Source organism: Camellia sinensis, chromosome 12 (assembly GCF_055761805.1).
Source record: "Camellia sinensis isolate YWXY chromosome 12, ASM5576180v1, whole genome shotgun sequence".
Taxonomy (NCBI): domain Eukaryota; kingdom Viridiplantae; phylum Streptophyta; class Magnoliopsida; order Ericales; family Theaceae; genus Camellia; species Camellia sinensis.
This window is the reverse complement of record NC_138972.1, coordinates 43,293,669-43,365,757: the sequence shown is the minus strand read 5'-3', so window position 1 is coordinate 43,365,757 and position 72,089 is coordinate 43,293,669. Positions and strand designations below refer to the sequence as shown.

The following is a 72,089-nucleotide window of genomic DNA, read 5'->3' as shown; positions in this document are numbered from 1 at the left end:
AAACTGTAGACGTTCCTGAATGCCCCGGGAGGAATGAGTCCCCCCCCTCCGTTCTGTTCATATTGGGGTTCACTACAGTTCAGGACTCTCAAATTGTCATGGTTCTAAATCTGAACCAAAGAGTCCAAATCCGGCAAATCGTTTTGAGAAAACAGATTTTGAAAGAAGTGCCAGACATGGACTGCTTTGCCAGATACAGAGTCGCCACCTAAATGTTTTATTTTGGAGAAATTTAGGAAACCCTGACTCGTTTGCCTAAGGCCACGTGTCCGTTATCACCAAAGTTGCCTCGGCTCGGGAACTTGGGAACGATTGGGGAAGGTCACTTCGTGAGCACCCTCGCTCGCCCGATCAAAGATCGGCCTCTACTAACCATGATATCTATTTTTGAAAATATTATGTGTTCTTATTCCGGTTATTAGCCTAGATTTACTATGTGATGCGCACAACATACAAGTATAGATCGGATCGTCTGAATTGGAACAAAACATTTCATGTTTATTTTTGAAAGTGGTTTGACGGGGCTATCCGCAAGTAGGCTAAAACGTGGATTTGCCACCCTCGGGTGGGCTTAAAATGATTTTGCCACTATCTAGTGGGCTTAAAACTCATAGTCAACGAATTGTTCCAATCTAAATGATCCGACCTTCACCCACAGGCATTCAAGCAGATATATCACATAAGCAATTAGCCTCATGGTAAGCATGCTATCATGGCAGTCACTCACACGCATGCAAGGATGCTAAAGCATAAAACTTACCGAGTACTCCAAGCCAAAACAGAAGCTAATTAGAAATCCATGCATGATCCTAATTATACAGAAATGCCTAATGCAACACATGCAAAAGTGCAACTATAGCAGGCTCGGCTATTCTAAACATGACATATGAAATGCTACAGCTAACATGTATGCAACTTGGAATTGAAAATACAATGCAGTTAGTATGATGCACCAAGCCCGGTGCATGCAAGACAGATGAAATGAATGCAAACATGCTATCATACTGTATGCTAATTGAAACATGCCCTAATCTAACCATCATAAGCGGGTAAATAAAAGGGAGAAAGACGTGGGGTTAGAAGACATACATCACACATACGCAAACTTATTACAACATTGCCCTCGCGCGGAGGGTCCGAATAAATAATATACAGTCCCAAATGAATAATTACAGTCCAAATATGTACAGAACCCTAATTAATTAACAAATTAAATTAGGAAAGCAATAAATTAGCATGCAAGCCAGGGACTGCCTCAAATCTGCTCCGGATGATGAATGATGCATGCTTCGGTTGCCTTTGTCGGAAAATCCCTTGTGATGCCCCGGTTTGTCTCTGTTTGCAATTGTTCTTGGAATGCGTGCCAAGCTCCGGAAGGCTGCCGATTTCTAATTTACTGCAACAGAGAGCAACAAAGGAGCATGGCAAAGTATTTTCACATATGTATGCATGACTACTCTTCGAGGAGTGTAGTCCTCGATCCTCGTGCCATTAATCACGCATATCGATGCATGATGGCCGAGGAGTCGAATTGCACGACTCAATATGAAATGAATGCACATATAAACACAACAAGACCTAAACTCCATCATGGATAATCCGGAGTGTCGGTGACTGGGAATTGAGACACGTTTCGTTACTCGAAGTACGAAACGTTCCTCGTTTCCCGTGCTCGGGCTAACTCCTATCCCAAGCACAATGCAATATGCATGACATGCATGAATGCAACTAATATACAACCTAACATGCACAATGCTATGAGATGGCATACACAATGCACGATGTAGCAAGGCATACACAATGCTCTAACATACAACCTAACATACGCAATGCTATGAATCGAAATGGCATACACAATGCATAATGGACTTACAGCAACATGAGTGGACCTTTGCCACACTCACATCAGTAGCCATTAGATGAAAAATGAGACTCTCAAAATACGTGCACGCATGCACGCAAACCGAGGACCAAGCCTAAGGCATAGTATGCAACTCTAACAAGGCACGGCAAGGCATGAAATGTGGCACATAAGCATGTAATTCCATCACTGAAATATGATACAAAGCAGCCCCGAAACATGGAAACATGGCACCCGATGCATGGAATGAACCCCGAAACTCGAAACTAGGCACACGGAATGACTTACAGCTATACAAATCATGCATTATTTGATCATGAAGCATGAAGACAGATGCAATAAAGTCCAAAAACATGCATATTTCCAGTTTATAACAAGTCTCAAAAATGAACACAAATAGGGCTAATCTATCATGCAAAAATGGCCCTAAAAGAGAGATTAAACACAAAGGGACAGAAGCTGGCCCCAAATGGAAAAGATCCCTTCAACAAAGTTGAATAGGGGCTCAAAAAAAGGCACTTTACAGTTTACATCAAGCCACAAAAATAATCACAAATAAGGCCAAACTATCATGCAAGAAAAGGCCTAAAAGAGGGGTAAGGAGACAAGTGGAAGCTTATGTTTCCAAACAGAGGAGAGCCCTTCAACAAATTTGAAGAGGGACTCAAAACAAGATATTTCACAGTTTATGGAAAAGTCCAAAACAGCTCACAAATAAACCTAAAATACTATGCAAAAATTGGCCTAAAAGAGAGATAAAGTGGCAAGTGATAGTAGGAGACCTCAAACAGAGGAGAGCCCTTCAACAATATTGAATAGGGGATCAAAAAAAGTTATTTTACAGTTTAAGATCAAGTCCAAAACAACTCAAAAATAAGCCTAAAATACTATGCAAAAATTGGCCTAAAAGAGAGATAAAGAGGCAAGTGATAGTAGGAGACCTCAAACAGAGGAGAACCCTTCAACAATGTTTAAGAGGGACTCAAAATAAGTTATTTTACAGTTTATGATCAAGTCCAAAACAACTCAAAAATAAGCCTAAAATACTATGCAAAAATTGGCCTAAAAGAGAGATAAAGAGGCAAGTGATAGTATGAGACCTCAAACAGAGGAGAGCCCTTCAACAATGTTGAAGATGGGTTCAAAACATGACTATTTACAGTTTGGGTCGGAGCCCAAAAAAGCTTTCAAGTATGACTTGTAATTGAACCAAGAAAAGGCTAGAAAAGGGAGGAACAAGACTCACCCTTGTAGAGCAACAACACAGCAGCTTTTGGACCAAGAAATGGTGCTCCTATCCTCTGAAAAATAGCCTCAATTTTCTGGAATGGAGTGTGGAGGTCTTGTGTTATGTGTTGTAGTGTAAATGGTGCAAGGCTTTTAGGGTTTAGAGGGTTGAAGTAGAGAGAGAATGAGAGTTGTAGGCAAAGGCTCAAAACCAATTTTGTAACCCTCAAACAAGGAGCTGAGGGGCTGGTTTTATAGAGGAGAGGAGTGGAGAAAAAGGAGGAAAAATCAAATTCAAATTTCCCCCCCAAAAGACCCCCCCTCGGATACAGGATCTGGGGGGAAACAGAGGGTGCAGCTGTAAGGAACCTGGTGAGAGGGTCATGGCCGGCCAGGTTCAGAAGGTTCAGGGGGCCGGCCGGCCACCCCCCATGGCCGGCCGACCAAGTGTCAAAAGGGTCAATGACAATTGTTGGTCGGCCACCTCAAAAAGGTGGCCTCCCATGTGTGCATAACACAACTATGTGGTCAAAACCCAGAAAATGTGAACCAAGAGAGAGAAAAGCCAACTTTTTAGAGGGGTTCAAAAGGGTCAAGCACAATTACTGGTCAGCCACCAAATATTGGTGGCCTCCCAGGTGTGTACAACACAAATATGGGGTTTAGGGTTCAAGAAAGTGGCCCCGGGGTGGTTAACATTGGCTTTCAAGTGAGGGAAAACGGGTGTCGGAGAGCTATGAAGAAATAAAACTGGCTTTTCAGAACAATTGCTAGCCTCCCACCCTCCTACAAGCTTCCTAAATATGAAAATAAGCTCTCCACCAAAAATGAACCAAAACGGATGCAAAACGGAGGTCCGGAGACCGAAACGTGCGGCCCGGGGCCCCGAAAATGGGCTGTTAAGCACCGGAGGTGGCATTCGACCACGAAGTTGGTCTCTCGGGTGACAGTGTCCCCCAAAATGGAGTAAATAAGGTGTATACCAAAAACCGGAGCAAACGAAGGTGGTTAGGTGGTCCCGAACCGAGGCACACGGCCGTCGGCTCCGAAAAATCGAAAACCAGGCTCCAAACGGGAAAAATGGCCTACGACCACGAAACGTAGCCTACGGCCACTGAGAGATGGTCTATGAGACCTCTCCCTCCTTTTGGGAAGAGAAAACAGAGCCTGGTTCGCAAACCGAGGCAAGGCACGAAAGAGTCCGGAAGTCCGGAGGCAAGGCTTGCAGCCAGGACTCTGAAACTTCTGAACGAGCACAATATGCAATATCACCGAGCGCTCAATCAGTGACGTCTGAGTCTTAAGGTCGGTCAAAAATGGGGTGTCTACAGTAAGATAGAGAATGCAAGGGGAAGTGGTGAAAGTGAATCTTCAGAGGCTCGCATCGGCCGAATGGAACAGATGTTAGCAGCATTGACTGAAACCTTGACACAACAACAGAGACAACAACCTTTGCCCCCTCTGCCTCCACCGGCACAAGCCGAGGCAGATAATAATGACATAATTAATCTAACACAGAAATTCAAGAAAATAAAACCGCCAACGTTCTATGGTGGAGTTGAACCTTTGAAAGCTGAGACGTGGTTGCTCGAGATGGAAAAATTGTATGAAGTATTTCCTTGTTCTGAAACTCAGAAAGTCCTCCTAGCCACCTACATTTTGAAAAATGAAGCCCGCAGGTGGTAGTTACTAATCCGAAGTGGCAATGGAAATATGACATAGACACAGTTTAATGCTATCTTCTACGACAAGTATTTTCCCCAATGTTTCAGGGATCGGAAAGTGGCTGAATTTTAAGAACTCAAACAGGGAAGGATGTTTGTGGTAGAATATGAAGCTAAATTCACCGAGCTGGCACGGTTTGCTCCACATATGGTGGATACTGATTACAAGAAAGCACGAAAGTTTGAAGGTGGACTGGATTCAGAGGTGTTTGATCGAATAGGCGTCCTGAAATTGCCTACTTATGTGGAAGTTCTAGACAGAGCCTTAATGGTAGAGGCCACCCTAGCCGCTATGAAACAAAGTAAAGCCCCAGCAACTACAACAACTGAGTGGAGAGGAAAAAAATCCAGGTTTGGTTTTAAAAGAGGCCGGTCCTTTGTCAATAAGAAGCAAAACACAAGGACTTCGAACAGCTCGAGTCAGAGTAGTGGGTCTATTCCGGTCTATTCTGATTGTGGTAAAAGGCATAGGGGTGTGTGCGACCGAGTGTTCGGTGCATGTTTCCGGTGTGGCCAGCCAGGTCATGTAGTGAAAGATTGCCTACTCAGGTTTGAGACTACTAGCCGTCCTGCAGCGAGTTCAGCAGGATCCGCTTCTGTGGCCAAAACCAATGCCAAAGCCAATACTGGGAAAGAACCTCTGAGACAAGGCCGAGTGTTTGCCTTAGTGCCCAGTGACGTATCGAACACCTATATTGTGGTGTCAGGTACACTCCCTATATGTTCTCAAAATGCATGTGTACTGATAGATTTTGGTTCTATACATTCCTTTGTATCGCATGCTTTTTCTCGAAAATTGACTAGACCATTAGAACTTATGACCTATGTGTTATCTGTGTCTACGCGCGTCTGGGGATTCTATGATGTGTGCTCATGTTTATCCAGCATGTGATGTTATGATTGGTGATATGATGTTATATGTTGACTTATTACCCTTGGACATTAGTCATTTTGACTGTATTTTAGGAATGGACTGGTTAACTAAATACTGTGCTACTATTGACTGTGCAAGTAAATCTATTGTGTTTAGACCACCAGGTATGCCTAAATTTACTTTTACTGGGAATGGGGTAGTTCCTCCCCCAAATTTGATTTCGACTTTGAAAGCTGTAAAACTCCTTAGAAAGGGATGTAGAGGTTATCTGTGTTGTACACTGACTGCACCATCTGACAGTACTACTGTAGAAACAATCCATGTTGCTTGTGAATTTCCCGATGTGTTTCCAACTGACTTACCTGGGGACTTAGTTGATAGAGAAATTGAATTCACTATTGAGGTGTTTCTGGGGACACAACCTATTTCCAAGACTCCCTATAGAATGTCTACCTCTGAATTGAAAGAATTGAAAACCCAACTTCAGGAACTGTTAGATAAGAAATTTATCCGTCCGAGTACTTCACCTTGTGGTGCTCCAGTTTTGTTTGTCAAAAAGAAGGATGGATCTTTAAGATTGTGTATAGACTACCGAGAACTGAACAAAGTGACTATCAAGAATAAATACCCTCTGCCCCGAATAGATGACTTGTTTGATCAATTTTCAGGGTGCCCAAGTGTTTTCCAAAATTAACCTCAGGTCCGGGTATCATCAATTAAAGGTTAGAGCTGAGGACATAGAGAAAACTGCATTCCGAACTAGATATGGACATTATGAATTTTTAGTAATGCCGTTTGGGATAACCAATGCACCTGCAGCTTTCATGGATCTTATGAATAGGGTGTTTAAATCATATCTGGATGACTTCATTGTTGTATTTATTGATGACATTTTGATTTATTCTAAAGACAGGGAAGAACATGAGAACCATCTGAGAACCACTTTGCAGATTTTGAGAGAAAAGAAATTGTATGCTAAATTGTCCAAGTGTGAATTCTGGCTTGACAGTGTGGCATTTTTGGGACATGTAATCAACAAGGATGGAGTTTCTGTTGACCCTCAGAAAATTGAAGCTGTCGTGGATTGGCCTAGACCGACAAATGTGATAGAAGTCTGAAGTTTTCTAGGACTTGCAGGTTACTACCGGAGGTTTGTGAAAGACTTTTCCAAGCTTGCCATGCCATTGACTCAGTTAACTCAGAAAAATGTGCCATTTGACTAGAATGAACAAAGAGAGGCAGCTTTCCAACAGTTGAAAACCAGGTTAGTGGCTGCACCAATCTTAACCTTGCCTAATGGTACTGATGGGTTTCAAGTGTACAGTGATGCTTCCTATAAAGGCTTGGGGTGTGTACTAATGCAAAACGAAAGGGTTATTGCCTATGCTTCCAGACAACTTCGACCTCATGAAAAGAATTACCCAACACATGATCTTGAATTAGCAGCTGTGGTGTTTGCTTTAAAAATATGGCATCACTATTTGAATAGGGTAACTTGCGAGGTGTATACAGACCATAAAAGTTTGAAATATTTCTTCACCCAAAAGGAATTGAACATGAGATAGAGACGATGGTCAGAACTAATCAAGGATTATGATTTGCAAATCTTGTATCATCCAGGAAAGGCTAATACTGTAGCAGATGCCTTGAGCCGAAAATCCAGTGCGAATTTGTCATGTTTGCTATCCAACCGAAAAGAATTGTTGACTGACCTCGAATAAGGTGGGCTATTAACTACTATTACCGCTCAGCCTACAGTTCTTGACGAGATCAAACAGAAATAGTGCGAGGATGAATACTTGAAAAAAGATCACGGAGGAATTTGATTTAAAGCCGAGGCCAGGATTTGTGTTTGAGAAGGATGTGCTGAAATTTCAAAACCGTCTTTGTGTGCCTGATTGTTATAATTTGAGAAAACGTGTTATGACCAAAGCTCACAGTAGTAAATTTGCTATCCATTTGGGAAACACGAAGATGTATCATAATTTGAAACAGAATTTTTGGTGGCCTGGAATGAAACAGAGTATTGCAAACTTTGTGGCTAGATGCCTACAATGCCAACAGGTTAAAGCTGAACATCAACGACCCGTTGGTTTGCTATAACCACTATCAATACCGGAATGGAAATGGGAGCACATTACCATGAACTTCATTATGGGATTGCCTCGTTCTTCTCAAGGTATGGACTCTATCTGGGTTATAGTTGACCATTTAACTAAGTCTGTCCATTTTCTGCCTGTCAAAACTATTTATAACGCTGATAAATTGGCCAATATCTATATGACTGAAATTGTGAGATTGCATGGAGTGCCAGTATCTATTGTGTCTAACAAGGACTTAAAGTTTGTATCGAGATTTTGGCAGAGTTTGCAACAGGCTCTGGGGACTGAATTGAGATTGAACAGTGTCTATCACCCATAAACAGATAGCCAAATTGAATGAACGAACCAAACTCTGGAGGATATGGTTAGAGTGTGTGTGTTAGACTTCCAAGGGAATTGGGAGACCTACTTGTCATTAGCCGAATCTGTGTACAACAACAGTTATCGTTCAAGCATTGGAATGGCTCTTTACGAAGCTTTGTATGGAAAAAAATGTCGCTCTCCGATATGTTGGGTTGAAGTAGGTGATAGACCTTTGTTGGGATCGGAACTTGTGCAAGAAACAACCAAGAAAGTGAAACTGATACAGCAGAGTCTGAAAACTGCACAGAGTCGGCAGAAGAGCTATGCCGATGTTCAAAGAAGAGAGAGGGAATATGAAGTTGGGGACCACGTGTTCATAAAGGTGACCCCGATGAAGGGTCAAACTCGGTTTGGTGTTAAGGGAAAATTGGCGCCAAGATATGTTGGACCTTATGAAGTCCTCGAAAAGATCAATCCGGTGTCGTATCGGGTAGTCTTACCTCCAGTAATGGAACACATACATAACGTCTTTCATGTATCGATGCTACGAGAATATTTAAGGGATCCACTCAACGTCATCGAACCGACACATGTGCTTTTGGAAGATGACTACACCTATGAGGAAAGACCTATCCAGATTATGAATCGCTGGATCAAAAAGTTGAGAAATAAAGAAATACCGTTGGTAAAAGTTGATTGGCAAAACCACGGAGGAATCTATGCAACTTGGGAAACCGAAGAAGACACGATGAAGAGATATCCGGATTTGTTCCCATTAGACCCAATGTTGATTTTGAATAAAGGTAATTCGAGTTTAGAGGACCAAACTCTTTTAAGGGGGGAAGACTGTAATAACCCTAACCTCCGATTAATGCTAAACGATGATTATTTATGCCTAACAGTAATTTAGAAGGAATCCAGAATTAAATTGCATATGTATTGCATTATCTTTGTGTTTTTATCTGTTTGCCATAAAATGATCTGTTCATGTTTTATGTTTTAAACTGCAAATTGAAGGCCTTATCGGCGGCCGAATCCGAAACTGATTAGTGTTTTGTGTTAATTAGAATAAATGTGATTTTATGGCAGGTTTAATTAAAATTTGGTTGGTATGATTAAATTAGATTAAATAATGCTAGATTAAACATCGATTAAGTGAATGCAAGTTAATTATGTCATTGCCCTTGAGTGGGCCACTTTCTCATACATTCTTTAGAATTGATTCATACACCATTTTCAACCTTCTTCCTAAGCCAAAACCGACTAGAGAGAGAGAGTTAGCAGAAAATAGAGTTCATTAAGATTTGGCTTGGAACTTAGGAGAATTGAAGAGGCTTTGCAAATTTGAGCTTTTGGACTTGGAATTCAAGGTTTAAGGTAGGAGATTCCCCTTTCAATTGTGAATTTAAGATTAATTCTTGCATGGTTCATGGAAGATTAGAGTTTAAAGTCAAGAATTGGTTGAAAATGTTGAATTGAGGCTTAAATCATGCATGCATGTCTACATTCTTGAATTGTGAGGTTGTTCTCATAGAATCCTTACATGCATGTCCATATTTTTGTTATAGTCCATGAATTTATCGTATTCTTGAGCTTAATCTTGCTTTGGATCATGTTTTGGAGCATTAGAAGCCATGAGAATTCATGCATGTTACATTTAAGTTTTGTTCTTGAAGTTTTATTTGAAATTGTGTTTAATTGACTCACCTTTCACTACAAGAAAAGTGGGTATATGAGACGGGACTATTTGCTACGGCACACTTGCCGTCTCAAAAAGTCACTTTTTGCGACGGCAAAAAATGCCGTCTCAAAAAAGCAGAGTATTTGCAACGGCACTATTTGCCGTCTCAAAAAAGCATAGCATTTGCGACGGCACAATTTGCCGTCTCAAAAAATGAGAGCATTTGCGACGGTATTTTCTGTCGTCGCAAATATTCTATTTTTTTGAGACGGCAAATTGTGCCGTCGCAAATGCTCTGCTTTTTTGAGACGACAAATGGTGCCGTCGCAAATACTCTGCTTTTTTGAGACGGCATTTTCTGCTGTCGCAAAAAGTGACTTTCGTGTTTTTTTTTAATTTTTAGTGAATATTTTTAAAATTTTAAATATTTTTTTTAGATGCACCTTACTTAGATGTATCTAAAAAAAAATTTATGAAAAAATATTTTTAAAAATTAATAAATACATAAAAATACAAAAAAAATGTATTGTATTTTTGGTATTTAATGAATTTTTTTAAAAAAAATTTTACAATTTTTTTTAATTTTTAGGTGTATTTATATTAGGTGTGTCTAAAAATTAAAAAAAAATACTTAAAATATTAAAAAAATTCAGTAAAACAATATAACACGGAAAACAAGAAAGTATAATTTTCTCAAGAGTTTTTGGAAAACTCTAACCTAGCATAGTGATTGTGGTTTTGAGACAACTTCATATATATACAGTCACAAAATGGTTTGAATAAATTCTAGTACTTTTTTCTTTCACAAATTTTTTTTTAAAAAACAATGTCTTCTTACTCTTTTGATGTAACATTTCTCTTTTCATTTATTTTTTCATCTTCATGTCTCTCTGCCTCTATCTCTCTCTCTTCTCTTTATCTCTTTCACTCATCACTCTTCTCTCTCTCTCTGTCTGTTTCTCTCTCTCATTTTCTCTCTGTGTCTCTCGCCTATCTCTCTTCTCTCTATCTCTCTCATCTGTTTTCTCTCTCTGTCTCTCGCTCATCTCTCTTCTCTCTATCTCTCTCATTTCGTTTCTCTCTCTCTCTTATCTTTCTATCTCTCTCGCTCATTTCTCTTATCTCTCTGTCTCTCTCTTTTTCTGTGTCTCTCTCTTGCTCATCTCTTTTCGCTCTATTTCTTTCCCTTTTTGTCTATCTCTCGCTCATCTCTTGTTTCTCTCTCTTTTTCTATCTTTCCCTCTATCTCTATCTCTCTCTCTCTTTCTCTCTCTATCTCTTTTTCTGTCTATCTTTCTCTCCCTGTCTCTCTCTCACTCATCACTCTTTCTCTCTCTTACTCGTTACTTTTCTCTGTCTGTCTGTCTGTCTATCTGTCTTTCTCTCTGTGTATCTCTCATTCATCTATCTCTTCTCTCATCTCTTTTCTCATTTATTTTCTCTCTCTATCTCTTTTGCTCATCTCTCTTCTCTTTATCTCTCTCGCTCATCTCTCTTCTCTTTATCTCTCTCTGTCTCTCTCGTCCATCTCTCTTCTCTCTATGTCTATTTTCTGTCTCTCACTCTCTATCTCTTTCTCTCTCTCTCTCTCTCTCTCCTACTGTGTTTGCGTTGCTCACTTGCTCATTCTCGTCTTCTCTATTTACTGAACTCCCTCTCGATTTATCGATCCACTACAAGAAAATGCACTTTTAGCGACCACTTTGTCTCTCTCCTCTCTCTCTTCTATCTGTCTCTCACTCATTTCTCTCTCTCTCACCACCCATCTCTTCTACCACCTTTACCACTATTGCAAACACCATTCCACCACCACCACTACTTCCACTGTCGTCATTTCACCATTACTACTACCATCGCCACCACTCCACTACTACCACTACCACTACTGCCACTACTACTACCATTCCCTCTTCTTCACCCCTGCCACTCCATTTACACTACCACTACCACAACTTCACCACTAATCTCTTTCGCTATCACCATCACCACCACCACTATTGCCGCTCAATTTCCTCTACCATAAAAAATTAGATCGTGATTTTTAGTAATCCAAAAAAATAGGCCACAGAAAAATATTTTTCATTGACTACAGAAAATTAATTTTTATTTTAGTGAAAAATATTTTTCATTAAAATATTACCCCTACTTCTACCAAATAAAAAATAATAATATTTTTTTCATTAAAATAAAAATGAAACAAATAAATTTTCAATTTTAGTAACTAAAAAAAAAATTAAAAAAATTCATTAACTACAAAAATATATATATTTTAACAAAAAATAAAATTTTTTGACGACGATAACCCCGTCACAAAAAAAAAAAAAAAATTTAACGGTATTATTTTATTATTTAAATTTCATTTGTGACTTAAAAAAAAAAAATTCTTATTTTTTATTACCGCCCCTTTTTTTTCCATTCCCGCCCCCCCCAAATCTCCAATCTCAAACCCCAAACCCAAAAATCCCTACCTTGCCCCCCCAAATCCCTAATCTCAAACCCACAAATCCCCAATCTCAAACCCAAAAATCACTACCCCCTCTCCCCCCCAAAGTCCCCAATGTCAAACCCACAAACCCACAAATCCCCAATCTCAATCCCTACCCCACGGCGAGCGGCGGAGGAGTAGCGTCGGAGCAGCGGAGGAGGAGCAGTGTCGTCGGAGCAGCAGCAGCGTCGGCCTCCTCTTCCTCAAGCCTCATTGTCTGAATTCAGCAGCGCCCGATAGTTTCTTCCTTTGATTTATCTGTTTGACCTGATTACAGTATGCTCTAGATAATATTTTGGTTTATTGATTTCATGTTTTAGAGAGGATCTATTCAATGAAGTTTGATTTTAGTTTTTTTTTTTTCAGAAAAAAATTTAAAATGTTTGCTTCGATGTTCTTAAAAAAAATTAGGCCTTTGTTTTGAATTTCCTCAGTTGATTAGCTTGTGATTTTGATGTTCTTTGCTTCGATGTTCTTTGTTGTTTGTTTTTGTTGAAATATATGCTTGTAAGTTGTATTTATCATCTACAAAGTTGTGGACCACAAAGAGCTTTCTTTGTGTGGTATAAACTAAGCAATATTTCTTTCCCATGTATTAGGGGTAAAAAAAATAAATAATATAAAATAAAATAAAAAACTACAGCAATATAATGAATAATATTAGTAATTTATATGTTGGTTGATTCTAATTTTTTTTCTTGCCTGATCGTTGACCTTGGTTTTTAGACAAAAATGTTTGAGAGTTCTAAAAAAAGGGCTCTAAAGGAACTCTTAGGTAAGACTCACCAATTGATGCGATGTCTTTACGGTTTTAAAGTCGTCACCATATATCATAAATATCCATTCAATGAGTAGGAAAAGTAGTTAAGCCTTTCCGTTAGGTATGCAATGAATCCATATCATCTCTCAAATGGTTACTCTGCACTGTTTTTTTCTTAATTGCTATATCTTTTGGTTTTACACATAGTACATTGTTTTCTTCTCCCATAATAGTGACCGTAGTTCCTTTAATGAAATATAAGGCATTACTCGGGCTTGTAGCTGTTAGAATTTTCTTTCTTCTTCTTCTAAGAAGTTTTAATTTTAGTTTTTAAAATCTCTTTACCCTTGATGGATTCTAACAGCGTTCTTGTTGCAGAGATTTTTGATGGTGAAGCCTTGTCCAAAGGAGAAGAATTGTGATGTAGAGGTGTGGATCAAGTTTGTTTTGTGGTTCAGCTTTGTACTGTTTTTCCTGTCGCTTTTATCATTATAAATGCTATTGTCATTGCAGCTATTGTTGTTACTATACTGTGCCATGCACTGATGCATTATGCAAATTTGAAATTTATTTTTAGTAGAGGGATGAAGCTAAGGAGATTTGATATTTTCAAATTTATTAATTTTGATATTTTCACTTCCATCTATCATAAATTTCACTGCATCCTTTTCACATCTAATTAGTTGGATGTAGATTCGTTGTTTGTTTTGTAAAGAAAATGTTGCATATGATATTGATTGAGCTATTATTTGTTTTGTAGAGTAAATGTTGTTTAAGATATTGATTGAGAACATCTGAGAGTTCTTATTGTTAGTGGCATTTATTTGTATGATAATCTGTACATGATGACACCATTGTCATAGATTTGGCATCTAAAGCTCCACTAGCTTCTTCGTATTGATTATTGGTCCCTTACCCGTGATCCTAGAATATTTGAGATCTAGCCATGGACTGTTGAAAAATTATGTTCTATTAACAAGATAGTTCTAGGAGGTCACATTGCATATGCTCATTTGCTTTCTGTACTGTAACATTGTATATTTTTATTCTGGAATCAATTGTACATTTTTATTTATTCCCATTGGTTGAAGGACCAATTGTTTTACTTTCCTTTTCCTCAACATTGTATATCACCCATGAACTTCATGCCTTGTTTGTGGAGACAAATAACATTCCATTATTTTTCACTCGTACTCTATATGCAGTTCATGTATAAGGAGATCATCTTATGACTATTTGTTTGCCATCCTTGATTGTAGATCAATGCGTACAGACTTTCCTATTTTTGGAATAACAATGATAGAGTTCGAGAAGCGCTCCATATCCGAAAGGTACATTAGAAATTATTTCTTTAGAATCAAATTTTTAAATAGCTGTATTAAAAGAAGAATTCTTATTAGTTGCAATATAACAATATTGAGTGGATTGAGCAAAACGTATTAGAAATTCAGAGATTTGGTAAAAAAAACAATGTCGTCTTACTCTTTTGATATAACATTTCTCTTTTCATTCATTTTTTCATTTTCCTGTCTCTCTGTCTCTATCTCTCTCTCTTCTCTTTATCTCTTTTCATTCTTTTCTCTCTATCTCTATCTCTCTCTCTTTCTATGTCTGCCTGTTTCTCTCTCTCTCATTTTCTCTCTGTGTCTCTCGCCTATCTCTCTTCTCTTTATCTCTCTCATCTGTTTTCTCTCTCTGTCTCTCTCGCTCATCTCTCTTATCTCTATCTCTCTCATTTCTTTTTTTTTCTCTCGCTTTCTCTCTCTCTCTTATCTTTCTATCTCTCTCGCTCATTTCTCTTCTCCTTCTGTCTCTCTCTTTTTCTGTGTCTCTCTCTCGCTCATCTCTTTTCGCTCTATTTCTCTCTTTTTTTGTCTATCTCTCGCTTATCTCTTGTTTCTCTCTCTTTTTCTATCTTTCCATCTCTCTCTTTCTCTCTCTCTATCTCTTTTTCTATCTATCTCTCTCTCTGTCTCTCTCTCACTCATCACTCTTTTCTCTCTCTGTGTCTACTTGTCTATTTGTCTATTTCTCCCTCACTATGTTCGACTTGCTCACTCTCTTACTCCTATCTTCTCTATTTATCGAGCTCCTTCTCGATTTATCGATCCACTATAAGAAAATACACTTTTTGCAACCACTTTGTCTATCTCTCTCTCGCTCATCACTCTATCTCTGTGTGTCTCTCTCTCTATCTCTCTTCTTTATCTGTCTCTCACAAAATTAAAATATTTTCAAAATATTTAAATATTTAAAATATTTAAAAAATTGATTTGAATTAAGTTTTGAACAGAGTTTTGAATTGTCTGTCTTCTTTATTTATTGAGCTCCCTATCGATTTATCGATCCACTACAAGAAAATGCACTTTTAGCGACCACTTTGTCTCTTTCTCGCTCATCACTCTGTCTCTCTATCTCTTTTCTCTATTCGTCTCTCACTTATCTTTCTCTCTCACTACCCATCTTCTCTACCACATTTACCACTACTGCAAATGCCATTCAACTACCACCACTCTTCTCTTTCTCTCTTTCACTCATCACTCTTATTTCTCTGTCTGTTTGTCTATCTATCTGTTTGTCTGTTTGTCTGTGTGTCTTTCGTTCATCTTTCTTCTCTCTATCTCTCTCATTTGTCTTCTCTCTATGTCTCCCTCGCTCATCTTTCTTCTCTCTATCTCTCTCATCTCTTTTCTCTCTCTGTCTCTCTCGCTCATCTCTTTTCTATCTATCTCTCTATTTTTCTATTCTCTCTATCGTTCATCTCTTTTCGCTCTCTTTCTATATGTCTCTCTCATCTCTTGTTTATCTCTATTTTTCTATATGTCTCTCTCTACCTCTCTATCTCTCTCTATATCTCTTTCTCTCTTTATCTCTCTCTCGCTCATCACTCTGTCTTTCTCTCTCTTCTCTATCTGTCTCTCACTCATTTCTCTCTCTCACCACCCATCTCCTTAAGTGCAATCTCCACTTCAAAGTTTCATATTTCCTTAATCTCATCATCCTTCACCAATACCTTAGAATCCTCACTCTTGACGCACTTTACTTGATTAAAATCTCTTGTTTTCCTCTCTCGTATCTTAGCAAGTTTGTATACCCTCTTCTCTCCCTCCTTACTATATAGTCTAGTATATAGGTCATCATAAGCTTTCAACTTAGTCTCTCTTACTACTTTCTTGACCTCCTTATTAGCCAATCTATAACTCAAGGTTTTCTTCAGTTCTATCATTCTGTCACTTTTTAAAGCATTTTTTTTTTTGCCTTAATTACCGCTTGAAGCTCTTCCCTCCACCACCAAGTTTCCCTAGAGCTGGGTCCCGTTTCTTTCGACTCTCCAAGCACTTCCCTTGAGATTCTCCTTATACAATTAGCCATCGAGTTCCACATAGTGTTAGCATCACCTTCTAAGTCCCAAGTATCTTCCTTATCCATTCGATTCATAAATATTTCTATTTTATCCCTTTTTAGGTCCCATCATCTCGTCCTATGACGCCCATTATCCTTTCTAGCTTGGTATTGCCCTCTAAAACATAAATCTAGTACCAAAATTTTATGTTGAGAGACCAGACTCTCTCCAGGGATCACCTTACAAAAATATATTAAAAAAATTTAATAAAAAAAAAAATACGAAAAATAAAAATGTAAAATTTTTTAAAAAATAAAAATAAGCAAGCTTTCTTTGAAATTAATGGAGGTGCGTTCGGAAAACCAATTATTAAAAGAAATTGGAGATTTATTTTTTATTTTTTTAGTCATGTTTGTGGCTGTGGACTGGGCTTATTACACGGGTTAGGAGGTCTCAGTGCACTCTCAGTGCACCCAGATAGATATATCTTCTCTCCTCCGTTGATCTAGCAAAAGCTTCCCACCCCCATTTTACTCTCTCTCTCTCTCTCTTAACATACACAGACCCACACTCTCTCTCACACTGTTTCTCCGCCAAATTCACCGACTCGAACCGCTCAATCCACTGCAGATCCGAGACCTCCGCCGCCAGATCCAACCAGAGAAACCCTAAATCTTCGAAAATTGCGGCAATGGAGGAGGCGCTGGAGATGGAGCCTGTCGCCAGATCCAACCAGATTCGAGCCCTCCGCCACCAGATCCAACCAGAGAAATCCTCCAGAAAGAGCCTGTCGTCATCGGAGGTCACTTCTCTCGTCAACTGTTGCTTGGATCTCTTGAAGGACAACAATTTTAGGGTTTCTCAAGGTGCTCTTCAGGCTCTTGCCTCCGCCGCTGTTCTCTCCGGCGAGCACTTGAAGCTTCACTTCAATGCCTTGGTTCCTGCCACTGTTGAGCGTTTAGGCGATGCTAAACAGCCCGTTCGTGACGCTGCTAGACGCCTCTTGCTCACTCTCATGGAGGTTCGCTCGCACACTCCTTCTCTTTAATGCGTGTGGATATATATTTCGTTTTAGTAAATATGTGATCTAATTATGGTCGTTTGGGCCAAATTGCATACATGCAGGGTTCGAAATTGTCGAATTTATTTTTATTTTTTATTTTTTGGGGGTGAATTCCAGTGTTTGTTGATTATAATATTTTTATTTTAATAGTTGAATTTCGGTGAACTGAAATTCGGGTTAAGTGCGTATAGGTATTTTTTTTTAAATTTTTTTTTTAAAATTTCTTTCATATTTGGAAATGAACTTAACTGAAGTGCACTGCTGTATAAATCTGTTGAATCAATGATTTCGAATCAAATCTTTTGATTTGATTTAAATATCTTGAATATTCTTTTTTTTTTCTTTTTTTTTTGAACTTTCTCAAGTCAGCGGATGTTGATTTTGTCTGGTAATCATGTTTGTTTAATTCCATTCTTGTTCCACTATGTAGTTAATAGAGATATTTATAGTTTTAGACTAGAAACATTCAATTTTGATATTTCTCAAGTCAACTTACTAGGTTTTTTTGGATTATCAGATTTTGCAGATGTTGAATGATCCAAATCATGGTGTAAGGGAAGCGGCTATATCATGTATTGAGGTTTGTAAAACTTATGGTGGAATTGTTTTTATTGTACACACTACTGACTACTCGTCTAAACCTGAACTGTATTTCCCATTGGTCTTGATAAATATGAACTTTGTTATATTTTCTACAGTAACAGAGTTGCAAAAACTTTATTGCTCTTTTCAGGAATTTAAATTTTTTTTTTTGTGTGTGTGTGTGTGTTGGGGGTTGCTTGAAAAGGGAAATTAGTTTTAATAATGGTGCTCTTGAGGGAGTTATCTGAGCCTCCAAGATTCCAATTTTGTTTTACAGGGTGGCAGTTTTTTTACTATTGATTCCTCTGCGCAAGATGGCTTGAAGGGGTTTCTATGACCAGACAGCAACGAATGAGTAATTTGATGAGACATGAGAGGCTATGCAACAAATCAAATCTGCGGTACAAGCTACCCTAAACATTGGACATTTAGCTCAAACTGTTCACTCTTTGTTCTGACGACGAGATGCTGCTTTAATGCTTCTTTGAATTATTAATGAACCATTTCCATTGTCTTCTAATTATAAATTTGATAATTAAGCCCCAGTCAAATCAACCTCTGCTTCTTCAATGGTAGAAGGATATCAAGCACCTTTCATTCCTAAGGCTTTCCTATAACTTGAGCTGAAACTTAGTAGAAGGATATATGCAAAGTTTGAACATCATATTATGCATTTAAAACGACTTTGTTAGTAGTGGTATGTGTTGTATACATAGGGTGCTTATAAAGAATATTCTATGAGAAGTTGTTTGGAAGAATGAGGAGGTAATAAGATAGTATGTAGAGAAGATTGCATCTTTTATTTTTAATCTGGATAATGAATGAGAGTTTCTGAATTTTTCTGCTCAATTATTCAAGTTTGTTTTGTTAGGGAATTTATCTGACTTTTGTTCCCTTCTCAGGAGATGTATACTCAGGCTGGGCCTCAGTTTCGTGATGAACTTCAGCGTCATCATCTTCCCACATCACTGGTGAGTATAATCTGTATGCAAAGCTATTTGAATCTGCTCTCTCCTTCCCCTAATAGTTTCAAGGTCAAGAACTCCTGAGATTGAGGTTTTATGTTTATATATGTTTCAATTTTAGATGATGATGTTTTAGTGTAGGATAAAATTTGAGCCTTACTGTATGCATTCCTACTTGTTATTGCCCATTCCTACTTGGTATGATGCATCGCATTACTGTATGCGTTGATCACTTAAATATCTAAGACTATTAACTTACTGTATTTTTGTCAATTGGTTTGAGTTTGCTAGGTTATGCAAAAAACTAAATTGCCTATATTCTTTGTGGTTGATATCCTTAAGGTTGGAGCAAGGTTGGTGGATGGTGTGGAGGATTATTGTACTGTAATTTTTAGTTTATTTGGAAAGAATGGAATAGAGGGACATTTGAGAGGGTTAAACTGTTCCTTCAAGTGTTGGATGCTTGTAGCATTGGCTTTTATTTTTCTTCTATTGTCAAATTTGTTAGTGGTGTTATTCATGAAAAGGATACTTTTGTTTCAGTTACTTTTGATATTTCATAATTTTTAGGGTAGTCTGAAAATTTGGCTGGCTTGGTCAGTGTGCACGGTTTTAATGTCGAATTTGCCCCAATATATATATATATATATATTAATTCTGGTTAATTCTTTACTCTTTAAATAGTGAGGTTTTTATTATTTATTTCCTTTTCCCTGTAGTCCACTTTTGGCTTTCTAGGTGATTGAATCACTAAGTTTTGTTACCTATAAATATGTGCATATACATCATTTACTGGTTGTGCCATGAGATTTATTGAAGGTAAGGAAGTTTTAAGTTTAGGTTCTTAGATGAGCTGATTTTTCCCATGTTATAATCAGTCTTTGCCTTCTTATTATATGAAGATCCACCAATGTGCTCTATCTCTCTACACCAACAGACTAATAGGCAATGTGCAAGGTATTAAATCTTTCTTTATGCGAGGATCGTCAATGATGCTCTGTGGTATGGATCGGGTCTAGGTGTATGTGTAGCCTTACCTACGGATTTTGCTGGAGTGCAAAGCCCCAATGTTGGTGGGGGATATTGTAAAAAATTCAGTCGAGCACCCAAGACCCTAGGCAAACCTAGGTGATTGTATTATTATTTTTCCTTTCATGTGCAAAATTTATATAATCGTTGCTCATGCATGAATTTACAACATATAGCATATATTTGATGAGATCACATTGTTAGTTTAGTGCCTTGGAGCTGAATGATACATGAAACTAAGTATACCTTAATCTATAATTGAATGATAATAATTGATGATGATGTAATAGTGAAATATTGGTGTTAACTTTGGTTTGTTCTTTGTGATGTTCAGGAGATAGTGATGTCACAGAAAAACCAGTAGACCCGATTAAAGTTTACTCTGAGAGATATGCAGTTGTTCCTGATGACAACGTAAGTGTTCTTTCCACAGTTTTCATTGTCTTCATTACTGGTGTTTAAATAGTTGGTTTCTCCAAAAGATTATAATTTGCAACTGTTATCTATTTATTTGTAGGTCAAAAGGATAAATTTTATCGAGGGGAAGATCTGATTCTAGAAGTAAGGAATTTGCAGCTTGATTTTTGAAATAGGCTCAAAATTGAGATCTTGTTGGAAATTTTTTATTTTTTGTAAAAGCATTTAAATATCCAATGTGCTGATTGGTGAATTTTAGATTTTATTTTATTATTTTATTTTTTTTAGGATTTGGGTGAATTTTATAATTTAAATATGCTTTTATGAACATGTACAGTTTAATTATTCTTTGTAAAATATTGAATTTGATGGTTTGATCAATTTTTATTTTTATTTTTATTTTTATTTTCTGTTATGATGTTTTTGTGAATGGAATGCAAATAATCAGCTCTTAGAGAGTGAGAGACGCACCACCGTCGGAAAAAATAGAAATTTTTAATATTTTTATTAATTTTGTTATAGGTTTTACTTTTTGCGACGACATTATACTGTCGCAAAAAATAGAAATTTTGTTATTTAAAATAAAATTTTATTATTTTTTAATATTTTTTGCGACGGCATTACACTGTCGCAAAAATAGAAAATTTCATATTTTTTATATTTTTTCCGACGGCACCACACCGTCGCAAAAAAAGTGTTTTTTTTAAAAAAAAAAAGACTATTAGCGACAGTATTTTTGGCCGTCTCAAATAACATTTTTAGCGACGGTAAAATAGGGCCGTCGCAAAAAAGTCAAGAAATTTTAAACGTTATTAGCGACTGCACGGTGCCGTTGCAAAAAGGTAAAAAATGCCGTCGCAAAACATTAGCGACGGCACTTATTGTCGCAAAAACTCTTTTGCAACCCCTGCAGTTGCGACCCCTCTCGTACCGTCGCAAAAAGTCATTTTGCCATCGCAAAAAGTATTAGCGACGGCATTAGGAGTATTAGCGACGGTATTTTACCGTCGCAAAAAGTCAATTTTTTTGTAGTGTTTGGGCTTTGATTTTACAAATTGATCTTTGAAATATCTTATACTATGAGTTTACAAGTGCTTTCCAGAAAATGGGCCCAAAGGGTTGAGATTTGAGGTGTTGAATGCTTGGTTTGAACTTGGGAGGCAAATCTGGAAATTCCAAAATTTGACTTCCTCGCTCGAGCGAAGGATTCCACGCTTGAGCGACCATCGTTTGTTCAGAGCTTCGCTCGAGCTAAGGAATGGTGGCTCGAGCGTAAATTGCAAGCTCTCAGGTTTTTGGTGCACGTAGACGCACGCTCGAGCGATGAGACCTACGCTCGAACGAAGAGCTGTGTCTCACGCTCGAGCGAGCATCGAGCGGGCATTGAGCGTAAAATTTCAACAACCAGTACTTTTTCATTTTTACAGACCGCTCGAGCGAAGGAGTCTACGCTCGAGCGACCCCTCTGTTTTGACAAGCTCGCTCGAGCGAAGGAAGCCACGCTCGAGCGAAACCCCTGTTTTTAGCAAGTTTTGAAATATGTTTTCCAAGGCATCTTTGCATCCTCATTCCATCCTAGGCATTCCTAGGCCATGTTTAAGACTCTATAGTGAGGATTTAAGGTTAGAAACACACTAAGAACCAGCGACGTAAGTTTTTTGCAATTAGAATGTGTGTTTCAAGTGTGTGTCCGTTATGTGTTATGTAGGTCACGTGCCGCGTATCGTGTGATCAATCCGCTCCGTCTGTCTGTTTCAAGGCCAACTGTGAGTAATAATTTAGTAAAGTTATGTTCAAACTGTATCTACTTTCTGTGTGATAAAACAAGATCTGTTTTCCGAAATGATATGTTCTGTACAATGAATGATTGTTCAATTTCTGATATGTATTCATGAGATCCTTAGCATCATGTGATATCTGTTAGCTGTTACCCGGTATCGGAGGTTCCTTTATGGAACTTATTTCTGTCTGCACTCTGTTACCCGTACCGGAGGCCCTGTCACGGGGGCTCAGCTTCTGTTCTGTTCTGTTGCCCGGATCTGGAGGTTCCTTTATGGAACTGGTTATTCGTAACCTCACGTGTATATGTTCTATTCTGTTCTGTTCTGTTCTGTTAATGCTAATGGATGTATCACGTAAACTTAATCATGACTTATGATTTCTGTTTGTATATGATCTGGACAAATGATGAATTTGATACAAATCTGAATAATGATTTCTGAATCTTTACGAATTCATTCATTGAAACCCTTTACTCTATTATTATTCACTGGGCTTTCGCTCATAGTTTATATTATGTATGTAGGTGAGCCGACACATGACCAGGGCCAGAGTTGACGGCCTTCTGTTCTGTTTTTGTCAGCTAACTGTTGTGCCTCCCGAGGAGGTTCCGAACGAAGCCTAATGCCATGACTGTTTTTGTATTCATGCTAGTCTTTGTGTATGCTCTGTAAAGTCAGGTCTTGGGAAGTACATTCTGTAAATACCTTGTAAATATTGTGTATCTGGACTGGCATGTTTATGTATATATAAATAAGTTTTGAAATGTTCTGTCCCATATACGTTATCACAGCTCATTGGACCTTGTCTATTTTGTATTCTTGCTTTCGCAGCCCCTTATTATTTGCTAATCTGTTCAGATGCCTTTGGTAATCCACAGATTATTGGCCGGTTACGGTGCTAAACCTACAGGGGCGGGTTTGGGTTGTTACAGCAACTGCAGTACCCATGGCTATTTTCAACCTAGGATCCTGATAACAAAATCCTTTCTTTTGCTGCTTTTGTGTTTTTGTATTTTTTTTCTTTTCCTTGTGTTGGGTGTCCAAGTGAGCTAACCATAACCTAGTTCTAACCCGTTTTGTCATGAAGGGTTAGGCACTAAAATTGACATAACTACAAGTGATGTACCAACACCATTATACATAAATAAAACCGGTGTTTTGTGAATAATGTATATATTGTCTATGTTTTGTAGATTATGTGAATATGTTTTAATTTAGGTAATTAATGGAAATCATGCACCACGTTTAGTAAATTGTTTTATAGCTATGGCTAATGATGAAAATGCTACCGGATCATCATCCAATGGAGCCGATCCAATGGAAAGGATTGTAGAAAGAGCTATTACCAGTTTCTTGAAAGCCTTACAGAACAATGGGTCACTAGAACATCGAGAAGGGACAACAACGATTAAATAGTTCCAAGACCTGAACCCTTCCACGTTCACAGGAGGTTCAAACCCATTGCTAGCTGAAGCTTGGGTTAAAGAAATGGAGAAGATTTTTCGTGCCCTACCCTGCACAGAAGAACAGAAAGTATCCTTCGCCACTTTCACTTTCAAGGAAAATACGCAAGAATGGTGGCTCCTCACCTTAGAAAATGAAGAGATTGTGACTTGGGCAAGATTCCTAGACGTGTTCTATGAAAAGTATTTTCTAGAATCACTACGTGAGTAGAAGACATCCGAGTTCCTACATTTGAGGCAATGAACAATGTCAGTGGCGGAATACGAAAGTAAGTTCACACGACTAGCACGATTTGCACCGTATGTTATTCCGACGGAAGCTCGAAAAGTAAGGAAATTAGAAGCAAGATTAGATGCAAAAATCAAAGATAGGCTTGAGGTTCTGAAACTACCAACCTATGGAGAGGTGGTGGATCAAGCATATATCGCCAAAAAAGGAATTAAAACCGCACGTTCAAGTGGAATGGGTCAAAAGAAACGGTTTTGGAAACTAGTCGGAGGATCAAGGGCAGCCCCACCAAAGAGAGTAAATCCCGGATCTACTAGCTTAATTGGTTCAGCCAACTAAAGTTTTACTATTCCCAAGAGTAGCACTATTTTGAATTATTCAAGTTGCAGAAAGGCTCATATGGGACAGTGCTATCAGGCAATAGGAGCATGTTATAGATGTGGCCAAGTTGGCCATCTGATGAAAGACTACCCAAAATTCACCAACTCTGTGATAAGTACCTCTGAACTAGCTTAGAAACTAGAAACTGCCACAGGAGGGAAGATGGAACAGAGACGTTAAGGAAGAGCTTTTGCGTTAGTGCTCGGAAATTCTAATGCTATGAAAAACGTTGTGACAGGTATATTTTCTGCCTGTGGTCACTTAGCTCATGTTCTCTTTGACTCTGGTTCCACTCATTCTTTTGTTGCACCACACTTTGTTCCTAAGTTAATATCAACACCTGAACTATTGGGATATACATTATCTGTGGCTTTTTCATCTAGTGTCTCCACGCTTGGTACAAAGGTATACAAGTCCTGTGTTATATCCCTAAAAGATGAAACCTTGTATGTAGATCTGATTCCACTCCGCATTAGTAGATTCGACATAATCTTAGAAATGAATGGGCTTGCTGCCAACCATGTCTCTATTGATTGTACATCCAAAAAGGTCTTTCTTCGGTTACCCGACCAATGCGAGCTGGTCTTCGAAGGAACTGGAATTTCTACCCCTCCGCATTTAATATCCTCCGTGATAGCCCAGCAACTTTTGAGAAAAGGTTATGGTGGTTGTATTTGTTATGTGATCGACGCTCAACAAATAGACCCAATACTCGATTCAATACCGGTCGTTCGAGAATTTCTTGATGTTTTTCCTGAAGACTTTCCCGGTACCTTAGTTGATCAAGAAATCAAATTCACCATCGACACTCAACTCAATACACAACCGATCTCCAAAACCCCTTATCATATGTCGTTGGCGGAATTAAAGAAACTAAAAACCCAACTCCAGAAACTCCTGGACAAAGGCTTCATTCGACTAAGTACCTCACTATGGGGAGCTCCAGTACTGTTCGTAAAGAAAAAAGATGGCACGATGAGGTTATGCATCGATTATTGGGAGCTGAACAAAGTTACCATCAAGAATCGATACCCCTGACCAAGAATCAACGACCTGCTTGATCAACTTCAAGATGCCCAAGTATTCTCCAAAATTGACTTGCGTTCCAGCTATCATCAATTAAAAGTCAAAACAGAAAGCATTGAGAAGACGGCCTTCAGAACACGTTACGGGCACTACGAGTTTCTTGTCATGCCATTTGGTGTCATAAATGCTCCAGCAACCTTCATGGACCTCATGAATCGAGTGTTTAAACAATATCATGATGAGTTCGTCATCGTCTTCATTGACGACATTCTCGTATACTCCAAGTCACCAGAGGATCATGAGCAACACTTACGAACAATGCTGCAAACATTACGTGATCACAAACTTTATGCCAAGTTGAAGAAATGTAAATTCTGGATCACTAGTGTACACTTCCTCGGTCACATCATCAACAAAGATGGGATCTTGGTTGACCCCAAAAAGGTGCAGTAATCGTGGATTGGCCACGACCTACTAACGTGTCCGAGATTCGAAGCTTCTTGGGTCTAGCCGGCTATTACCAACACTTCGTTCAAGATTTCTTGAAGATAGCATCACCCTTGACCCAGCTAACTCAGAAGAACACACCCTTTGAATGGACTGACAAGCAGAAATGTTGCTTTCAAGAGTTAAAAAATAGGCTTATGATAGCTCCTATACTGGCACTCCCCACAGGAACTGATGGGTTCGTAATTTATAGCGATGTCTCATACAATGGTTTGGGTTGCGTTCTTATGCAGAATAGGAAAGTCATTGCATATGCCTCGTGACAACTAAAGACTCACGAGAAAAACTACCGAACTCACGATCTAGAATTAGCTGCAGTAATCTTCGCCCTCAAGATCTGGCGTCATTATCTCTACGGTGTAACCTGCGAGATTTACACAGATCACAAGAGTCTTAAATATCTGTTTACACAGAAGGAACTGAATATGCGGTAACGTTGATGGCTAGAATTTATGAAGGACTACGATGTAGAGATCCATCACTATCCGAGCAAAGCTAACATGGTAACAAACGCATTAAGTCGAAAGATTACTAGAAGTTTGGCATGTATCCTCGTCCCCCACAAGATCAATAAATTGCTCGCCAACGTAATCGTGGAACCCACATTGATTAAAGAAATTAAAGCATGCCAATGTGAAGACAAACTTTTGAAGAAAAAGTACGAGCAGAAAACTACTCCTAATCTTGGCGTCACTATAAGCAATGCGATGCTAAAATTTTGAAATCGAATTGGCGCACCCGATATTCCAGCACTCAAGAAAAAGATATTAGTGGAGGCTCATAGCTCGAGATTTGCAGTCCACCCTGGCAACACCAAGATGTATCACAATATGAGGGAATACTACTGGTGGACAGGAATGAAAAGAGACATAGCAAGCCACGTCTCCAAATACTTACAATGTTAATGTATTAAAGCAGAACATCATAGACTTGCAGAAATGCTGTAACCACTCCCTATTCCTGAATGGAAATGGGAGCACATTACCATGGACTTCGTGGCCGAGCTACCGCAATCAGCTTCAAAGAATGATGCGATATGGGTTATAGTAGACCGATTAATGAAGTCGGCACATTTCCTACCAATCAGAATCACATACTCTTTTACTAAGTTCGCCACTCTATACATCATTGAAATCATTCGATTGCATGGTACCCCAGTTTTAGTCGTGTCTGATCGAGACCCCCGCTTCATATCTCACTTCTAGAACAAATTGCAAGAAGCTTTGGGAACAACACTAAAGTTTGGCACTGCTTGTCACCTGCAAACTGATGGGCAATCCGAAAGAACAATCCAAACTTTGGAAGACATGCTATAGATATGCATGTTGGACCTTAAGGGTAATTGAGATGAGCACTTACCTTTAGTGGAATTCACCTATAACAACGACTACCAAGCAAGCATTGGTATGGCATCGTACGAAGCATTGTATGAAAGGAGATGTCGGTCACCTCTGTGTTGGAAAAAAGTCAGAGACAATAAACTATTAGGCCCTAAAATTATGCAAATAACGAGTGATAAGATTCAACTCATCCAACAGCGAATTCACACAGCTCAAAGCCGCCAAAAAAGCTATGTGGATACACGGAGACGAGATTTGGAATTTCAAGTAGAAGAGCATGTTTTCTTAAAGGTCTCACTAATAAGGGAAGTCATTCGGTTTGGAAAACGAGGAAAGTTGAATCCGCATTACGTCGGACCATTTGAAATACTAGAGAGAATTAGCCCTGTAGCATACCGTCTTTGCTCTTCTACCAGAACTATCCAATGTTCACAATGTGTTCCATGTTTCAATGCTTCGACGATATCTTCGAGATCTAGAACATGTTGTCAATTATGAGAGCCTCGAAGTTTAAGAAAATCTCTCTTATGAAGAACAATTAGTGCAGATTCTCGATCGTCGTGATCAAATTCTCCAAAACAACACTATACCTTTTGTCAAGGTTTTATGGTGAAACCAGCGTGTCGAAGAAGCTACGTGGGAAACTGAAAACCAAATGCGAGCCAAATATCCACACATCTTCGAAAACTAAGGTACGTCAAGTTTGAGGACAAACTTCTATTTAGGAGGGAAGAAATGAGACACCTTAATTGTTTAATTAATTTTAAAAAAATAAAAATAAAATAAATAAATAAATTAAAAGTAAAACAAAATACTACGAAAATATTTAAATGACGTGTGCTAAAATGTAATCTAATTGCGATGGTTTAATTATGTTAGAATTTCGGTCCAAAGATTGAAAAAAAAAAAAAAAAAAAAGAGAGAGAGAGAGAAAACAATAACTATTTAAACATATCCATTTGAAGGATAAGTTCATATCTGAGGGATAAGTTCTCTTCTAGAGCATCATAATGGCCGTAGCTTAAAAAGGCAACGCGTCACCCTAGAACGTGCTAAGCAAGTATGGAAGCTTAGTATAAAAGGGGAGAGTTGCTGTGAATAGGAGAACAAGGGGAAAAAAAAAAACAACACACAAAACAAATGTAACCACGGGAAGATAGTCAGTTCGCGGTGAAGGGGAGCACAATTAGGAATTACTATTTAAGTGAGTTATATTATACCTTGAGCTACCATAATATGTTTTATATATGTCTTGAGTTACCATAATATATTTTAAGAATGTTTTGAGTTACCATAAATTTATTTTATATAATTTATGCTTATGGTTATGTTAATGTTTCAATTACGTAGATTATTTTCTAAACTCTATTTACTTAAATTGAAACCCATGGATATGTTTGTTTAAATTTTAAAAAATATTTGACAATGATTTTATAAACATTTGTTTTGAATAAGTACCACTACGGAGGTCTCATGCCTTGGGGACTTAAATAATCATTGGCCTCTGAATTGTCACTTTAGTGACCCTCTGGCAGTCTCATGCCTTGGGGGACTTGAATAACCTTTGGCCCTCTGATTAGTCACCTCGTGACCCTCTGTTTGTTATGGATCCATTGACCCTCTGTTTTGTTCTGTATCATGGTTATAATTATTTTATTTATATGATTTTGTGTTATATTTCTGTTATTAAAAATAATTTATTCAAACCAAATTATTCATCATTTAGCCTAAATAATTATTCATGGTGATTTTATATCCTCATGGTCTCAGTATAATATTTCTTACTCTGTCATGTACTTATAGCTGTTAAAACCCCTTTCAGGTGAAGAAATTTAAAGAAGAATGGTTTTACCTTGTGGATTAGAACCTCAAATTTGATATGGATATCATGTTTTTTTTCTTCTTCTTGTAATCATTATCTGACTAATTTTACATCGTTACATAAATAATAATTTCTATGTACGCTTTAGATATTTATCTACATATTTTATTTTAATCCGCTACATTATTTAATTTAATTACTTGGAATTAATCTAAGAAATTTTAGAATTAGCTAGTAGTGAATCCAACACTGGTCATTGGGATGGGTTGTGACAAATTCTAGTGATTTCCTTACCCTAATCCCTATGATAAAAAGGTAGACCATCACAAGATCTCCATCTTGATCTGAATAGAGTTGAGTTTGGGCATCTATGAAGCTTCATTCTTGCTTGGCTCGTCTTCTGTCTTTGAGGTAGGGATTTTCTACACTTTCATATGGTTTTTAGCTTAGTTATTTGTCGTTGTGTAAAAATGATGGGATTTGGGAGTAGTTTGAGCAAACCTACGATTTGGGTGTGAAATAAAATGGGAAATTTCTAAGTGAATGTGAAGTAGATGGTTATGGGATTGAATGTGAGGTTGTATTGTGGCCAAATACTTGATTTGGGTCATTCGGGTTGATATTTGGAAAAATGAGAGTTTTGCCCTAAATGAGTCAAATTGTTATTTCGTATAAATAACTGAAATTGATAATGGTAATGTGAAATTGGATAACAGTTGATGTAAATGGTGGAGTTGGGCACGTGTTGCCTCTTACCCATGGAAATTTGAATAATATATTTGTTTAGAAATATCTTTATTAGGCTATCGATGGAAGATAACTATAATTATTGTATAAATTACATGAGGATTAGGTGAATTGAAACTAATCTCTTGTTTGTTGTCATTGAATATGACTGTGTGTTTTGATACGTTGTATATGTACATTGTTTGAGATGAGATAGAGGATGTACTCCATTGTTTGGGAGGAGATAGAGGATGGACTCTATTGAAATTAAGTTGGCCGGAATGTCTAGGGTGAAAGTTCCGAAATCTCGAGTATACATTGAAGTGTTTTTGTGGTAATTGTGTTGATTAGATAACCACTGAGTTGTAGTCTCAGTTGGGTTGTTAAAAGATAATGAAATTGATTCATGAGTTGGAATGAATCGAAGGAAAATGGATTAAGATATGAACATGGTACTTTATGATTATATAAAAATGTGAATGTTTTGTCATAGACATTGTATATGCACATTGTACTTATATCCTTGTTAAAACTCATATATTGTGTTAGATTGTTCATACTGAACTTTGGCTCACCCTATTTGAGAAAACCATTTTCAGGTATCAGTGACATGCAGGGACTTTGGAGCAAGAGCTTCCTTTTGTTGTATTTTCTTTTGTTTAGCCAAGAGCTTATTTGTATTGAGTTGGTCTCACTTTCATTGTAACCAAGCCACGACTTGGAAAGATGTAAGCCTATAGGGCATTTACTTATGCTAAACTCTTTTGTACATTAATTCTATGAAATGGAAGAGCATCATACTCTAATTCATGTTATTATTTATATACGTTCTTGGTTGGATTTATGGTTTTATTTCGGGGTGTGACAAAAATTACATATGAAATTAATAAGGGGCATTTATTCATAAATTTCTCTTCATTTACTTATATTTTATTTAGTTTAAATTATTTTTTTATATTCTAACAAGTCTAATGGGTGGCATAGTTACCAAAATACCCCTAATAATAATAATAGGATGAAGCGCACATTAAGGTTCACATAAACAATGTGCATGTTCCATGATGTGAACACTCACATTAAATAAATTTGACAATGTGCACGCTATCAATGTGAATATTCATACTGTCAAATTTATTTAATGTGAATGTTCACATTTTGGAATATTCAAAATACTTCAAAATAGTGCACACCAAGTTACTAAGGGTTCAAAAAATATTTGTAAGGGTAAAATTGTCCCTAAATTACTTTAAATATGAGAATTAGGATTTGATAGATCAAATATTAATAGGACTTATTAGAATATAAGAAAATCTTATGAACTAATTGAGACACTACTATTTGAAAGAGAATTTTTTTAATAAATTTCCCAATTAATAATGTAGCAAGTCTTAATTTTGTCCTTTAGAAATTTAAAAATCAACTTTAATTTTTGATTTAGTAATTGTGTAGCACCATAAATGTGGTATGAGATTGTGAATTCAAATATTATAAAAAAGGGTTTGATAAATTTGTGTTGCATCTTCCTCTATTAACAATACTTGTGTGACAAAGGTAGTATTTAATAAAGTTGAAAACTAAAAACCCTATTAACAATAGTTGTGTGACAAAGCTGATATTTAATAAAGTTGAAAATTAAAAATTAAATATCGAAGGTTAAATGTTGAATTTTTTAAGTTATTTGACACAAAATTAAATACTGAACTAAAATTAATTGTTTAATATGTATAAGATTATATTTGATTTTTTATTTTTATTTTCAAATTGTATCTTTTAATTTATATATTGTGATAGTGAGTAGGTGGTGGAGGAGAAGGCAACGGTGGTGTTAACTATGTCACTAATGACAGTGGTGGTGGAGATTAAGAAATAGTGATTGTAGTGATGGTGGAAGAGTAATGTTATGGAGATTAAAAAAAAAAAAAAGAAAAAAAAAAGAGAAGTAGTGACAGTGGTGTAATGATGGTGGTTATTATGGTGGTGGTGGAATGATGGTGGTGGTTGTGACAACGGAGGCAATAGTTGTGGCGGTGAATGGTTGTAATGGTGGTATAGTAATGGCAGTGACGACTGTAATAGTGATTCATCCCACTAATTTTTAGACCACTAATGACTCTAATGAACTTAAAAAAAAAAAAACAAACTCAAATCAAAACATCACATCACTTTAGTGAGACCCACTATACGACATCATTAGTAATCTTCCAAAGCTCCCAATTTAATATTCTAAAACATTATTCTTTCAAATGAATTCATTCCACTAATTTTTGAACTACTTCACGTTCCAGAGAACCAGAGAAGTGAGACGCGGGCAGAGAAGTGAGACGCGGCCCGGGGCGGGGGATACACAAATAACAATATATATATTATAGGTTGAGATGTGTATGCATCGTCAACCTAACAATATATATATTATAGTTTGAGATCCCAATGCATTGCCGCTAATTGTATATATAATCCAATCCTCTTCTCTTTCGCTTCCTCTCACCTCTATCTTGTTCAACAATTAATTTATATCAATTTGTTTTTTTTTTCAATTTTTCTCTTTTGTTTTCCGAGAAAATTTTCATTTGAGTCGGTGTTTAATGCGATTTTCACGGTTTCAGGTTTGAAATTGAAAACCCTTTTGGTTCTTTGATGCACAAGAGTGCTCAAATCAAAGCTTGTGTTTTTCTTGAAAGCTCGAAACTCGAATTGGGATCAAGAGGTTCGCTTCATTTTCTTTGATCTTGTCTTTCAGAATATTATTGTTTGTTTTTATTTGTTGAAAAGACCATTATTGAGCTATTAATTGAGGTGAATATAGTTGCAATTAACAGATTTTGGGGCTGTTATTCTCAACCCTCGTTGATTTTCTTTCCAATTTGTTGGCGAAACTCTAATTTAGTCACCCACAGACAAACCCATTTGTGATACTGTCTGTATTTATTGATTTGAGAGCCAAAGAAACTCTTTCTTGTATTAAACGCTGTCCTCTCTTAAAGGGAATACTTCATTTGTGTTAATTTTTGCATACGTAGAACTTCATTTTTTTAGAATTATTGGAATTATTTACTCCAGTTGATCAAGCTAACAAGCCAAGTTTGAGCCCCCTTTTTTCCCTGAGATATGGATATTAGTAATGAGGCTAGTGTTGATCAATTCTCAATTGGACCTTCCACGATCATGGGTCGGGCAATTGCTTTTAAAGTCTTATTCTGCAAGTCAATAGCACATTTGAAGCGTCAAATCTTTCATCTGTTGTCATCTTATTTCTATAGAGTTAAGGATTCTTTGAAGAGCTATTTGAAACCTATGATCTCATGGCTTCATCCCCGGAACCCACAAGGGATACTAGTGTTAGTGACACTAATAGCTTTCTTGTTGAAACGGTGCACTAATGTGAAACTGAGGGCTGAGATGGCATATAGGAGGAAATTTTGGAGGAATATGATGAGAACTGCCTTAACTTATGAGGAGTGGGCTCACGCTGCTAAGATGCTCGATAAAGAGACCCCCAAAATGAATGAATCAGACTTTTATGATGAAGAATTGGTGAGGAATAAGCTCCAAGAGCTCCGGCACCGTCGCCAAGATGGCTCTCTCAGAGATATTATATTTTGTATGCGAGCTGACCTTGTCAGAAATCTCGGTAATATGTGCAACCCTGAGCTCCACAAGGGTAGGCTTCAAGTGCCCAAACTTATAAAGGAGTATATTGATGAGGTTTCAACTCAGTTGAGAATGGTTTGTGATTCTGATTCGGAGGAGCTTCTCTTGGAGGAGAAGCTTGCTTTTATGCATGAAACAAGACATGCTTTTGGGAGAACAGCTTTACTTCTAAGCGGGGGTGCTTCTCTGGGAGCTTTCCACGTGGGTGTGGTGAAAACCTTGGTAGAACATAAGCTTTTGCCCCGGATTATTGCAGGATCTAGTGTTGGATCAGTCATGTGTTCTGTTGTAGCCACTAGGTCATGGCCTGAGCTTCAAAGTTTTTTCGAGGACTCTTGGCACTCTTTGCAGTTTTTTGATCAGATGGGTGGCATTTTTACTGTTTTTAAGAGGGTTATGACTCGGGGAGCTGTTCATGAGATCAGACAGTTACAGATGATGTTAAGGCATCTCACTAATAATCTCACGTTCCAAGAAGCTTATGACATGACTGGCCGAATTCTAGGGATTACAGTCTGCTCCCCAAGGAAGCATGAGCCTCCCAGATGCCTTAATTATTTAACTTCACCTCATGTTGTCATATGGAGTGCAGTGTCTGCTTCATGTGCATTTCCCGGCCTTTTTGAAGCTCAAGAACTAATGGCAAAGGATAGAAGTGGAGAAATTGTTCCATATCACCCACCATTTCATTTGGATCCTGATGAGGCTTCTGGCTCATCTGCTCGTCGGTGGAGGGATGGCAGCCTGGAGATTGATTTGCCCATGATGCAGTTGAAGGAGCTTTTCAATGTCAATCATTTTATTGTCAGTCAGGCAAATCCTCATATTGCACCTCTCCTTAGGATGAAGGAGTTTGTGAGAGCTTATGGAGGTAACTTTGCTGCTAAGGTGCGTGCTAATGCACTTGAGTTGTTGAGTTCTTTTCGTCTGTATTCATATTACTTAACAGTTGTTGTAGCAGCTGTGATTAATGTATCTAAACATTCTTATCCCCCGCATACTTTTTGAATTTTGCATATCTTGTGGATAGAGAATGAAAGAAAAGAAACAATGAGGATGAAGGATAGTGAAGTGTATTTTTGTTCACTATTTGGCAGACAGTGCATGACTTTGAATCTCACTAGGATGTGGTATCAATGCCACTCAAATAAGGGTCGTAGAAAAATTTAGCTACTTGGCCAAGTTTTTATCTTTAGAAATCCAGATCCTGGACAAGTTGCCCCTATATTCTAATTATTCGCTCGCTTGAAAGCCCTTTTATATTATTGGTTGTAAGTTCTTTTAACCGGTTGCAAGTTTTTATCTTGTTATATGTTACCAATATGAAAATGCCCTGTGAAGTTGCTCCTCCCTTCTTTTATTATTTCTATTCCATGTAACTAAAAATTGAAATTAAGATGCAAAGTTGACGGCATGTGAAGGATAAAAAAAATTGATATGGTTATTTCTTGCTTGTGTTGGACTGCGCATTGTACTATTGTATTAGACCTGATTCCTGTTTGAGTTTCTGGTGTTTATACCTGACATATATTTTTTTTTGGGTTGATAAGTATGGCTAACATCATATTTGATGGGTTAGGATGGTAGAAAAGGAAATGAATAGGTGAGCTACTTGAGGTTGAGGTGTGGAAGAGTTTCCCTCACCTCACAAAAAATAAAAATAAAATATGTAAGTTTGTGATTGTTAGTTGCATGTACATTTACATTGGACTCCTGACTTTTGACTGGAATATAAACATATCTTTTGAAACAAATGTTGAACCACACATTGGTTGACTTGAAACACTTTGGTAAATCATTTATCAACATTTGGACTCTTCTCCCATTTGTTTTGACCTTCCAGCTGCTAAATTTGAGTCGACTAAATTGAGAATGATCACCATTTTGAAGTCAGTTAGTGCAACTTTTCCATTTCCTTTTCTATTATGATTAAGTACTTAATGATTATGTGCTTTAACTATGCAGCTTGCTCATCTAGCTGAGATGGAGGTGAAACACAGATGCAATCAGACATTGGAACTTGGTTTTCCCCTAGGGGGCATCGCCAAGCTGTTTGCTCAAGATTGGGAGGGTGATGTCACTGTTGTTATGCCTGCTACCTTAGCTCAGGTGTGTAGAAAGTTAGACTATGATTTTCCTTTTCCTCTTTAATTGAATTTTGGAGTGAACAAGCCTTAATTAGGAGAAAGGAGAAAATATGAGAAGAATGAGCTCTCATCCAACAATGAAAAAGCACATTGAACACACAATACAACCTAGGTTCGAGGTAGATGATCTTGTCACAAAAATTTGAAGTACCAACTCTATCGAGCTTTTTATTTATTTATTTTAAAATTTTCAATTTGAGTTTTATGGTGTCCATACACTGCACAATGGGGAGTAGCCTTTCCCTATGCACTTTCCTCTAGTTGAGTCTGCTGCTTCATGATTGACCTCTTTAAATTCGATGGGATAAAAACTCTCATGGCATGTCTGCGAAATTCTCTGGGCTGTTTGACCATCTGAACCTCCAATAGTCCATGATATAGCATTCCTAGAGTCTCCTTTTAAGTGAGGAGTTGGACCCATAACCTCAAAGTGGTGGTCCCAATACTTGAACTCATAACCTCAAAGTGGTGGTCCAAGACTTGAACCCATAACCTCAAAGTATGAAGAGCCCAAAGTATGAGCCAAGCTCGTCTGCTTGGCCATTGCTCTGCAGCGCCAACGCTCTACTCCCCCCAAACTTGCCCAAACGAGACCTTGCTTGACTATGGCCCTTCATCCGTCGTTCCCTTAAGCGGCCAGGAGCACTGTTTGGCCAGAATGCATTCGCCTGATGCTCCCACTAGGCAGTTACGTAGCCATTTCTTATCCTGCCTATGCCTTCCCTATGCACTCACCCTTAGCTATGATTACTTACTACTATCATGGCCATTACTTGACATCCTAGGCTGGGAGCAGGGCTTAGGCATCCATTTATCGGGATCATTAGATGATTCTGGATTGGAGGCTAGGATCAAGGGTTCATCAGGCTCCCTCCCCTTGGGAAGCAGCTCCTCCATGACCAGTCGTAGAGAGTGGGATGTCATCTGACACCTGACATCTCGAAAGAGGTATCATACTTACCAACTATGTCATGCCATGATATACCCTCCAAGATATTGTACCTAACTCTGAAACTCCCATTATACAGCCTCCGAGGTGACTAGAGTCTCTCATTGCCTCTCTCTCTCTCTCTCTCTCTCAGGCAACCTTAGTTCTCTCCTCCTCCACCTCCACTTCCTGTGATCCTTATCCATTGGTGTGTCCATCATCTTTCCAAAGGTCCATGACCACCCACCTCACAACCTAATACTTATTCCAACTTTCATTGGAATTTTCTTTAAGAATTACATTTTCCATTTTCAGAAATCTTGCCTACAAACTAGTCAATAAGTTCTATCTATGTTGTATTTTTCTTGAAACATTTGATCCTTGATGTGTGTGTTGTTGTGTGTGCGCTTGCATATGTTGAAAATTGTACGTTTATAAAGTTTGTGAAAAATCCAAAAGTATGGACTAACAAAATTGAAGTTGATAATTTTTATGAAAACGCCAAAAGTATGAGCTTAGTGATTTTGATTACAAAGCATAAGGTGATACTTTTTTTGAAAACCCCAGAAGTATGGACTTACAAATATTGGTAACAAAATTTAAACGGACAAATTTTGTGAAAATGCCAAAATTTATGGACTTGCAAATTTGTAAGAAAATCGATAAATTTTATGATTGTCTATATGAACTACATTTGCCTTTTTCAAAAATCTCGTCTTCAAGTTAGTCAAAATAAGTTACGGTCTATGTTGTGTTTGTTCTTGAAACATTTGATTTGATCTTGATGTGTGTGTTGTGCGCACACTTGCATGTCTGTTTGTCCGTTGGTTTGGATAATGTACAAATATATTTTGGTAAATTAACTAGTTCTTTGTTCTTGAATTCAGTATTCCAAAATCCTACAAAATCCATCTCATTTGGATCTTCAAAAGGCAGCTAACCAAGGAAGGAGATGCACTTGGGAGAAGCTCTCAGCCATAAAAGCCAATTGTGGGATTGAGCTTGCTCTGGACGAGTGTGTCGCAATTCTCAACCATATGCGTAGACTGAAACGGAGTGCTGAGAGAGCTGCTGCTTCCTCTCACGGCCTATCAAGCTCTGTCAGATTCAATGCTTCTAAGAGGATTCCTTCATGGAATTGCATTGCTCGGGAGAACTCAACAGGGTCCCTTGAGGAATATGTCATTGCAGATGTTGCCAGTTCGCTGCATCAAGGAGTTGCAGGGTCCACCGGAGGTCACACTGGCCGGAACTTGTGGAACCACCATATCGGACACGATGGGAGTGATAGTGAATCTGAAAGCGTTGATCTCAATTGTTGGACAAGATCTGGTGGTCCTTTGATGAGGACAACTTCAGCAGATAAGTTCATTGAATTCATTCAAAATTTGGACTTTGATGGCAAATTGAGCAAAGGAATGATGGGTCACCCCAATAATTTTTTGATTCAGATGGCAGGAAGGGATCCGTACTATCAAAATTCGAGGGTAACAACACCTGATAGAAGCTCGTACGTGGAGTTTGACCAGAGGGATTTAAATAACAGAGTTCCTGTACACAATTCAAGCATTATGGTTGCTGAAGGTGATCTGTTGCAGCCTGAAAGGCTCAATAATGGGATTGTGTTCAACGTTGTCAAGAAGGAAGATTTGACGCCGACAAACAGGAGTCATGATTCAGAAAACAACAGCCTGTCGCAGATTTCAGCTGCTGAATTTATGCAACTTGACTCTCCAGAAAAAGAAATAGATGCAAGCTCAGTGTCTGAATGTGGCGACGATGACATTAGCATAGAAAATCGTCTCAACGAAGTAGATGATAATAACGATGATCATTCTGGTTCGGTTTATGTTAAAGATGATAACAATGTAGTGGATGGTTAAGAATTGAGGATGGTTTTTGCTTGATTGCAACAGGATGGATTTGATTCAATGCTGGAAGTCACAGCTGAAGTTTTGCTACCGGGAGAAGAGTAGGGATTTTCTCATTTTACGACAGAAATAAAAGTGGAAGCAATTAATACGACAAATGACATGACACCGAAACATACCACATGAGAGTGGCACTTATAAGTTAGCTAGTTATGTAAAATAATTGTCTTGGTGAATTCGTGTCATTTTCATATCAGAATTAGATTTTTGATTGTGTAATTTTTGGCTACTTTTGTTAGCAGCATCTTATGCAGCCATCTAAATTGTTGTAGACTTTCGTCTTCTAAGGGGCGATCAAAAGTCACAGGACTTGACAGCAACTAAATCAAATAAAGTTTTGTTTCCAGAGCTGTACTTTCCCTTCATTATTTCAGCTTTTCCCTTTGGTCCATTGAATGTCATATGTTTAGTTGTATGCTTATTCTCTTTTGCATTCTTTAATAGGTGCAGGAGTTGTGCCATTTACAACATTTTGCTAGTGTTCTGGTGTATCAAGAATTTAGTGTAACCGGGTATCTTGTAGCACGTGGGCTCCATGTATGCACGTGGGGCTTACATATGCTGTGTGCATAAGAAAAATGCTTGGGATCCCTTTTTTTTTTGAGATCCCTATAACCCTTTTTGGATCTCAACCATTGATATATCTGTGGGATCCACTCATATATGTGTGGGATCCACACCATCAATGGTTGAGATCCAAAAGCAGTTGTAGGGGTCCCAAAAAAAGAGGTCTCAATCATTGTTGGTGTGCATAAACCGGTACACTACTTTCTCTGGATGCACAAGGACTATCAGACGGGGCTGTTTTTGGGGGAAGGCAGTGTGTTGTGTTGGGTTGGGGCTGTTTCACATTGAAACTAATCCATAGTGCTGAAGTGAAGTTGGGGAATTAGATGCTTCCATTTTTTGTTACGAGCGCTACTATTAGCACCTACTTAATTTTTTTGGATCCTCAAATTCTTACTTTTTTTTTTTTTTATTATAATTATACCATGAAGTAAAATTACATTAAAGGATAACTTTTAATAGCACACCCATCCACCAAATGAAAACAATTAGAATGACCTACAATATTGAACACTCATCTCCATCCCCATCTATACGTATTCCTTACCAAACTAAACCCTAATCGTATTCTTCTTCATCGCCATCCTAAATCCACGTATTCATCTTCAATAAAAAAAAATATTTGAAACTACCTATTCAGTTAAAGTTTTGTTTGGTGATTTCAAATGTGTTCCGTGTTCTAAATCAGTTAATATTGAAAACAATCATATTACAGACTCCGAGTTTTTACATTTATGGTCGTTTTCACCATTCGTTGATACTTGTAGAGTAATGGAGGACGATAACAACAACTCTAATGATGTTGGCGTTGCATTGATAAGTTTATCTATCTTGCATTTACAATTCTGGATCATTTTCGGTTCGGACTGTTAAGATTCTGTTCAGTAATACAGTGTTGAACATAAACATTTTGTTTGGCACTAGAATACTGAACGGTTCTATTTTATAGGATTTTTCTCTTATTTCTGTTTTTTCTGAGGATTTTCTCCTCTAAAATCTCCTGTAGCGAAGTTTTTACCCCGAAATAAACAACAAATAAATATATAATATGTGATGGGAAGTTAGAAGTTACCTAAGAAAAGAAGAAAGAGGCTGTTGAAGAGATTTCTGACGAGATTTCTAATTGAGATGCTGTTGTTCATGGTGGCAAAGAGAAAGAGACCATCGTTTATGAGAGAAGGAGAAGATAGGGACAATCGATTCATCTCTCAATTGTTTGTTGTTCTCAATCGTTCATTGTTTACTGGAGAGAAGAAGAAGAGAGTGTGTGCAAAATTAGGTGGATGTGCACTTGGGTGTGATGATATTATGAATATGGGTAAAGTTGGTATTAAGTAAAGTGTTCAAAGAAATCTTATTAAAATTTAGGGTTTAAGGTGGGAGTTCAAAGAAATGGGGAGTCCAAATAAATTAGATAGGTGCTAATAATAGCCTTCTTTTTCAAATTTTTTTTTTTTTTAAAATTTTTTTTGTCTTTGAAACAAGCTTGTTTGTGATGTGAATGACACGGGACGTGCTGGTAGTGGAAAACGAAAAAATAAAATAAAATAAAATAAAAATGTTGGTTGTTGGGACAAAAAATGCATGGAGAAGACTTAGGGATTGTTTGGAATGTTCTAAATAAGTACATTTTTTGTCTTTTTGGATTAAAAGGTTAAAGAAAAAAATATGAATGTTTGGGTTAACTTTTTGATTTTTTATGAAAAAATGTGTATTGAAAAATTATATAAATAAGTGTGTAGGAGAAGATTGTGAAGTAGGCCGTATAGGTTGGGCAGTGCAGTCGACTGGGTAGGAGATGGAAAAAGATTGCCTCCTTTTCGGGCTTTAATTAGAGGGTATTGTTCGGCCCGTGGGGGCCCATCATGGGTCCCGTTTTTCTAATCGGAATCGTTCAATGTGTAGAACTCGTCGAGTACTATATGCTTAAAAAAAATCACGTTGATTGGATATCGATAGCTCTCTGATTGTGTTAGTTTTTTTGTCAACTGTTAACTATAACACCATTCATTTTTTATACAAAACTGATTTGATCGTGTAGTTAGCAATATCCGATAGACGTGATTTTTTACAAGCATATAGTACTAGACAAGTTCTATATATTAAACGGCTCGGATTATCAAAATGGGACCTATGGTGGGCCCCCACAGACCCAAGTTTACCATCTAACTTAGTGAATATACACATGTAATTTTTTTTTTCTTTTCACTGCCTTTGGTTTGACGTCAACTCTTAGAGTGGCGTGAAGTTGATTTATATTTTAATATTATGTATATTAATTTTTTTATATTTTTTTTGGTGAATAGTGATAACTTTTTAACTTTTTTGGTAACTTTTTAACTTTTTTTAAAGTTCCTAAACCAGCCCTAAATAGATTTCAAAATTTTGCAAACACCTAATCCAATTTGGGAGAGAAGGCATGATGGCTGGAACAATCATCCACCACCATCCCTAAGAGCATCTCTAATGACAAATACTATAATAGTATTATCATTGCTATAATTTGGCAATAAATAGTAGAAAATGGTAGAATTATAACAATGTTGCTTTAATAGTCAGATACTATTTTGGTAGAACCAAACACAGACGTCCGAACACACCAGTTTCTGTGTTTGGTTCTGCAAAAATGGCAGTTTTACAAAATTTATCTGTTTTTTTGGAGAGGGGAAAAGAAGGGAGAGAGGTTTTGGGAACTGTTGGCACATATGACAATTGTCAAAACTTGTGTCAAATTTGACACATACTTTGATATTTGCCAAATTTGGCAGCTACCATCTGTAACCATTGGAGCACCACTTTTTTTCTCAATTGCAAAATTATAGCTATAGCAGCTCTAATAACAAACTATTGGAAATGCTCTAATATATTACAAGTAAAAAGGCTAGAATAACGAGGGATGTTCCAAATATAGCAAAAAGATTGTATGCTACAATGCGACACTTTCATTTACTTTCATTTTTTTTTCTAAAATAAATAAATAAAATCAGTAATTCATTTTCTTCTCATCTTTTTCTTTCTCTTTCACAAATTCATAATCCAAACATTATCTTTAGATCAAATGAAAATGCACATTCTGTATATATACAATCACAGAAATTTGATTAGTTGTTTGGAAATTTTGGAGCCTATGTAGTTTGAAAAGTAAATAATGTTTATTTTTATGTTTTAGACAAATTTTACTTTTATCCCAAAAATATTGGTCATGTGTACGGTTCTTAGTTTTGCACCATTTCCATTAAGAAAAATGATGTATAAACCTACTTTTTTAAATTCATTTTTTAAATCTAAATATGTGTATGTAATATGATTAATTAATAATTAAAGAAAATATGAGAGAAAATTTTGTTTTTAATATCTTAATTAATTGTCATATCATTGAATTCAAAAAGTGAGGTCACTTTTGAGTAGTATCAAAAAAGCCAATTTATTGGATTAGGAAAATGTTTTGGAGTTCTAATTTATGAGCTCTAATAGGTCTAATATGTATGTGAGGTCTATCTGATGTGATATTTTGATCTTTTTTTTTTTTTTTTTGATTTTCCATCTCACTAGAGCTCAATTAGAGCTTTAGTTTTAGAGAAATGTATCATTATTATTTTTCTCTGTTTTTAATTGAGTCTTTCAATTTACTCCTTTTTTGGTATTAGTTATATCTACTTAACTTCTCATAATTTAAAAATATAAGAATATAAGCGCTTGTAATATATATTTTTTGTTAATGCGTTGTTTGGTTATAGTTTTTAAAAATTATTTTCAGATTTTTTTATATTTTAATTATTTTTTTAACATTTAAAATATATCAAGATTAGATACATCTAAAAAGTAAAAAAATAAAGTTTAATTACAATATTAAAAAAATTTATTAAAAACAAATGAAAACCCAAATAAAAATGCACATATTTTTTTGTTCGATTGTTTTTAGTGATTTTTAAAAAATATTTTAATCAATTTATTTTACTTTTTACATGCACTTAATGTGAAGCCCCTGAAAAATGTATTCACTTTAAAAACCCTAATGTTTGAATTATTTTCTTAAAGCCCCTTAGTTCCTGGAATTATTTCGAATCTTGTCGGTTAGCACTTTTATTTTTACTTTTATCGAAACAAGAATATCCTAGCCGGATTAAGTTCCTTAGCCTAATTTAGTTTAATTCTAGATAAGTAAGGTCCCAATACATGAATTTAATTCCAAGCCCTCACTCTTTATTTAAATTCAAAATTTACCTCAAAAACTAGTACATGTACCATTATACTATAAGTACCATCAATCAATTGAGATCTATATATATATATACATTGAGGAATATGCCCCTAGTACCTAAATTGATTAAAAAAAAATAGCCACATCACCCTTCCTAATGGCCGGCCACCCTAGGGAGAAGTGAGAAGCCAATTTTCAAGATGTATAATCATGGTATTCTAGAAAACCCAAAAACCTAATACCCTAGACCTAGGATGTTGTTTCCAATACTAGTTCCATTTCAATTAGGAATCAACTAGATGTTGCCTAATCCTATGATTAAGCTCCCTAATCACTCCTATCCCATTAGACTTCAGGCAAATCCTAACCTTTCTATCCATTTCCAACTAGTGGGCTTTTATGTTTTTTTACACCAAAATTTGCCTATAAATATCACCACCATCCCCTAGCTTGGCAAGCACAACAACACACTCACACGCACACATTCGGCTAGAAGAGAGGAAGGAGAGCAAGAAAGGAGTCTTGAGAGGAAGGAGAGCAAGAGAGAAGTCTTGGGAGGGAGAGGAAGGAAGAAGAGAGCCATCTTGTTCAAACCTTAGCAAGTAAGCCACAATACAACCTTCTCTTTCATTTTCCTTTTTCAAATACATGTTCCTAAGGGTTCTAAATAATGTTTTTAGATGTGTTATTGATGAGTTACTTGTGTTAAAAATGCTAAGAGTTGAGCATTGATTCTACCTCTCTTGTATCTTCCCCCATTTCGGTACAAAACTATCTTTTTTCATACCAATCTCTCAAACTTTCCAAAGGCACACTTTCAAGCAAATTTCTGAGTTTAATATATGTTAGTTAGCATGTTTTCATCACAAAAGAAATGAAAATTTTCCCTTAGTGGACCCATTTTCTCATAAATCTTCTTGTTTTAGGCATTGAACCTTAGAATCTGTTTTCGCAGCCCACTTTCAAAAATTCTAGAAAAATGTATAAAATTATTTTGGACCTCTATTTTATGTCAAAATCTTCCTTAAGGAGTTATCTTTCAACTAAAATTGGTTTCATAGAAAAATTGTGAGCGGTTTGCAAGAAAATCAAATTTTCGTAACGATCGACAAATCTAGACAGCGCTGGAATGTTTTCTAAATAACTTAAAATCTAAAAAAGCTATCCCATTTCTGAAATATGTTCTAGAAACTAGATCAAATTCTCTACGAACCATAGGAAGAACGAGTCCGGTGAAAAACCTAAAATAGCCCTTTCATTCTAATCCTTATGTGATATTGAATTTGGAAAAATTCTGTTGTGTTTGATGTCTTATGCCCTTGTGTTCATGAAAATGTTTAGTAGCTTATGAAAATATCTTGGCATGATATTATATGTGTTATGGTTATGTCTTTATCTTCTTCATCATAATGATGCATGCTTTTGTGGATATTATATCTTATTAAGTTGTCTAACCTTGATTTAAAACATTTAACTCAACGGAAAACTAAATTGGGATGGTATTGGGTTTTTGATCTCTTGAGTAATGAAAAGATGATAATGTGCGATGTATGGATTGTTGGGATGCGTTCCCTATTTAGAAGTTAAAGTCTTGTGCAAGTGGTTTTCGGAACCCTTGAACGGAGCGGTTGTATCCGAACCCTAGGTGGTTTGGTGTGAGGAGGGATTCGGGCAAGGCCCTATTTTACCGTCTCTTTTGAGGCACCGCGGTTGGCGCTACGTGGTATATAACCGTTGGTAGGCATTTGAGGTTAATTCTACAACAAAGCAGCAAAAGATGGGGCATACCGAATAATTCACGTCCGATTCTTGTGGTTGGGAGGACGAAATCTCTTTGGGGGATTTCTAGTTTACTAACATCTAACTTGTAACCCTTTATTTGTTTATTTGAGTATCATGCCTTATTACGCGATGTTATATTGGTGATTGTGTATTGGATTGGGGAAAAAAGGACGGGGTGTGTGTGTGTTTACTGGGCATTCAAAGCTCACGGCGTATCATGCCAGGTGATGAAGAGGAACTTATAGCTGGAGACGATGAGCCTGAAACCTTCGAAGACTTTTGGCTATCTTAGGAAAGTTAGAAATTTCTTTTTGATATTTTGTAAGACTTATGTGAAGATCTAAACTTTCTTTTGGGATGCAATGTAATGGAACAAGCTTTTGAATTAAGTATATTTGTGATTGTTATGTATTTATATTCTACGTATATGTATGAACCTTATCGTTGCTTGTGAGACCTTGTGTCAATACCTTTTAAGATCTGTCAAAAGGGTAGTGCGCTGCCTAAGAAAGCTAGACTTAGAAGGCAGACTAATTTGACTCCTCCAGCGATCTGGGATCTTACTTGGTTATTGACCATAAGACTCATTAGTGACTCTCCTTTGATTGCAACCAATAGTATAGAATCGGGGCGTCACACTTAAGATGCATGTAAAATGTATAAAATTTTAATTAAAATATCAAAAAAGAAAAAGAAAAAAAGAACTCAAGTAATTTTTGAAAAACCAAACCAAATAGATATTGAGAAAGAGTATGTACAAATAAATCATTTCCAAATAAATTGATGAATTTGTTAAGAAATCATTTTTTAAGTACTTGTATCCAATTAGTCCATAACACTTGTATTCTAATAAGTCCGAGTATTTAGACATTTGATTTACCAACTGTTAATTTTTATATTTAAGGTATTTTATGGACAATTTTACCCTTATAAATGTTTTTTGAACGCTTAGCAATTTGGTGATGTGAATATTCATATTTTATAGTGTAAATGTTCACATCACGAAACGTTCACATGGTTAATGTGAACATTATTATTAAGAATATTTTGGTAATTATGTCACTCATAAGACTTATTGGAATATAAGAAAATAATTTAGATTAAGTAGAACATAAGTAAATGAAGAAAGATTTATGAATAAAAGCCCCATACAAATTAAGGCATTCGGGCAATAAATCCATTTTTTAATTTTCTTTGCCAAATGGTCGAGGCCCTAAAACATTATGTCTATAAGGACAAATTCTTACAAAATGACCAAACTACTTGTCTATAAATATTGTTTCCAAACCCTAACCAAACCACTCTCTCTCTGCTTCATCATCTCTCTCTTTCTCTATCTCTCTAATTAGAGCTTGTTGCCCTCTCTCTCTCCTCCTCCTCCTCCTCTGCAACTGACACTCTCTCTCTTTCACTCTCACCCGCCACCGTTGCTGCCTCCACTACTAACTACCACCACAACTACCAACCATAGCCACCACCGCAGCTAGAGTTTCTGTTGGAACAATCTTCTGTGTAAATAAAATAACTAGAAATAAATTCAAACAAAATAAATAAATAACATACCAGATTTATTTTGTCGAACCAAATAAAAATTACAAGACCAAGTCGAGTGTGTGACACTCTGTCCTTAAGACAGATTCGCCCCGCTATGGTGCTTACGGTTGAGTGGCGTCTATCTCCTAGGATACAATGATCTTTAATCAATTTGTAGTAGCACTCCAAAACAAATTGTTCGGCGAACCAAACATGTGATCTAACTCTCTGAATATTTATTCTTAAATCTAAAATGAAGAATAATGCACTAAAAGAAATCTGGATAGCAAAGAGACAGATTTCAGACTGAATTTTCAGATGACTTGGACTGCAGGAAAATGGATCTATATATAGGCACAAAGGTGTCTATAAAACTGTCCGAACAGGTGTAACCTGTTCAGTAACCAAACAATTTCGGACCGTTGCACAACCAACACTTTAATTTAAACAAATGAAAAAAGTATCCATTGGACAAAGATTCAAACTGCTGGTATATTACCTTTTATCAAACTATTCAAATAGTTTACTCTAAGAAGCCCAAAGTGGAACAGTTATTTTATACCAAACTGTTTGAAAATTATTATTAAACTATTTGAATAGTTTATTAATAAAGGAAAAGGTACAATTTTTAGGAAACCAAAATTTGAATTTAAATTTAAATTTAAATTATAAACTTTAGGAAACCACTTAGGAAACCAAAATTTTGAATTTAGATTTAAATTTAAATTTAAATTAAATTCCCACAATAATTTTTATTGAAAAAATTCAAAAGAATTTTGTCTAAAAAATTAATGTTAGACCCTAAAACGACGTTAACTTCCCATTCACTCATAAATGGTTTTGACGTCCCGTTTTCACCGTGTGGCTTGCCACGCGGCACCACCCCAAAAGACGTTTGGGGCCCACTTAAATTTGGCCTCAAAGTTGGCCCAAAATAAGCCATATAAAACACCATTTTTCCAACAATCCCCCACATGAATGGAATTTGACGGAGAGAAAATACAACAACATGATCTATTACAGAGAGTACAGAAATTGAAAATATTCTGCAAAGGATAGGTAGCTTTTGGCTTTGAACCTTCCCTTGTGAGACACTATCGGATTTACTAGCTAACTAGTGAACATGATGTCTTGAACTGTTCAGCCGTTTGTGTAAACCAAGACAATAGAACTCACACAGTATATCCCCAGACACAGTTTAGTTCTCACTATTGTGTTCATTTTGGCCCTGAACAACCTGGTCTTTCATGAGTGCTCTAAAGACTTGTAGCCCTGCACAAATCTCATAGAACCGGCCCAGTTCACACTCACATAGGTGATTCTTATGAAGAGTATCCTGTCATACTCAACTAGGTTTACCTAGATATAAGAATCATTAACAGTTTACTTAACCTCAAACGCTGCAGACATCACTATTTTATCAAAGAAATGGGTAGGAGTTAGACTCCCCAATGATCCTTCTGAGTCATTCACAACTCGGTTGTCCCTTTGAACCTAGATCTTGGGATCTCCAGTCAACTAGGTTGGGTTGCCGTTGTGGTAACTCTTATTTAATAGGCTTAAGTCCCATTCCTCTCGATGAATTCTCAACTAACTCTCTTGCTAACCCTTTGGTTAGTGGATCCGCTATGTTGTCTTTAGATTTAACATATTCTATGGACATAATTCCATTAGAGAGTAGTTGTCTTACGGTATTATGTCGATGACGAATGTGTCGAGACTTACCGTTATACATATGACTCTGTGTTCTACCAATTGCTGATTGATTATCACAATGTATACATATAGCAGGCACCGGTTTTGGCCATATTGGAATATCTTCAAGGAAATGGCGAAGCCATTCTGCCTCTTCCCCTACTTTGTCTAAAGCTATGAATTCTAATTCCATAGTAGACCTAGCAATGCAAGTTTGTTTGGAAGATTTCCAAGATATAGTCGCCCCACTAAGAGTAAAGACATACCCACTAGTGGACTTTGAGTCTCTTGTATCCGATATCTAATTTGCATCACAGTATCCTTCAAGTACTGCTGGATATCTAGTATAATTCAGCCCAATATTACGAGTAAATCGGAGATATCTTAGAACTCTTATAATTGCTTTCCAGTGTTCTACTCTCGGATTACTCGTACATCTACTTAATTTACTTACTGCATAAGCTATATCTGGGCGAGTGCAGTTCATCAAGTACATTAAGCTTCCAATAATTTGGGCATACTCTAATTGAGAAATACTTTCCTGTACATTCTTAGAAAGATACAAATTAACATCTACAGATGTTCTAGCAAGATGATCATCATCTTTACTGAATTTGTCAAGTATTTTCTCAATGTAATGACATTGTGACAAAGCATAACCTTCTGATATTTTGGTAATTTTCATACCAAGAATTACATCAGCAATGCCCATGTCCTTCATGTCAAAATGTTTGTTCAACATTTTCTTAGTAGTTTTAATTATGTCATTATTACTACCTATGATGAGCATATCATCTACATAAAGACATACAATGACATAACCTTTGTCTGTGTTTTTAATATAAACACATTTGTCACACTCATTAATTTTAAATCCATTTGACATCATTGCCTTGTCAAATTTCTCATGCCATTGCTTTGGCGCTTGTTTTAAACCATATAATGATTTAACCAATTTACACACTTTCTTTTCTTTTCCTGGAACAGAAAACCCTTCTGGTTGTTCCATGTAAATTTCTTCATTTAACTCACCATTTAAGAAAGCGGTTTTCACATCCATTTGATGAATTTCTAGATTATATAGAGATGCAATGGCAATTAGCATTCTAATGGATGTTATTCTAGTAACCGGTGAGTATGTGTCAAAGTAATCAAGACCTTCTTTTTGTCTAAAACCTTTGACCACAAGTCTTGCCTTATATTTGTCAATTGATCCATCCGCTTTCAATTTTCTTTTGAAAATCCACTTGTACCCAAGAGGTTTACAACCTGGTGGCAAATCCACCAATTCCCAAGTGTGATTTTGCAAGATGGATTCAACTTCACTGTTGACAGCTTCTTTCCATAAAGGAGCTTCAGGACTGGATATAGTGCAGACATCCCCGAACGTCCCGGGGGGAATCCCCCGTTTTGTTCATTGGGCTCACTACAGTTCGGACTCAATGTTGTCACGGTTCTTAATCTGATCTCACAATGTGCAATGTGAGATTAATAAATCACCAAAGAGTCCAAATCCGGCAAATCGTTTTGGAAAACAGATTTTTGTGAAGAAGTGCCAAACATGGACTGCTTTGCTAGATACAGAGTCGCCACCTAAATATTTATTTTGGGAGAATTTAGGAAACCCTGACTCGTTGCCTAAGGCCACGTGTCCGTCATCACCAAAGTTGCCTCGGCTCGGGAACTTGGGTACGATTGGGGAAGGTCAGCTATGAGCACCCCCACTCACCCGATCAAAGATCGGCCTCTACTAACCAAGATATCGAGTTTTGAAAACGTTATGTGGTCTTATTCCGGTTATTAGTCTAGATTTACTATGTGATGCACACAGCATACAAGTATAGACTGGGTCGCCTGAATTGGAACAAAACATTTCATGTTTGTTTTGAAAATGGTTTGCTACTCGTAAGTAGGCTAAAATGCAGATTTTGCCACCCTCGGGTGGGCTTATAAAAATATGGTTTTGCCACTATTTAGTGGGCTTAAAACTCACAGCCAATGCATTTTTCCAATTCAGATAATCCAACCTTCACCCACAGGCATTCAGGCAGATATATCACATAAGCACATAGCCTCATGGTAAGCATACTATCATGGCAACACTAACACATATGTAAGGATGCTAAAGCGTAAATGCTTACCGAGTACTCCAAGCCAAAACAGAAACTAGTTAGTAATCAAATGCATGATCCTAGTTCATGTTAAGATGGCTAATGCAACACATGCAAGATGCAACTACAATAGGCTCGGCTATTCTAAGATGGCATATGATGATGCTACAGCTAACACGTATTCAACTTAGAATTGAAATACAAATGCAGTTAGTATGATGCATCGAGCCCGGTGCATGTAATACAGGTGAATGATGCAAACATGCAAGCATAAGTATGCTAATTGAAACATGCCCTAATCTAACCATCGTAAGCTGGTAAATAAAAGGGAGAAAGACGTGGGGTTGGAAGACATGCATCACACACACGCACGCTTATTACATAATTTGCCCTCTCTCGAAGAGTCCGAATAAATAATACAAACCGAATAAATAATTAACTACTCAAGCTAATTAAATATTACAAACCCTTAACTAATTAACAAATTAATTAAACTATTTAGAGCAGTAAAATGGCCTCAGGAAGAGGGATGCATGCAAGCTTGGATTGGTTTCGCTCAGAAATCCATTGCCATGCCACTATTGCCTCTGTCTGCACTGTTTTGCATCTCTGAAAATAGTGCCAACCTCTATGACACTTCTGAACTTCCTTAGAGACATGCTGAGAGGTCATCGACCAAATGGAAAGGCCACCGACCATCTGTAACTGGTCATCGACCATTAATGAAGCCACCGGTTGGATTTTGGTGGTCGGTCGGCACTGCAAGTAGCCGACCGGCCATTTTTTCCTGCAGAACACTGGTTTTGCTGCAATAGAGGACAGACAGTGCATGGCATAGGATTTTCAAAGCAAAATGTTGCACGACTACCCTTCCCATCATGTTATGGACTCAAGGGAGTGTGGCCCTCAGTCCTCGGGCCACCAATCACGTATTTCGATGCATGATGGCCAAGGGAGCCGAAGTATGCAATTTTAATGTCAAATGGAATGCACCCAAAACACATAAAGGGCCCAACCTCTATCATGGTTGATCAAGAGGCAAGGCATGCATGCAAAATGCAATACAACAAGCATGCCAAACCATGTAATATAGCTCAAGAATGCAACATGGACATTCAAGCATGCAAGGCAAACATGTGACAACATGTAAAGGGACAAGATATGCAATCATTCAAGCATGCCAAATGCAATTAAACATGCAACAACATGTTAATGGGCCAAGTATGTAACAACATGCAAGGCAAGCATGCAACAATATGCAAGGGATGGTCTTAAACCAATATGGGCAGCTCTCAAATAGGCCCAAATCAGCGGCCAAAATGATGCGACAAAGGCATGAAAACACACACACAAGCATGTATACACAAGGGCCTAAACATGGAGCATAAGACATCAACTTTTCAAAGCATTGAAAGGATAACAAATGCAATTATGTAAGCATAAAACATGAACTGAAATGGCATAATAAGTGACTCCAAATCACTGAAATAGCCCAACTAAAGCATGCTTATGACTCATACACCCAAGGCTCACAAGCCAAAATGCATGGAGGCTATACAAATCATGGCAAGCATGGCCAAATCAGTACCTAACAGACCTTAAGCATGGCAAAATAATGCTAAAACCTTCTTGGAACCAAACCAAAATCATGCTAGAATGTCATCTCATAACATAATACATATTAGACCAAAACATGAGATTACAAGGCAAGCACATAATGCATGAAATGGACCATTAATCCGACCAAAAACAGTGATATAATATGACCAAATAACACCCAAAAACCTCTGAAATGGAGCCAAAAACAACTAAGCATGCATGCTACCCTTGTGAGCCAAAAAAATGAACAAATGAGAGACCAAGGGAGAGGGGTGTCCCTCCCTTATGCAAGACTTTAAGACCCCTTCACCACCACTGAAAATCCACTGGACTTCATTGGTGAGAAGGCCAATATGCAAAAGGTTCCAAAGCTCAACAAAAGAAGGCACAAAAGGGTCCAAACAAGGCCTAAGAGGGGGAGGTCGACCCCAAACACAAAAGAGACCTTAATGAAAGATCTTAAGCATGCAAATACAAGACTTTTTTTAGTTATACACAAAGCTTAAATCAGTATGCAAGATGGGTTAAAAACTAGTGCAAGAATGGGGAATATAAAGTAACTATACTCACCCTTGAAGAACACTTGAAGAACAGCAAGTCCAGCCCATTTTTTTGATCAAAACCAACCCAAAACCTCCAAGAACAATCTCTCAACACCTCAAGAACCGAAGTATGGTGTAATACTATGTGTCCTAGTGCAAAACTAAGAACAAAACACACTTTTGAACTCTCAAACACACATAAATGAAGAGAGAGGGGGGGATATAGAGAGAGAGAGAGTGGTTTATATATCAGATATATATGTATTATCTCTGGTTTTGCTGAACCTCTTCAAAGGAAGAGGAAGGTCCTCTTATATAGAGCAAGATGAAGGCTTGAAGCTTCTAAGGGAAGCTAAACAAAAGGGTCAAGGGGGTCAAGCTTCTTGAGGAAGCTAAGGTAAAGGGTCAAGCTTCCTCAAGAAGCTTGAGCAAAGGGTCCAAGCTTCTTCAAGAAGCTTGAACAAAAAAGGTGCAAAGGGTGCAACTCTTCCATACACATGTATGAAGGACAAGTCCATGCACTCCAGCTGGCACAACTGGCATGCACCATGCCTGAAAAAGGCAAAAAGGAGGTATCGGCCAAAACAGGAGTCAATCGGCCAAATAAATGGTCGGCCGACCACAAGAAAAGGCCGATACACCTAATAGAATGCCGACCGACCAAACATTTGGTCGGTAGAAGAAAAACAAGGCTGGGGGCAGCGTACCACGGCCGGTGGGTTTCAGGGATGGCTAACAAGCCTCTTCCCACCCTCAGAAGTACAAAACATAAGTCCTTGGTGCAAAACCAAGCATAGAACAGGCAAGTTAAGAGATCCTAAGACACGGCGCGCAGCCAAGGCCTCCGAGAACTCAAAACGAACACGAACATGGATGATCACCGAGTGTTCAAACGGTGACGTCCAAGTCTTGAGGACGGTCAAAAATGGGGTGTCTACAATTGCCCCTCTTTGACAGAACTCGAAAGTCATAACAATGACGGGAGTGAATGTCAAAGCCTAGAGACGACCCATTTTTGATAAAGCTGAAGACTTAGACAAACATGCAAGACAATAAAGATGAAAGATATGCGCCCGAGGGCGGGGGCAGAATGCAAGAAAATGTACAAAGCCAAGCATAACTTATAATCATGCAAAGAAAGCTGGAATGAAGCATAACAATGCAACAGTTTTAAGCAAGTAGAAACCAAGCTACATTACAATGCAGAAAGGGTGTAAGAGAATTACTGCAATTCTCACTGCGAATATAGTGTGCATGTGTGATAGATACACAAAGCGAGAGTGTGTGATTGATACACAAAGCGAACGTGTGTGATTGATACACAAAGCGAGCATGGTGAGCATAGTGTGATGGACACAAAAAGCAAATGTGTGATGGATACACAAAAGGTGAACACAGAGTGTGATAGATGCACTTAGTGAACAAGGTGTGGTGGATACACAAAGGTGAACACAAAGTGTGATAGATGCACTAAGTGAACAAGTGTGATGGATACACTAAAGGTGAACACAAAGTGTGATAGATGCACTAAGTGAACAAGTATGATAGATACACTAAAGGTGAACACAAAGTGTGATAGATGCACTTAGTGAACAAAGTATGATGGATATACTAAAGGTGAACACGAAGCGTGATAGATGCACTTAGTGAACAAGTGTGATGGATATACTAAAGGTGAACACGAAGCGTGATAGATGCACTTAGTGAACAAGTATGATGGATATACTAAAGGTGAATACGAAGTGTGATAGATGCACTTAGTGAACAAGTAGGATGGATATACTAAATAAATAAAGTGTGATTGATACACTAAATGAATGAAGCGTGATTGATACACTAAATAAGTGAGAGTGTAATAGATACACAAAGTGAATGAAGTGTGATTGATACACTAAATAAATAAGAGTGTAATTGATACACTGAATGAAGTGTGATTGATGCACTAGATAAATGATCTTAAACGGAACTTCTTTGAATAAACTGTACATACAATATCGTGCATGACTGAGAAAGAAATTTGATAGGTACAATGCATTACAATGCATGATGCTTAAGGAAAGCAATAAATGGACAAAGCGACGCTTTAGAAAGCACCTCATGAGGTGAGTGGCAGTGAACCGCTCTTCTCCGACGAGGATCTCCCCTTGTGCTCTTCGAACACTTACCTTCAACTTGCAGTACAAAGGCTCTGAAATACTGACAAGGGTTCTTCACGTAGAACACTTTGGATGCTGCCTCTCTTCCTGATCATATTCACAACTTTCCCTATTCTCCAACAGGGTGACAGACTAGGTTGGTTCAGTATCTAGAATTGAGGTACATACACACTATCTCAACCTATGGGGCTTCCATACGGATTTCAAGCGGGGGATACATCCCTGGGTATTTAAACCAGACTTTAGTCTCGGGAATCTCGAACCTTTACGTTCTAGGCATCAGCCATTCGAACTCTAGTTTCCACCGTCACAGTTGGTCTCCTAAGAACTCATTGCAAACACGACCATGATGTCCCTGGCACGAAACGGTACTCGAGGAGAGCACTTCTGATCACCATTCTGGCTTGAAGCAGACTTGATCTTGAGCTTGAGGTAGAGGCACACTCATACTTCGGAGCATTGGCAAGACCTGAAGAGGTACACACGGAATGTAGTCTCGGAACTTACTGAAGTTAAAACAAACTCAGATACCCGACATTTTCCCTCTTTTCTTTTGCTTTGTAGTCTAGAACCCATATAGCTTCAAATAGGTCCTGGTTTTACTGTTCTGACATGACCTGGGTTGAACCCTGCGGTTTTACGAAAGAACAAATCTTGTTTTGCATAGATTTGGAGAACGGCACGGCACTCGGAGCGCAAAATGATTTTATTTTTTGAAATTGAGAGATGAGTTCTCGATTGGGTATTGAGCCTACGACTAACCATATCAAAAATGACTCAACAATGGAAAGAAAAGATAAAACAACCTAAACACATCCGCTGACACTCAAAACGACACAAAACAAGAATCGAGACAAACAAAGACACAAACACAACACTCGGATATGTTACAAAGGCAAGAGACCTCTCGGTGCACGAGGAGCTAGTTTCTTCGGGTATTGTTTCCTGCCCTTCCTCATTTGTGATTCTCACATCACTCGGCCCTCAGGCTCTGTTTTTTTGAAAAAGAAGCCCCTTTTTCTCACTTTTTCTCTCAGCGCACATCTCTCTATTCTTCAATCTCTCATTTTTTATCCCTCCCCTGAGTAGTTGATGGATAAACAGAAAGTTATGGGCTCTTGTCCCTAGTATTCCGCTAGATTTTTCTTCTTGTTTACAACAGTGAGTTTCTCCCACAGAGGGGCTGCGCTACAACTGGGTGTGTAGCAAATCTACAGTTGACATCGGTTAACGATGCTTTGCTGGGGAGTTTGGACGTGATCAGATTTGTCCAGATGAGGGAGTGGAATATCTTGATCCATTCTAGTTCGTGCTTCGCACTTGACTTGATACCTCGTTGCTCGGAGGGTGTGAGAGCTTTCTGCCCTTTTGCAGTTAGCTTCAGTGGTGCCCTTTTCCGGCAGGTATGATGCTGTAGACACCCCATTTTTGACCGTCCTCAAGACTTGGACATCACCGCTTGAACACTCGGTGATCATCCATGTTCGTGTTTGTTTTGAGTTTCCGGAGGTCTTGGCTACGCGCCTTGTCTCAGGATCTCTCGACTTGCTTGTTCTGTGCTTGGTTTTACACCAAGGACTTGTTTGTTTTTGCACCTGAGGGTAGAGAGTAGCTTGCTAGCTACCCCTGATATCCACCGGCCATGGCTTGAGGCCACCGGCCTTGTTTTGAGGCTACCGGCCATTGGTGAAATAGTCCATTGGCCGGTCGGCATTTTGTGTGGCCGGCCGACCACCTGTTTGGCCGATGGCCTCTTTTTCTGGCCGGTACCACCTTTTTTCCTTTTTCAGGCATGGTGCATGCCAGCTGTGCCAGCTGGAATGCACAAACCCTGCCCCCGTGCACATCTGTGGCTATTTGGCCCCTTTTGCACCCTTTTGGTCTAGTTTCTTGAGGAAGCTTGGACCTTTGTCTTAGCTTTCTCAAGAAGCTTGAACCCTACCTCAGCTTCCTCAGGAAGCCTTGGCCCATTTGCCTTGGCTTCTTGAAGAAGCCTTGATCCTTTTAATTAGCTTCTCTTGGAAGCTTAGCACCTTTGATGGTCTGTATAAGGAGACAAACCCTCTCCTTGGTTTTGGTTCAGCAAAATCAGACCTAGAACATATATATTCTAATACATACATCTTCTCTTTCTATATCTCCCTCTCTCTCTTTATTTGTGTGTGTTTGAGGGCCTAAAAGGGTGATTTGTTCTTACTTTTGCACTAAGACACACACCATTACACCATACTTTGACTTTGGGAGGTGTTGAGGGTTTATTCTTGAGGTTTTGAGCTGGTTTTGATAAGAAGAAGGTGGCTGGACTTGTTGTTCTTGAGGTGTTCTTCAAGGGTAACACTTTTGCTTTAAATTCCCCAATCTTGCACTAGCTTTTGACCTGCTTTTCATACTGATTTGAGCTTCGTGTATAACTGAAAAAAGTCTTTTATTTGCATTCTTAAGATACTTCATTAAGGTCATTTTGTTGTTTGGAGTCGATCTCCCCCTCTTAGACCTTGTTTGGCCCTTTTTGTGCTCTCTTTGATAAGCTTTGGGGACTTTTGTGTATTGGCTTTCTCACCACTGAAATCCAGTGGATTTTCAGTGGTGAAGAAGGGGTTTTGAAGTCTTTCTTAGGGGAGGGACACCCCTCTCCCTTGGTCTCTCTTTTGTTTGCATTTTTGGCCCATAAGGGTAGCATGTATGATTAGTTGTTCTTGGCTTCATTCCAGAGGTTTTTGGGTGTTATTGGGTCATATTATGCCTCTGTTTTTGATCGGATTCATGACCCCTTTCATGCCTAATATATTTGCCTTGTATTCCCTCATTTTGCCTAGAAGTGCATCTTGTATCTAGCCTACCATGCTCTCATATTTTGGCCTAACTTTGTGAAGTTCTTTGCCATGTCTTACCATGCTTGAGGTCTGTGGGGTGCTGTTTTGATCATATTTGCCATGTTTGGTATAGCCTTTTTGCATTTTGGCTTGTGAGCCTTGAGGGTGTGAGTTATGAGCATACTTTAGTTGGGTTGTTTCAGTGATTTGGGGTCATTTTACATGCCGTCTCAGTCCCTAATCCATACTTGCATGATTGCATTCATCATCCCTTTCATGCCTTGAAGAGTTGTCTTGTTGAGCCTTAAAATGAGCATTGTGCATGCTTATGTGTTTGAGGCTTTGGGTTGCCATGACATTGGGTTTTAGGGGTCCCTTTTGCATGCTAAAACTCTGTTTTGCATTGAAAAATCCATGCCTTATTTGCTTGGGGTAGGTGTTGAGTAATGCCCTCATTTGAGGCCTTGAATGCTCATTTTTTTTTTTACATCCATTTCCTAGCATATTTCGACATCATCCTTCGTATGTTTTTCAGAGTTTAACGTGAGTGTTTGATGTCTTTGTTTGTCACCCTTAAGTGTCCTTGAGGGCTCCCTCTCCCATGCTTAGGTGATAGGCCTTGGTGTGTGCATGCTTGCATGCACAATTTGTGCTATTTTTGGCTCTTTTGGCCACTGTTTTGGGGTGTGGCTGAGGCCTCCCATTTTAGTCTAAGTCCATTCTTGTGTATAGTGGTATGTTTGATTTATTGCCTCTAGTTGCATGCTTGCAACATACCATGTTTGCATTACATGATAGGTTGCATTGCATTGCATCTCGCATGCTTAATACATTACATTCGCATGCATAGGTTACATTGCATTTGGCATGTTTTGTGCCTTAGTCATTTCGCACATTTGGGCCATGTTTGTGTACATGCATTGCATTGCTTGGTTTAGGGTGTCAAACCAAGCATGAGGGGTGAGGTGTGTTCGTACTCAAAGTGACGAAACACGTTTCACTTATCGGTTGCCAATGCCCTTGATCTCAAGCATGATAGGGTGTAAGGCACTCATCTCTTTTGTTGCATACATTTTACATTGACTGGCAAACTTGGCTTCTTAGGCCATCATGCATCAAAATGCATAATTGATGGCCCGAGGGTCGAGCCACGCTCCCTTGAGTCCATTGCATGATACACATTTGCTTGAAAATCCCATACCATACACTGTCTGTCCTCTGTTGCTATCAAAACAGATTTCTGCAGGAACATTTGGCCGACCGACTACTTATTGTGCCGACCGACCAAATACAATTAGCCGATAGTTAAACCAATGGTCGATAACTATTCCCTTTGGCCGGTGATGGTCCCACTTGGTCGGTGATGCTTCTCAGTGTTCAGAGAAGCATCCTTGGGACTCGTGAAAATTTTCAGAGGAGCAAGGCAGTGTAAATAGAGGCAACAGTGGCATGGTACGGGTTTCCGGGCGAGACGAGTCAAGCATGCACCATTCTCGCATTCCAAGGTAGGGCTGCGGCCATCTTCTTTCTATATTTAATTCATTCATTAATTAGAAGTTCTATAATAATTAATTTAGCAGTATTCATTTGGTTGTGTAATATTATTCGGACCCTCCGAGCAAGGGCAATTGTGTAATAAGTGTGCGTGAGTGTGTGTATGTCTTCCAACCCCACGTCTTTCTTCCCTTTTATTTACTAGCTTTCGATGGTTAGTTTAGGACATGTTTCAATTAGCATACTTATGATAGCATGTTTGCATACATTCATTCGTTTTGCATGCACCGGGCTCGGCGCATCATACTAACTGTATTTGTATTTCAATCCCAAATTGAATACGTGTTAGCTATAGCATTTCACATGTCATTTTAGAATAGTCATGCCTATTGTAGTTGCATTCCTACATGTGTTACATTAGGCATTTCTGTATAATTAGGACCATGCATGGATTTCTAACATAGCTTTTGTTTTGGCTTGGAGTACTCTGTAAGTCTTTTCGCTTTAGCATCCTTGCATACGTGTGAGTGTTGCCATGACAGCATGCTTACCATGAGGCTATTTGCTTATATGATATAACTGCTTGGATGACTGTGGGTGGAGGTTGAATTACCTGAATTGAAATAATGCATTAAAACTGTGAGTTTTAAGCCCACTAGATAGTGGCAAAACCATGTTTTCTAAGCCCATCCGAAGGTGGCAAAATCTGCATTTTAGCTCACTTACGAGTAGCAGACCGTTTTCAAAACAAACATGAAATGTTTTGTTCCAATTCAGGCGATCCAGTCTATACTTTTGTGCTGTGTGCATCACATAGTAAATCTAGGCTAATAACCGGAATAAGAACGCATAATGTTTTCAAAACAAGATATCATGGTTAGTAGAGGTCGATCTTCGGATCGGGCGAGAGGGGGTGCTCATAGCTGACCTTCCCCAATCGTACCCAAGTTCCCGAGCTGAGGCAACTTTGGTGATGACGGGCACGTGGCCTTAGGCAAACGAGTCAGGGTTTCCTAAATTTTTCCAAAATAAAATATTTAGGTGGCGATTCTGTATCTGGCAAAGCAATCCATGTTTGGCACTTCTTTCTAAAAATTTGTTTTTCAAAACGATTTGCCGGATTTGGACTCTTTGGTTCAGATTAAGAACCGTGACAATCTGAGAGTCAGAACTGTAGTGAGCCCAATATGAACAGAACGGCAGGGGGGGATCTCCCATTCCGGGGTGTTCGACCTTTCTGGTAAGTGCGTTGATAAAGGAGGAAAAGACAGAAAACCTAACTCAACCGTCTCCCTAGTTCATTATTTTGACCATTTTTGTTTTTGGCTTTCTACAAAAATAATTTTGACCAATATGAGAGTTAGATTAACATGCTTGTTCAACTTTTCTGATTTAAAATCATGCAAGTCAGGCTATGAGCACTGAAAATTTTCCTTTTTTTGGGTCTAAGAAAATGGCCAAGGTTTGGAAAATGAAATAATTTTCGAGAAATTAGTCAACCTTAGTAAAAATTCTCAAAAACCGTATTGGCAAACAACTAGTGCTCAACGAGCACGTAACTTACTCTCGAGATACACAACCTTAGATCTGAAGGATAATTGCCCCTTGCTTAAAAAGAGCTGCATGGCAACGGAAAGTTGCCCCTTGTTTGAACGGCACCGCAGCGCATTGAATGGCAACGAAAAGTTGCCCCTTGTTTGAATGGCACCGCAGCGCATTGTAGTCAATCCTCAGAGTGACGAACACAACCAAATTCTCGGATACAGAGAAGACAAAGATGACCAGAACCATCACATGGACATAGTCGAATTCGAAGTGTTTGTGGCTGGACTTCAAGATGAAGTTGCCTACGTATCCCAAACATGGAAATCAAGCCATACGTAGTTCAGGTTTAGGTATACTCGGGTATTTGACCTCTCCTTTTGCGCTCTAACTTTTGCCAAGGCCGCCCTTCTGGGTTTTCAATCTTGCGAGCTATGTTTTTCTTTTCTTTCAATTCTTTTTCATTTTTTTTCATTTTCATTTTTTTCTATCTTTTCTTTTTCATTCTTTGTATTTGTATTTTTTTTTTCTTGCTCTAACTTTTGCCTGGGTCGCCCTTCCGGGTTTTCGGCCCAGTGAGCCTCTCAAGGGTAAAAGTGTAGCTTTGTCCATGTCAAATGGTTTTGAGATCTCGAAGCCATCTGAATCCAGGAGAGTGGCCGCTGTTCGCTGATGATGTAGACGTCCATCTCGGGGGTGAATTTGCCCCTAGTGTTGTGGATAGGAACTTAGTTGTTCTTCAACAATGCTTTCTTCTTTCCTCCCTTCTGGGATTTGGCATTCTTGCCGTTCTTCATCTTTGACTCTTCGAGCACATTTGAAATTCTTTTGCCTCTAGTTCAAGGGGTGCTTTTGATTGAGCTTTGCAAGCTTCCTTTGATCACAACTGATCTTCTTGATCTGACTTTGGTGCCTCTTGTTCGAGGGCTGCTTTAAATCTGGCCACACAGGCCTTACATTGACGGTTGACCATTGATCATTCTGATCCCAAGTTTAAGGTTTTGAGAGCAAAGGGATTGAATCTTGAGGCTGAGAGCGATCCTTGGCTACACAATCTCAAGAGCGATTCTGCACAAGTCTTCACAGGACCGCGCAAAATATTTTTTTGAAATTTTTTAAGAAAGCGACAAATCGCTCGCGCTGAAGGCAGTGTAGAACCAATCTGGATCAAGCTAGGATCCTTCTCAGTACTCACATTAACAAGCATGATCTCATTCATTAAGCGCTTAGCACGCTTGTCTTTCTCTCAATTGATCAAGTTTTGCAAAACCCGAGGAATTCCTTCCTCTTTGTTTTTACCACAGTGTTCAAAAAAGTTTTGAAAAACTCAGGTCAATGTAATGATTTCAAAGCACAGAAAAGACACAATTTTTAGTCAGATACTGCCGTCTCATTCAGAACTTCTGGTACAACTAGCACAAGGCAGAAGCAACCACAAGAGTGTGAAAATCACTGCTGTTCATTCAAATCTTCTGGTGTAACTGGCTCCAAGGCAAAAACAGACTCAAAAGAAAACGAAAAGACAAACACAAAACAAAGCAAGTGATGTTCGAGGTAACACCCCGAAATCACCCGACTCCAACAAAACAGGACTGACGCTATACAACAAGAGAGACCCAACTGACTCAGGACAAAGAGACAGACTCAAAACAAAACAACAGAACTGACTCAACACCCAAGTCAGAAACTACAAAATTAGCATTCGCAAATGCTCAAAACAGTGCGTGCCAAACGCTACATCCGGAGTAAACTGAGCGCCATCCGCAGGTGGTTCATCCCTTGATCACATAATCACATTATCCCCCACAAGTTCACTGATCCAATGATGATTGACTTTGCTAGACTGGTGCGGCAATGACCTTGTTGTCAAACAAATCTTGTACATCATGGTGCAGACGAAAGCAGCTATCGGTCTCATGATCGGTTTATTGATGGTACGCACAGTACTTAGTCTGGTCATGCTTTGGAGGGAGAGGATCAGGTAAAGGCTGTTGTTCTAATGGTTTCAGATGTCCTTTCCGAATTAAGACCTCTAGAGCCTTTGACAAAGGCATATAAAGTGGGGTAAAAACCCTCTAGACTCGAGGTGGATATTTGGTTTTCTGTGAGCTACTTCTGGACGCACCGGTGAATGGGGTAGCTTTTTTTGATGTGGTGGCGGTAACCATGCCCACTTCAGAAGATCTTGCAGCTGCATCACCGCTGGTGGTCGCATTCGAACTGCGGGAAAACACCCGCCTAGGCTGCTCCTTCTCCTGGTCAATAAGGCCCTGCTTCATGGCATCCTCGATCTGTACCCCCATCTCATGCAAATCTAAAAAAGTAGGGAAGGGAAGCATAATCATTTTCTGCATTAGTTTGGGCTGGAGGTTGCGCACAACCATCCGTATTTGATCCTTATCCGTTGGCCTAATGGTCATCATTGAGGCTTTGGCGCTCCAGCGGGCCACGAATTCTGAGAAGCTCTCCTTAGGCTCCTGCCTCGTCGTCTCAAGATCACGGGTCGTAATCTCGATTTGCGTGTTATACGAGTATTGTGCAACGAAGGCCTCGGCCATCTCATCCCAATTCCTCTTGACATCATCTTCCAATTTTGTGTACCAGATGGCCGCTACACCCGACAGGGTCCAGCCAAATAATGAAATATTCTATAGTCTGGTGAGGCCCATCGGCCATAGTATGTCTGAGAACAACCGTAGATATACCATGGGATCCCCGGATCCGTCAAAGCGGTCAATTTGTGGCATCTTGAACCTATCTGGCAGTGTCACAGCTGCGTCGGTGTACCCGTCCTCAATGTCCGGGATGGACTTTACCCTCTGGGATTTTTTGAACAACTTTTCAAGCTTGCTCAACTTCAACACTGTATGGTCTACCTCGAACTAAAAGGGAGAGTCCGGTAGGTTGATTGGTACTTTAGACAGCGGGGGTAAGATTAGGGGCAGAGCCAGCCCTGTCGGAATGTCCGTACCTTCCTGGACATTTGGCGTCGCCCCGGGTATTGGATCTACTAGTGGGGGAGGAGCTTGGTGCGAAGCAAATGCTCCAGCTTGCTATTGTAACCTAGTGATTAGCTTTGCCTGTTGGGCTATGATCGCAACCTGTTGTTTGGCAAATTTCGCTTGGCGGACAGCATCTTGCTGCATGAGTTTCATACTTTCTTGGAGTTGATGCATCATTTCCTCCATTCCTGCCATGTTCTGCTGTTCCGGTTGACTGACTGGTATATCTATCTCTGTGATAAAAACTGAGGCCTCAGCCTGACTGTTCACTGGTGGGGTGGATAAAGGCCACTGATCTGGGAACTACTGAACTGGTGATCTATGTCTGACTGACCCTTTTACTCTGCCTCTGGCAAAGGAACACTGATTGCCCTTGAATTAAATCTCTGACCCGACAAAGTCTATCAACACGAGTCCAATGCACCTGGGGGATATTGGAGCCTTCTGAAGCTAGGGTTCCCAGACTACCTAGCAAAAGAGAAAACAGACAGCACCTCAGCCTGATTTCACCAAAACAGATATGAGCATAGTAGGATGACTGTGCCCTCTACTGAATTCTGCCCCAAAATTCTGCCAGTAAACCGATACCCACAGGTAAACTGAATCCCAAAATACTGAACTGGTGCCCGCAGGCCTGATGCCCAAACTTGCAAACCGATACATGCATTCCCTGTAGAGGTCAACTCAAAAAGCACATAACAAGCAAGCAAGAGCCAAAACACCCCTATTTTGGGGTAGGGTTTCCCTGTCCTATTTTGTCAGGAGCTATGGTTTCACTACGCACGTAGCGGTTTCAAACAACCTATAATCGGGTGATCAACCTGTCCTAGCTTGGAATGGTCACTATGGTTTCCGAATATGCACTAAGTTGAATGGTCAAAAGGGTGCCCCAGCAACAATCGGGGTTTGTATTACCATCGTGGCAGAGCCCGTAACCGGTCAGCCTTATGCACGCTTCTTGAAGCGAGCCTCCGGCAAACCGTTCAGGAATAGCAGACGGCAAACACTGTGACTTAGGCGCACCAATGCACATGCAATGCAAAAAAACACATAAGTATAATCAAAACAGGATATCATGAGTTCGAGTCAAGCTCTCTAACTCCCCAGCAGAGTCGCCAGAAACTGTAGACGTCCCGGAAACGTCCCGGGGGGAATCCCCCGTTTTGTTCATTGGGCTCACTACAGTTCGGACTCAATGTTGTCACGGTTCTTAATCTGATCTCACAATGTGCAATGTGAGATTGATAAATCACCAAAGAGTCCAAATCTGGCAAATCATTTTGGAAAACAGATTTTTGTAAAGAAGTGCCAAACATGGACTGCTTTGCCAGATATAGAGTTGCCACCTACATATTTATTTTGGGGGAATTTAGAAAACCTTGACTCGTTGCCTAAGGCCACGCGTCCGTCATCACTAAAGTTGCTTCGGTTCGGGAACTTGGGTACGATTGGGGAAGGTCAACTATGAGCACCCCCGATCGCCCGATCAAAGATCGGCCTCTACCAACCATGATATCGAGTTTTGAAAACGTTATGTGGTCTTATTCCGGTTATTAGCCTAGATTTACTATGTGATGCACACAGCATACAAGTATAGACTGGGTCACCTGAATTGGAACAAAACATTTCATGTTTGTTTTGAAAATGGTTTGCTACTCGTAAGTAGGCTAAAATGCAGATTTTGCCACCCTCGGGTGGGCTTAGAAAAATATGGTTTTGCTACTATTTAGCGGGCTTAAAACTCACAGTCAATGCATTTTTTCAATTCAGATAATCCAACCTTCACCCACAGGCATTCAGGCAGATATATCACATAAGCACATAGCCTCATGGTAAGCATACTATCATGGCAACACTAACACACATGCAAGGATGCTAAAGCGTAAATGCTTACCGAGTACTCCAAGCCAAAACAGAAACTAGTTAGTAATCAAATGCATGATCCTAGTTCATGTTAAGATGGCTAATGCAACACATGCAAGATGCAACTATAATAGGCTCGGCTATTCTAAGACGGCATATGATGATGCTACAGCTAACATGTATTCAACTTAGAATTGAAATACAAATACAGTTAGTATGATGCGCCGAGCCCGGTGCATGCAATACAGGTGAATGATGCAAACATGCAAGCATAAGTATGCTAATTGAAACATGCCCTAATCTAACCATCGTAAGCTGGTAAATAAAAGGGAGAAAGACGTGGGGTTGGAAGACATGCATCACACACACGCATGCTTATTACATAATTTGCCCTCTCTCGGAAAGTCCGAATAAATAATACAAACCGAATAAATAATTAACTACTCAAGCTAATTAAATATTACAAACCCTTAACTAATTAACAAATTAATTAAACTATTTAGAGCAGTAAAATGGCCTCAGGAAGAGGGATGCATGCAAGCTCGGATTGGTTTCGCCCGGAAATCCATTGCCATTGCCTCTGTCTGCACTGTTTTGCATCTCTGAAAATAGTGCCAACCTCTATGACACTTTTGAACTTCCTTAGAGACATGCTGAGAGGTCATCGACCAAATGGAAAGGCCACCGACCATCTGTCACTGGTCATCGACCATTAATGAAGCCACCGATTGGATTTTGGTGGTCGGTCGGCACTGCAAGTAGCCGACCGGCCATTTTTTCCTGCAGAACACTGGTTTTGCTGCAACAGAGGACAGACAGTGCATGGCATAGGATTTTCAAAGCAAAATGTTGCACGACTACCCTTCCCATCATGTTATGGACTCAAGGGAGTGTGGCCCTCGGTCCTCGGGCCACCAATCACGTATTTCGATGCATGATGGCCAAGGGAGCCGAAGTATGCAATTTTAATGTCAAATGGAATGCACACAAAACACATAAAGGGCCCAACCTCTATCATGGTTGATCAAGAGACAAGGCATGCATGCAAAATGCAATGCAACAAGCATGCCAAACCATGTAATATAGCTCAAGCATGCAACATGGACATTCAAGCATGCAAGGCAAACATGTGACAACATGTAAAGGGACAAGATATGCAATCATTCAAGCATGCCAAATGCAATTAAACATGCAACAACATGTTAATGGGCCAAGTATGTAACAACATGCAAGGCAAGCATGCAACAATATGCAAGGGATGGTCTTAAACCAATATGGGCAGCTCTCAAATAGGCCCAAATCAGCGGCCAAAATGATGCGACAAAGGCATGAAAACACACACACAAGCATGCATACACAAGGGCCTAAACATGGGGCATAAGACATCAACTTTTCAAAGCATTGAAAGGATAACAAATGCAATTATGTAAGCATAAAACATGAACTGAAATGGCATAATAAGTGACTCCAAATCACTGAAATAGCCCAACTAAAGCATGCTTATGACTCACACACCCAAGGCTCACAAGCCAAAATGCATGGAGGCTATACAAATCATGGCAAGCATGGCCAAATCAGTACCCAACAGACCTTAAGCATGGCAAAATAATGCTAAAACCTTCTTGGAACCAAACCAAAATCATGCTAGAATGTCATCTCATAACATAATACATATTAGACCAAAACATGAGATTACAAGGCAAGCATATAATGCATGAAATGGACCATTAATCCGACCAAAAAAAGTGATATAATATGACCAAATAACACCCAAAAACCTCTGAAATGGAGCAAAAAACAACTAAGCATGCATGCTACCCTTGTGAGCCAAAAAAATGAACAAATGAGAGACCAAGGGAGAGGGGTGTCCCTCCCTTATGCAAGACTTCAAGACCCCTTCACCACCACTGAAAATCCACTGGATTTCAGTGGTGAGAAGGCCAATATGCAAAAGGTTCCAAAGCTCAACAAAAGAAGGCACAAAAGGGTCCAAACAAGGCCTAAGAGGGGGAGGTCGACCCCAAACATAAAAGAGACCTTAATGAAAGATCTTAAGCATTCAAATACAAGACTTTTTTTAGTTATACACAAAGCTTAAATCTGTATGCAAGATGGGTTGAAAACTAGTGCAAGAATGGGGAATATAAAGCAACTATACTCACCCTTGAAGAACACTTGAAGAACAGCAAGTCCAGCCCTTTTTTCTGATCAAAACCAACCTAAAATCTCCAAGAACAATCTCTCAACACCTCAAGAACCAAAGTATGGTGTAATACTATGTGTCCTAGTGCAAAACTAAGAACAAAACACACTTTTGAACTCTCAAACACACACAAATGAAGAGAGAGGGGGGGATATAGAGAGTGAGAGTGGTTTATATATTAGATATATATGTATTATCTCTGGTTTTGCTGAACCTCTTCAAAGGAAGAGGAAGGTCCTCTTATATAGAGCAAGATGAAAGCTTGAAGCTTTTAAGCGAAGCTAAACAAAAGGGTCAAGGGGGTCAAGCTTCTCAAGGAAGCTAACCCAAAGGTCCAAGCTTCTTGAGGAAGCTAAGGTAAAGGGTCAAGCTTCCTTAAGAAGCTTGAGCAAAAGGTCCAAGCTTCTTCAAGAATCTTGAGCAAAAAAGGTGCAAAGGGTGCAACTCCTCCATACACGTATATGAAGGACAAGTCTGTGCACTCCAGCTGGCACAGCTGGCATGCACCATACCTGAAAAAGGCGAAAAGGAGGTATCAACCAGAACAGGAGTCAATCGGCCAAATAAATGGTCGGCCGACCACAAGAAAAGGCCGATACACCTAATAGAATGCCGACCGACCAAACATTTGGTCGGTAGAAGAAAAACAAGGCCGGTGGTAGTATACCACGGCCAGTGGGTTTCAGGGATGGCTAACAAGCCTCTTCCCACCCTCAGAAGCACAAAACACAAGTCCTTGGTGCAAAACCAAGCACAGAACAGGCAAGTTAAGAGATCCTGAGACACGGCGCGCGGCCAAGGCCTCCGGGAACTCAAAACGAACACAAACATAGATGATCACCGAGTGTTCAAACGGCGACGTCCAAGTCTTGAGAACGATCAAAAATGGGGTGTCTACACATAGCCTCTTTAAAAGTTAAACGCTCTTTTTCTAACAAATATGTTAGGAAATCTGGACCAAAAGATTTTGGGTTCTAGCACGTTTACTACGCCTAGGTTCCTCTTCCTCTTACTCTTGGTCTTGTTCTTGATCATGACTAGTAATAGCATCATGAGATCTTTTGTTGTTACTAGTCTCTTGTCCAGTCTTATTTGGAAATACATGTTCAAAGAATGATGCATTCCTTGACTCAATAATAGTATTTATATGCATTTCGGTATGTTCTGATTTATGAATTAAAAACCGATATGCACTACTATTCTTAGCATAACCAATGAAAATGCAATCAATGGTCTTAGGACCTATCTTAGTCTTTTTAGGACTAGGAATAGCCACTTTAGCCAAACACCCCCACACTTTTAAGTATTTGTAGGATGGTACTCTTCCATGCCACAATTCATAAGGTGTTTGATTCACTTTCTTTCGGGGTACTTTATTAAGTATATAATTAGCAAAAAGTATTGCTTACCCCCCACAAGTTCTGAGATAATCCAGAACTTATTAACATGGCATTCATCATTTCTTTTAAAGTCCTATTTTTTCTTTCAGCAATTCCATTTTGCTAAGGTGAGTAAGGAGCAATAGTTTGATGAACTATTCCATGTTCTTTACAAAACTCACCAAAAGGTGATTCATATTCACCACCTCTATCACTTCTAATTTTCTTGATTTTCTTATCAAGTTGATTTTCAACTTCATTCTTATATTGAATGAAAGTTTCCAAAGCTTCATCCTTGGTTCGAATTAAATAAACATAACTATATCTAGTATAGTCATCTATAAAAGTGATAAAATATTTTTTCCCACCTCTGATTTGAATTGATTTAAAATCACAAATGTCATTATGAATTAATTCTAGTGGTTCCGTACTTCTTTCAATTGAATGAAAATGAGTTTTAGATAATTTTGCCTCAACGCAAATTTCACATTTATGATTTGAATCAATGTTAAATTTAGGTAAACATTCCATATTAATTAATCTACGCAAAGATCTATAATTAACATGTCTTAGTCTGCCATGCCATAAATTTGAAGACTCAAACAAATAAGAAGAAAATGTAGTATTATTAATAACTGAGGATACAACGGTCATTACATTTAACTTGAAAAGGCCATCAGACATGTAACCTTTTCCTACATACATCCCATTCAGTAAGTACAAATTTATCACTCTCAAATAATAGCCTAAATCCATTCTTACTCAACAGAGATCCGGAAACAAGATTCTTGCGAATGTCCGGTACATGCAGCACATTGTTGAGAGTGAGTTCCTTTCCAGATGTCATCTTAAGTACAATCTTTCATTGTCCTTCAACTTTGGAATTTGAGGAGTTGCCCATAAAGAGTTGTTCACCATTGTCCACTGTAGAATAAGATGTGAACATCTTTTTGTCGGCACAAATATGGCGAGTAACACCAGTGTCCACCCACCATTCTTTAGGATTTCTGACAAGATTTGCCTCGGAAACAACCGTAGAAAGATTGATGTCATCGACACCATTGGAAATATTATCCACTTCGGTCATATGGGCTTGAGCAAGCTTCTTGCTTGTTCTCCTTTTGCTTTTGCCTTTGCTACCGCAATCTTTGGCCCGATGTCCTTTTTTGTTACAGATGTAACATTTGCCATTAAACTTGTGCTTTTTATTTTCCCCCCCCCCTTAGAGCCTTGTGATGAACTTTCTCCAGAAGACTTTCGTTTCTTGGTTTTTGAAGTATGTTCCACCACATTTGCCTTAGACTCCATAGGATGCTTACCAGCCCGCTTTTCAAAATTGCGGTTGTCCTCCTCAATTCTCAAACGCACAATTAATTCGTCTATAGAAATTTATTTGTGCTTGTGTTTGAGGTAGTTCTTGAATTCCTTCCAGCCTTTTGGTAATTTTTCAATTAAGGCTGCAACTTGGAAGGATTCACTGAGATACATACCTTCTGCGTGAATGTCATGCAGAATGAGTTGGAAATCTTGAGCTTGGCTGATCACAGTTTTTGAATCAACCATTACAAAATCCAAGAATCTGCTAACCACAAATTTCTTTGAGCCAGCATCTTCCGTTTTGTACTTTTTCTCCAACGATTCCCAAAGTTCCTTTGCTGTCTTGATTGGACTGTAGACGTTGTATAATGTGTTGTCAAGTCCGTTCAAGATGTAGTTCCGGCAAAGGAAATCGGCATGTTTCCAAGCATCAACCCGGCAACCACTTGCCGGTCGGTTTCATCCTCTTTTAGGATAGGAGCATCTTCACGGAGGAAACGAGCCAGGTTCAGAGTTGTAAGATAGAACAACATTTTCTGTTGCCATCTTTTAAGGTCAGTTCCTGAGAACTTTTCTGGCTTTTCACCGTGATTTACTGGTACTGTTACAACAGGAGAGGGGGTTGGCGTCATTGCAGCCACCGCAATAGTACTTGTTTGGGCATTAGTTTCAATAGCCATCAATTCTAATTTATAAAACAAAATTATAATTGGAATTTATATTACACAGAAAATTAAACCAAATTCACAGAATTAAATTCTGTAAAAAATAAAACAAACAAGAATATAACTTTTATTTCCAATTAATTTGAAAATAAATTAAAATTTTATTTAAACAAATTAATTCTACACAGAAAATTAAATTCTGTAAAATAAAAGAAATAAAAAATATAGCTTTTATTTTTTCAATTAATTTGGAAATAAAATAAAATTTTATTTAACCAAAATAATTCCACACAGAAAATTAAATTCTGTAAAATAAAAGAAATAAGAATGTAACTTTTATTTTTTTAATTAATTTAGAAATAAAATAAAATTTTATTTAACCAAATTAATTCCACACAAGAAATTAAATTCTGTAAAATAAAAGAAATAAGAATATAACTTTTATTTTTCAATTAATTTGGAAATAAAATAAAATTTTATTCAACCAAATTAATTCCACACAAGAAATTAAATTCTGTAAAATAAAAGAAACAAAAATATAACTTTTATTTTTCAATTAATTTGGAAATAAAATAAAATTTTATTCAATCAAATTAATTCCACACAAGAAATTAAATTCTGCAAAATAAAAGAAATAAGAATATAACTTTTATTTTTCAATTAATTTGGAAATAAAATAAAATTTTATTCAATCAAATTAATTCCACACAAAAAATTAATTTCTGTAAAATAAAAGAAATAAGAATATAACTTTTATTTTTCAATTAATTTGGAAATAAAATAAAATTTTATTCAACCAAATTAATTCCACACATAAAATTAATTTCTGTAGCACTTCAATAATTAAAATACTAAAACAGAATTTTAAGTAATGAAAACTCATAAAATAATTTCTAAAACCCAAAATTAATTTCTAAAAAAATTCCACAAAAATATATTCTGGATTGTTAATGACACCAGTATCGTACTACTAGTTGTCAAAGAAAATAGACAGTATATTACTACTATTTTTCAAATAGCATATAATCACTATTTGTTTTTCCAGCCAGAATATTATTTTGAAAATCCACAGAAAATAATTTTTCTTAAAAGAAGAAAGAGAAAAGGAAACAAAACGAAAATTCTGTAAACAGAATAATTCGAATGTGTCTTAAGATTGTTGAAACAATCTTCTGTGTAAATAAAATAACTAGAAATAAATTCAAACAAAATAAATAAATAACATATCGGATTTATTTTGTCGAACCAAATAAAAATTACAAGACCAAGTCGAGTGTGTG

General features: G+C 38.2%; 2 protein-coding genes and 1 long non-coding RNA gene across 3 annotated transcripts; all 3 read left to right on the top strand.

The window, feature by feature from the left end:
- Positions 1-17,051: 17,051 nt before the first annotated feature.
- Positions 17,052-19,533, top strand: LOC114274844 (CLIP-associated protein-like). The gene is made up of 5 exons (XM_082896822.1): positions 17,052-17,381; positions 17,941-18,003; positions 18,908-18,976; positions 19,262-19,323; positions 19,479-19,533. Exons 1-5 carry the CDS (start codon positions 17,052-17,054, stop codon positions 19,531-19,533), a joined length of 579 nt encoding a protein of 192 aa, XP_082752948.1.
- A 762-nt stretch (positions 19,534-20,295) lies between these two features.
- LOC145804137 (uncharacterized) lies at positions 20,296-20,797 on the top strand. Its single transcript, XR_014345757.1, has 2 exons — positions 20,296-20,413; positions 20,517-20,797. It is a non-coding gene; the product is annotated as an uncharacterized LOC145804137 (long non-coding RNA).
- An 11,179-nt stretch (positions 20,798-31,976) lies between these two features.
- Positions 31,977-38,710, top strand: LOC114288695 (triacylglycerol lipase SDP1). Its single transcript, XM_028232256.2, has 3 exons — positions 31,977-34,227; positions 35,305-35,448; positions 37,302-38,710. Exons 1-3 carry the CDS (start codon positions 32,797-32,799, stop codon positions 38,295-38,297), a joined length of 2,571 nt encoding a protein of 856 aa, XP_028088057.2. The 5' UTR covers positions 31,977-32,796; the 3' UTR covers positions 38,298-38,710.
- Positions 38,711-72,089: the final 33,379 nt, after the last annotated feature.

Excerpts from the sequence above, each read along its gene's own strand:
- LOC114274844 (XM_082896822.1), top strand. The coding sequence starts at position 17,052 with ATGGAGGAGGCGCTGGAGATGGAGCCTGTCGCCAGATCCAACCAGATT. Across the intron at positions 17,382-17,940 it reads TCTTGCTCACTCTCATGGAG|ATTTTGCAGATGTTGAATGA; the intron begins GTTCGCTCGCAC and ends TTGGATTATCAG. Across the intron at positions 18,977-19,261 it reads ATCATCTTCCCACATCACTG|GTTATGCAAAAAACTAAATT; the intron begins GTGAGTATAATC and ends TGAGTTTGCTAG.
- LOC114288695 (XM_028232256.2), top strand. The coding sequence starts at position 32,797 with ATGGATATTAGTAATGAGGCTAGTGTTGATCAATTCTCAATTGGACCT. Across the intron at positions 34,228-35,304 it reads GAGGTAACTTTGCTGCTAAG|CTTGCTCATCTAGCTGAGAT; the intron begins GTGCGTGCTAAT and ends TTAACTATGCAG. Across the intron at positions 35,449-37,301 it reads TGCCTGCTACCTTAGCTCAG|TATTCCAAAATCCTACAAAA; the intron begins GTGTGTAGAAAG and ends TCTTGAATTCAG.